The sequence below is a fragment of the Podarcis vaucheri genome (assembly GCF_965113315.1).
Source record: "Podarcis vaucheri genome assembly, chromosome: 11".
In the NCBI taxonomy this organism is placed as follows: domain Eukaryota; kingdom Metazoa; phylum Chordata; class Lepidosauria; order Squamata; family Lacertidae; genus Podarcis; species Podarcis vaucheri.
The window spans coordinates 23,315,271-23,373,133 of NC_138749.1; the positions used below are offsets into that span (position 1 = coordinate 23,315,271).

The 57,863-nt window shown below is 43.6% G+C and overlaps 2 protein-coding genes across 2 annotated transcripts in view; both read right to left on the reverse strand.

The window, feature by feature from the left end:
* Nucleotides 1-2,754: 2,754 nt before the first annotated feature.
* Nucleotides 2,755-34,448, reverse strand: LOC309542825 (chondroitin sulfate proteoglycan 4-like). Its single transcript, XM_082241735.1, has 10 exons — nucleotides 34,340-34,448; nucleotides 29,716-29,879; nucleotides 23,698-27,258; nucleotides 21,755-22,225; nucleotides 21,252-21,428; nucleotides 15,546-15,744; nucleotides 13,764-13,895; nucleotides 11,337-11,506; nucleotides 7,653-7,836; nucleotides 2,755-6,405 (listed from the first exon to the last, which is right to left on the reverse strand). The coding sequence occupies exons 1-10, from the start codon at nucleotides 34,407-34,409 to the stop codon at nucleotides 4,358-4,360; spliced, it is 7,176 nt and encodes a 2,391-aa protein (XP_082097861.1). The 5' UTR covers nucleotides 34,410-34,448; the 3' UTR covers nucleotides 2,755-4,357.
* A 21,082-nt stretch (nucleotides 34,449-55,530) lies between these two features.
* ESM1 (endothelial cell specific molecule 1) overlaps nucleotides 55,531-57,863 on the reverse strand; it is a 7,897-nt gene continuing 5,564 nt past the window's right edge. The window contains exons 2-3 of the mRNA XM_082242299.1: nucleotides 57,756-57,863; nucleotides 55,531-56,469 (exon numbers count right to left, since the gene is read on the reverse strand). The exon at nucleotides 57,756-57,863 is cut by the window's right edge and continues 48 nt beyond it. Coding sequence (XP_082098425.1) covers nucleotides 56,369-56,469; nucleotides 57,756-57,863 — 209 coding nt within the window. The 3' untranslated portion in view covers nucleotides 55,531-56,368. The remainder of the gene's footprint in view (nucleotides 56,470-57,755) is intronic.

Sequence of the window (57,863 nt, forward strand, 5' to 3'; positions counted from 1 at the left end):
GGTTTCCTGCTCTGAGGACAAATAGAGAAGCTTGCCTTCACATAGCGAGGCCCAACCCCATATATCCCGTTTCCCATTACCAAAACTTTCACAACCCTTGCCTTCCCTGAAATCAGAATGCCAGCGCTGATAGAAACTAACAGGGAGTATGTGTTGGGGACAGATCTGGGCAAAGCCCGAATCCCAAGGATCCCAAGTCTTCCAGTCCTGTGACTCCTCCCCCAAAAACAATTCGGGAAGGAAACTACGCCAGCAGCGAAGCTCGTATGGTGGAATTCAGTAAATCCAATCAAAACGTAAGAGGACAGAGGAGCTCAAGAGTCAAGAGTCTACTTTAACTTCCACACTGCCAGTGCAAAACCAGCAAAGTACTAGATGTGGGAGGGGATTAATCAGTCTTAATTTCTCCCTCCTGCACTTTTATGGCTGCAGTATTACAAGTTTAAAAAAATAAAATCCAGCCAGAATGCAACATTTCCCCATTTCATTCATTTCATTTGTTTTCCTTTTTCCGCTTGCAATCAGTGGAGCCTAAATGTGTTCGACTTTTGTGGCATTGTACCAACAGCACATAGCAGACTGGTAAGATTTCTCAATGCAACAGCAGTTCCGGTGTATGGCAAGCTGTGTCTTGCAACAATGCAGGCTGCTTTTCTTTTAAAACAAGAAAACGATAGCAGCTCAGTGCCATGCGTGGGTCTAGACACGTACATCTTGGGATGAGAATAGTTACTTTTTGAAATGAGAAATGTCGGGTGGTGTTGTGGGTTAAACCACAAAGCCTAGGACTTGCCGATCAGAAGGTCAGCGGTTCAAATCCCTGTGATGGGGTGAGCTCCCGTTGCTCAGTCCCTGCTCCTGCCAATCTAGCAGTTTGAAAGCACGTCAAAGTGCAAGTAGATAAATAGGTACCCCTCCAGTGGGAAGGTAAATGGCGTTTCCGTGCGCTGCTCTGGTTTGCCAGAAGCGGCTTAGTCATGTTGGCCACATGACCCAGAAGCTGTATGCCGGCTCCCTCGGCCAGTAAAGCGAGATGAGCGCCGCAACCCCAGAGTCATCTGCGACTGGACCTAATGGCCAGGGGTCCCTTAACCAACTGACTGTCCCAAAGCTACTTTGTCTTTTTACATATTCTGATGTATTATTAAGTTCTCTCTCTCTCTCTCTCTCTCTCTCTCTCTCTCACACACACACACACACAAAGTCACCTCTCATTTCTGCACCTTTTGAAACCAGCATGCATTTTGTCAATATCTAAAGCAGAGGGAAAGCTTGGACCCTTTGGTAGCTAAATCACACTGTTGCAAGCTTTAAGTTATGATTTCTAGAAGAAATACTCTCCTTAACATTTCAAATAAAGCTTACCTGAATTTTTTTTAAAAAAAACGTATTTTCCTTACAAATGATAACTGAAAGCTTGCAGCAATGTAATTTCAACCAAACAAGAATGAAATAATGCACTGACTGTGCAGCAAAGTCGTCTGTGGTATTTTAAGCATGAATGGCATCAGGCCCTCACAACTAGGGGTGGGGGAGAAATTTGATCCAGTTTGCCTTTATAGGCAAACCTAATTCGCGCTTTCTAAAACAATATGTGAACTAAAACTCAGCCATCCTTTGAAATTCACATTTTTCTAATTTCTTTCAGTGCAGTTCACCTGTTAAGTAATGATTGGGGGGGTGCATGCACCAGGGTGCATAGAAGAGCATGTTTTTGTGAAAATAACAAACGAAAATGCATTATACTGAGGGAAATTGCTTAATAAAACTAAGCATATTGGGAGAAATTCACACTAAAGGGCTGGTGAATTTTCATGAAGACTAAAAATAAATTTCACAAGAAAATTCACAAACTGTTCAGGAAATGAAAAACTGAAATTTTCAGAGTGGCCCACAGTACATAACCCAACAGCTGAACACAGACCACCAGGTATATCTTGTTGGCAACTTAGGACAAGAGAAACTGGACGTCAAGTCCCTGGCAGACCGTAGTATGTGACGGGTGGCTTACACTTGACTCTACAGACTTGTGGTAAGTGTTGCTGCGTTTTACAGTGTATTTCTGTTTCAACTTCATATAGTAGTCCGAAGAACACATAATGTGATACAGCAAAACAGCTTCATTTCTGCTGTTCTGATGCAGAGCTCTTATTGAACCTGTTTCAAGCTAAATCAGTTCTTATTTTGTGCAACTCGAGACAGAATTTTGGCCCAGGCTTGGCAATATACAAGAGGATATATTGCTCTAGACTAAGGCATAAACATAAAAGATAATGCTGCAGACTGGCCGACGGCCATGCAGATTTGCTATACGGATGAGAGGTGAAGCATGTATTTTTTAACTACGTTCAGCATTTGTAACGAAAAACATACAAAGCAGTGAAGGCTCACGACAGCACATTCCCTATGCCATCCATTTCATCTGCTCAAGAGAATTGTGGCTTCCTTGCTCACAGACCTAAACAAATACCTTTCAAAATCACAATGACACTGTTTTGTCTTCCAATTGTGCCTTCCAATTGTGCAAAGGTCAGAAGGATGTGGTAGAGATTAGCACCAGGCCCATTATTTTGGTGGGGGAGGAGAATATCCACATCTTTTTGAAGAAAGTCGGCTCGGTATACGAGAGAGGGTGCAAAACTACTGATATCAAGTTTGATTTTTTTAAAAATTGTTGCATAGAAGCATTTGCACACATTCCCCAGCTGATTGCAAAAGTAACAAAATGGACACTTTCCTGAAAATAGAGACTCGAGTCAAAAATTGGATATTTTACCCATGAAACCCTAAGTCTACAAATGTGCATAGAAGGATACAAAGTATTATGTGATTGATAAGATATTTATGGTTTGGCTGTCACACCAAACCATAGCTTGGCAATACTTGAAAAAGCCCTGTGTTTGCACACGCCCTTCTTCCCCGTGTGCTCCACTTGATTCGTAACTTCCTAGTTTGGGGCAAACCATAACTTGCCTTTACAGCCAAACCAGCAAACTATGGCAGGTACAAACCCTGCAAGTCACGTTAGATATCAAGGCTCCATCTTCGTTCCAACATCTGTTGACAAGGCAAAAGCCTGGCCAATCTGGAAGCTTCACAGTGCTTATCAGAATGTTGCACCGATTCCCTGCTGTGACTTAGGGTAGCTCTGAGACCCCAAAATACACCCTCCTTGCAGTTTACCATTTAAGCCCTAACCTCAGCTTCTAAACTACCTTTGCCTTTAGGACTCTTCTGTCCCTGCTTATTTCTATACTATGTAAGACAGGGATGTGGGCCCTCTGCTTAAGTCTTGGCGGGTAGCAAGAGGGAAAGTGATTGAGAGAAGGGGAGGCAGAAACCAAAAGAAAAGGTGGCAGAGAGAGAGAAAAGGAGAGGTTCACTCATTTCAGGTCTGACGCTGCCCACTTCTGGCTCAAGCCCAAACTACCCCTAGCATGTGGTGGTTAACACTTGAGAGAATGCAGTACTCAACAGAATAAAGGCTCCTCACCCTGATGCAAGAGCTCTTGCATGCACTAACTCTGGAAATACCAGCTGCTCCAAGCAGAATAGCACTGAGGCATGTTGGGAAGTAGGCATATCATCTTAGATATTCCCCCAACACTGCCAAGCCACCCAAAGTGGGATGAAGTGGCCCCTGTGCCTCTTTCTTTCTGGGTTGTTGTTTTTTGCTTGTACACTGACCGACAAGATTGGGCCTTAAGTATCTAGTTCAGGGGTGAGTTACCTTTTTTAAAAAAGCTACCTTCCCTTCAGGGCCACATGCCAGTGGTGGCTGGAAGCCAGGAATGGGCGTGGGTGGAACAAGGCATGCTAATTCTACTTCTGTACTGTAGGGCTGGATCTAGACACATCAAAGAAGCAATTCGGTTAAACGCGTTGTAAACTTCATACAGGGAAATCCCGTTGGCAAAAGACGGGACTCCACAGTGCCATCTGGCGTCACAGTGTTGTTAACACATATAAAGCGCTTTATATCTATGAACGTAGCTGAGTCCTATGTTTGTTTCTACACATCCTCACACATCCCTCTCTGCCCTCCATCCGGACAACTTTTCAGAGTTCAAGGACCCATTCTAGCCAGGCAAACAGACTCAGGGAGGAGGGTGGTTGGGGAGAGTCCCAGAAGCCAGGTAAAGTTGCCTGGATAGCCACATTCAGCCCCAGGGTTTGAGGTTCTCCAACCCCGATCTAGCTGAAAGCCCACTAAGATATTCACTTGACCTGCCAGGCCTTCTAATGAGGCAACAACCAGGGAATGCATATTTTAACCTAAAATAAATACACACCATCAAAAGCAACCCAGTGTCAAATGGCAGAAGCCCACATGTCCCTCAGTTGATGCAATGGCACACTAGACCCAATATTGGTTGCGCTTCAAAGTTGGGTTGGTTTTCCGACAGTGCTGGGTCATTTCCGGGTCAAGTCTAGACCAGCTGCTTTGCAGAAGACTTTCTTTGGCTGGAGCTGGGGCAACTGGCACAGGATGAAGATGCTCCCGTCTGACCGCCATGAACGGGAAGGTGGTTGTTTTGCCTGCGCCTTCTAGCAGGGGTGTCATTGTGACCGCAGGGACAGTCAAACGCCTTTCCTGGCAAAAGCCTGGGCTGCCGAGAGCTGCTGGCAGCTGACCTGCAACGGGAGGCTTGGTCTTTTTGGGATTGTGACACATTAGGAAGATGCAAACGGCCACCGCACTCGCAATGAACAGAACTGCCACAGCGGCGAGCGGTACAATGATGAGCAGTCGGTTGCTGCTATGAGGGGACTGAACCCAGGTGCTTCTGGAGCTTGTTTTGATGGTGGTCTCAGCCCAGGCAGATTTGCCTTTTGCAACCTCCTCATTAAACCATGCCTCTTTATCGTTTTGATGCCCCTGGTGATTTTGGTTATGCCACGGAGTGTGGCTTGGTCCTTCAGTGTGCCCGTCACCCTCTGGAAAAATCACAGGTTCGGTTTTTGTAACGGTGTAAGTCTTTAAAATGTTTGCACTAGTAGTTAAGAGAGGCACTTCCGGTGTAAACATCTGAATCAGCGAGGGATCATGCGGCACTATGGCATAGTGAAACTGGCCCATGGCAGGCTGCACTTTGTCGGCTCTGAGTACAAATGTGAAGGAATCATTTAATAAATCAACCCCTGTCATATTGGCATCTGCCTCAAGGAATATAGCACCCTTGTCGATGTCGCTCTGTGTGAAGAATGCAGCTTCACTTTTAGAATTGCTTAATGACCTCCTTAGCACTTTCCCATAAGCTGGAGACACCATCACTTCAAACTTGGGGTTGCTGTTTGTCAAGTTTGCCAGCTGTGAAGCATCCAGGTCGCTGGCTTTTAGCTGGTAAGCCGCCCTGTTTGGAATGTTCAAGCCAAGTGCCGTTCGCACAAGAGGCTGGATTGTGATGTTCATAGCTTGTCCCGTTAGATTACTGTCCAACGTGAACACCGTGAATCCCAGCCTATCTCCAGTTGCGGTGAGGTCCGTCATACAATACACTAGTCTACTTGCATATAAATCGGTTTGGTAAAACTTGGTGACGCGCTCATTGCCAATCAATAAATGCCCATATCTGGGGGGTTCTGTTACTTCAAAACTGATCTCAGCGTGTCTCCCATTTGTGGTCGCCGAAAGGTGTACGTTCGTAATAGCGGCACTGCTTTGCCCTTGTGAAAGCACCACCTCTGTTAGGTTGACCAAGGTGACGGCCATGGGTGTCACCTCAAGGTTAAAAAGCTTGTACAGTGGACGGTGTTTTCCATCTGTCACGCTAAAGTAGAAGACCCCAGAGGAAGAAGTTCCATCTTGCACAAACCAGACAATGCCACCATCGACATCAGCTTGCGTAAAATCCTTGATGGATTCGTTGAGATGCGTCTGCAATGCTAGGTAGCCGTTTGGGGGATTGCTTATGATAGTGTATTTGATCTCTTCCGGGGTGTTATCCAAGTCTTCCACTTTCAGGTTTTCTGGTCCTAGAATTGCTGTATCTCCTTGTAAAACATTCAAATGTAGCTGCTTTGTCTTTAGCTCTGGAGTGTGGTCATTCACGGGCACAACAGTGATATTAAATGTCTCTTCTAAAACACCATAATCAGGTTTCACGGCAGACTTGCCTTTCTGGTTTAGCCACACAGCAAAAATAAATTGGTCCATGAGTGATTCAGAGTCATCATGTATATAGGTGATTCCAAATTTGTTAAGGATGTATTGGGAGAAATTAGGTTTCTCCCTAGTAATGTTTCTTTCTCCCACCACAATTCTGCCATGCGGGGGCAATGAAATAACTTGATACCATACTTCATATGCAGAACGTTGCATCTCGGGTAATTTAAAGAGCAAATTTGAACCATCTAGGTTAGTTTTGTCAATTAAAACCTTGCCTCCTTCATGGACAACAGCACCTATTGTTTTTTCAAAGAAAGAAAAAGTAGTTTTAATTCACAGTAGCAAGAAATCATGATTTAGAGGGCTATGATAGATTATAATATTTTAATGAGTAGGGAAACACAAATGTCTCTCTGAAGTTCTTTCTATCTGAGGCAGGATCTGTAATTTCCAAAACAGAAACTAGACAAAAGGCTTAAAAAAGGAGATGTGGGGGCAGCAGGGGGAGAACGAGTTTAGGAAATGTTGGGAAAGAAGTAGCCGTTTACTTAGTTTGCCATTGGAATGGAAGGAAACAAATCATACTTTTAACAATTTGCGCAGAGGAGTTGCTCTAACTAGCCAAAATAAATAGGAGACCCAGTAAGATAAGTGTTCGAATTTGATCAGCAAAACTTGAGCTCTAGTCCCTGCACATACATGAAATAACCTTGAGCCACTCATTCCTCTTAAGACCATAAAAATCAGGCCAAAAGCCCATCTTGTCTAGCCTCCAGTTCTCACAGTGCCCAACCACACACCTGTGGGAAGCCTGCAGTGAGGACCTCGGTACATGAACACTCTTCCCACTAAAGATTCCCAGCAACCAGATATATAGACATTGGCAGTAGAGCAAGTCATTGTTTCTCATCTTCCATGAGTTTGTCTAATCCTCATTTAAAGCCATCTAGGCTGGTGGCTAAATCTTATGCAAGCAAATTCCATAGTTTAACTTAAAAAAAAAGGACCCTGAGTGGTTAAGTCTAGTCAAAGGCGACTGTGGAGTTGTGGCACTCATCTCGCTTTCAGGCTGAGGGAGCCGGCGTTTGTCCACAGACAGCTTTCCGGGTCATGTGGCCAGCAGGAATAAAGCACTACTGGTGCGTGGAGGAGGACCATGACAGAAGCCAGAGCACATGGAAACGCCGTTTACCTTCCCGCCGGAGTGGTACTTATTTATCTACTTGCACTTCCTGCTTTCGAACTGCTAGGTTGGCAGGAGCTGGGACAGAGCAACGGAAGCTCACCCTGTTGCGGGGATTCAAACCACCAATCTTCTGATCGGCAAGCCCAAGAAGCTCAGTGGATTAGACCACAGTGCCACCCACGTCCTATAGCTTAACTGTGCACTGTGTGAAGAAGTACTTTGCTCACTGTCAAACTTTCAGCTTCCTTAAATGGCCCGAAATTCTAGTTTTATGAGAGAGAAAGGGGTAACTTCATGTGAGCTGTCGTGAGTTCCTCAATCATACAAATGTGATTGAAAACAATATACTGGTTTTACCTGTATTTGCAAGTAGCTGAGTGGTCCGATCATGTCCTTTAATTTCGTAAGAAATATTAATGAGGAACACCTGAAGATCCAGAGCTGCTGGTGGGGAGGAGACTGTAAAGGTAAAAGAATCCTGTGCATTCCAATAAACTGCCTCCTTATTTGCATGCTCAAAGATGAGCATCCCTTCATCTATCTGTCCAGAGGAGAGAGGAAAAGCAAATTACTGGAACATGCAGGTAAGACAGCAGAACCGGTCCGAAACAAGTTTCCAGCTAATTCTTTGGCCTACAGAAAAGAATTACTTCACATGCGGAATTGGGCCAAACCTCAGAGTTAAAACCTATAATCCTGTGAAAGTGCTGTGGGATTTCCATGACCGCAAAACCTTAATTCTATGTGTAATACAAAAGGTTTACCCTCAAGCCGGCTAACAAATCCATTGGTTCACGGCAATGAGTGCTCAGAGGGAGACCCTGGTGCTTTCGCAAGCGAAAGGAAGAATGCCTTCGAATCCAGAAACCCTCACCTGAGAACACTGTTAGGGAAGGTGAAAACCCATAAGGGAGTGCATTTTTAATTTTTACATTGTGGTTTTATTGGGTGTCTTCATGCGGTACAATATAAACTGCAACAGCAAGAAGAACAGGCAGGCACATTAGCACGCAAGCGAGCTTCCTTCCTCTCAGTGGCACCACTAGGGTCAGACTAGTGACAGTCCCTGAACAGCCTTCCCCCCCAAAAAAAAAACATTTCACAGAGCAGGCAATAAAGAAGTCTGAGTGATGCTACAGACAGTCATGCCTGACATCTTTAATTCTGCAAAGCTGGTGCACTAACCATCTCTACCTAAAGCACTGAAAACAATATTAGAAAAAGTGATCTGTTTGTCGAAACACGCCAGGAGGGGGCACACGCAGCCCCCAGAATGAGACAAACCTCTCCAGGCGTCTTCCCTATGAAGCGCTGCTCAGGATGTCCATAAATCTTCAGTCCCAGCATGCTTCCAGCAACACATATCAGAAGACTATGTGCACACTCACTCAGCGGAGTTTAGCAAAATAATAACAATAATAATTTATTATTTTTCCCTCGCCCATCTGGCTGGGTTTTCCCAGCCACTCTGGGCGGCTTCCACAGAAACCAAAAATACAGTAAAATCACATATTAAAAACTTCCCTGAACAGGGCTGCCTTAAGATGTCTTCTGAATGTCAGGTAGTTGTTTATCGCTTTGATATCTGATGGGAGGGCGTTCCACAGGGCAGGCGCCACTACCGAGAAGGCCCTCTGCCTGTTTCCCTGTAGCTTTGCTTCTCGCAATGAGGGAACCTCCAGAAGGCCCTCGGCGCTGGACCTCAGCGTCCGGGCAGAACAATGGGGGTGGAGACGCTCCTTCAGATATACTGGACCGAGGCCGTTTAGGGCTTTAAATGTCAGCACCAACACTTTGAATTGTGCTCGGAAACGTACTGGGAGCCAATATAAGTCTTTCAAGACCGGTGTTATGTGGTCTCGGCGGCCGCCCCCAGTCACCAGTCTAGCTGCTGCATTCTGGATTAGTTGTAGTTTCCGGGTCACCTTCAAAGGTAGCCCCACGTAGAGCGCATTGCAGTAGTCCAAGCGGGAGATAACTAGAGCATGCACCACCAGAAACGAAGTGGGGCGTAGGTGTGTGCATTCTAAGTATTTATTAAGCAATTTATACAGCACAAAGCAATCATGGCGTCTCTCCTATTTCTTTTCCAAGAGAGAGAGAGAAAGAAAGTACGACAGTACAATAGAGCGGAAGAGATAAGACTAGCTTCCGTTCTCACACTTTCCAAGCCTAGAAAGTAAACACAGACATGTGATGTAACAATCACACATCCAGCAACAGAGGAGTGAAACGCTAACACTGTTCACTCCCCACACGGCAGTTAAGGAGCGGTGGAAGAATATGCCCCTTTTTCTTTGTTCTGTTTTGGAGGAAAGAAGGAAAAGCCGACCCATTCTCCCCCCTTCCTCTTACCATCCGGGTAGCAGGAAGGTAATTTTTCCTTTATCCCCTGCCCACTGCAAAACAAAAGGAACAAACATCTAGCCAATGTGTTACCTTCCCGCTATTTGGAAAGCAGGGAGGAAGGAGCAACTAGGGCAGCATGAGGGGGCTGGGGGGAAAGGAAGTGATGCTGGCGCCCCAAACCACCTCACAACCTGGCAGCACCATCACTTCTGCTGCCTGCAACATGACTATGGAAATGTGCAGCTTTCAGAAAAGTAAAGGAAGGATCAACAAGCAGAACAAAACTGTCTTAATTAAAACTGAAGTCAATAATCAGAATTTAGAGTCAGTAATATTGTGCTTTAGAATATTTTAAACACATCACATTTGTTGACATGGTTTGGCTGTATATCTCTCAGCTTAATAAACTGAGACAGGCTCAAGCCTTGTCCCTGTGTACTATCCTTGCATTGCCTCTTCCCTGCTTTATTCTAAATGGGATTTGACCTAACTAACCATAGTTTCTCATTATGTCCGAACCAGGAAACTATGGTCAATCAGATGAGAAAGGTACGTCCCAGCCAGGCCATTACTGCGATTGTAGAGTTGGAAGGGACCTCAAGGTTCATCTACTAGTCCAACCTCCTCCGATGTAAGAATCTGTTGCCCAATGTGGGGTTTGGATCCACACCCCTTTACAGCAATCTTGTAACCATATTCTTAGGGCGACAACATTTAGCTGATTAATTCATTTAAATATTTTGATTAACTCTGATCTAAGGAACCTTCAGACAATCAGCAGAATTTTACTTGTTTTAAAACTAACACAAGCACTTATGAAAACTACAGGTGGCAAGTGCTGACTTAAAATACGCATTCCCTCCTGTGTAAGACGATAGTGTGGGGAAACCCTCTTTCTTCTAAGATAGTGCCTGTTGCATCATATTACCAAGAAACAAAGTCTGTTTTATTTCTTTAGAGCAACTTTTCTCATATGCACATTTTAGCTCAGGAGAGAGTAACTTGCCCGAAGTCACTTGGGATGTAATCATACTTTTAAATTAGCAGGTAGTAAAGCCCTCTTAAAAAAAGAAAAAGGTTATTACTTCTGAATAAATTTGTTTGAAACTGTTCTGCTAATCAGTTTACAGCAGAGGCAATATTTGAACTAGAAACTTCCTGTAGTTCAGCCTCTTAGCAACTATACACTACACTCCCTCAAATTTATAAGGTTTCCCCAGAACAAATGCAAACTTGGTTTCTATAACGTTGAGGATATATATATTGCCATAATCTTCCACTCCCTTTTCTTACATAGGTTTAGTAAATGTTGACCCTTCACATTAAACTTAGCACACCATATAACAGTGGTTCCCAAATGCCCCCAACCCCAAAACCATTCATAAATTGTTGTGGGTCTTGGTGGAACACTTAGTAATTCTTCTGCCTGCTGTAGCAAGTGTGTGATATTTAATTGTATTTGTAGAGGCAAGCCACACAGACCATCTAAATTCCATGGCTCACGCTTTGGGAATCCCTGCTGTATAATATTGTCCCTAACAAGCTTCTGATTGATCAAATGAAATGGGTAGGAATTTTTCTGTGAAAATATTGTCTAATTCCCCTCGAATAAGTGTGTAAACATAACGGACAGCAGAGATGTATTTGTAACAAAGCCATATTGCCGACACCCATAGTAAAACGGACTCTTACCATGGATTGCGTAAAACTTGTAATATCCTGTGTGCTATTACCCGAGACACTGATGAGTCTTCCAAGTTTCGGGGATTTTGCAACAGTAAATAGTATAGTTCTGTTTTTCGACTCAGCTACTTCATTGGTGACAGCTTTTAGATGGTGAGATGTAATAGGTTTCCTAGAACCTGAATAATTATAAGCAGTATATTAATATTGCACTGAGCACTATATTTGATGCTTCCTTTTTAGCATATAAATTTCTTAACGTGCAATTGCAATTGGCTGGCTCAAGACATTTTGCCGCCTAAGGACAAGGCAGTGGTCCCTCCCAATTTCACGTACAAAAGCCAACTGGACTCCCAGTCTGAAGTAGTATGGTCTGCTCTAGAGCCTCCAGCTGCTGCAAAATGCTATATGCTACCAGTCAGGTTCAAGGTTCTTGCATTAACCTACAAGGCCCTTTACAACTTGGGTCCAGGACATCTCAAGGACTGCCTGATCCCTGATATTCTTGCCCAATCACTGAGGTTTTCAGGAGGTCACTGTTACTGGTTCCCTGTGGCTAAGACCCATGGCTCATATTCACGAGGAAGCGTGTGCCCAGTAATGTGGGCCCAATTTTATGGAACTGTTCTCATTTGGGTTAGCGTTCAAAAATGTGGAGCTACCACCAAAAAGGCCCTATCTTTGACTGTTCTGGGGGTGGAAGCAACATGGATTGAAGACTGAATACCAATCTAATGCCCACAAGCAGACACAGCTCCATATATGACTTGCAGGATCGAGATCCAGATGAATATATAAAATAGACTTTAAAAGTGAATTAAGATAGAAATACAGCACATTTTTTTGTTTCAATATTTGAGAGATTTTCATTTGTTTAATAACAATTGAGCAAAAACAGGGGGAAAGGAAGACAAAAGAAAGCCTAAGACAGCTTTTGTCAACTTTTGGAATACAACAACCAAGAGCGGGCAGGCAGGAGGTGATGGGACTTGTAGTCCAAAACATTTAGAAGGCGCCACATTGGCAGAGCCTGGTCTGAGAAATGCAGGACAACTGAGAGGTGAATCAAAGTAGCGAAAGCTGTGTTTAATTTATATAAGCACTTTTCTAACTCAAAAAGTGCTCAAGAGAAAATCTTGGCAGTTATTGCAGCCCTAGCAGAGCTGAATGTATGGAGAGATGCATTACTTTTCTCACATGGGAAAAGTGGAATAGTGGAACGGCTCCTTCAAAACTGCACCAGGAATAGTTTGCTTATAATTATCTTTGGCTTACCATAAAAACCCCTATAAAAGCTAATGCCTAGAGCTATCTCAGAAGACCAAAAGCAACTGCGGGGACAGGGGTTTAGATTTTAAAAGCCTTACCCATGCAGCTTAATACGATCACATTTATTCAGACTGAAACCCAAGTCCCATGCTTTGCTTCTTTTGTTAAATCAGCTCATTATGAGCAGCTCTGCATTTTATTTTCATGGTTTGTAGTTTTTACTGTTCAGCACCCAGAGAACATTAAGTTATTGTGAATTGTGCTAATGTTGTAAATAAAATAAATATATAAATAAAAATATGCTGAACCAAAGTAAAACCCAAATGTTGCAAGCATACTGAATTACGCAAATTAAGTAAATTTGTGTGTGTGTGTATGAGAGAGAGAGAATTTCATATATTCCTCTGCTTCCAAGATTTAGGATTCATAATGGGAAAGAATGCAAATTTGGTAGCAGACAACTACTTTTGCATACAGAATGTCTCATGTTAGCAGCATCTACCTATAGGGTCTGACAATATATAGTCTTTGAGAGAGTTCATACGTGACTTGAGCAAATGTGCATATGACTATTACCAGATATTAATTATTGTTGACCTAAAGTCAGCCTTCCCCAGCTTGGTGCCTCCAGATGGCTGGGGCTGATGAGAGTCAGGAGTCCAATTTCTGGAGGACACTAGGTTGGGAAACCTGCGATACTCCAAAGGTTCTTCGGTTCCAGCTCCCAGCAGCTCTAGCCAACATGGTCAATGGTGAGGGATTATGAGAGTTGTAGTCCATCAACATCTGGAGGACCACATGCCCTCAACCCCCAGCTTAGGGGCGGGCTACAGCTCAGTGAAGCACATGCTTTGCATATAGAGGGCCCCAGGTCCAATCCCTGACATTTCCAGGTGCAGATGGTAAACACTCCTTTCTGAAATTCTTGTGAGCTACTGCCAATCAGAGCAAGCAATACTGAACAGGTTGGACCAATGGGCTGGTTTGATGCAAAGCAGCTTCCTGTTTTATAACATGGTGTGGGAGCTCCATGTTTGCAACACCCAAAACCCTTTTTCCTTTCTCATAAAGTAAGAGCTAAACACTGAATATTGGGTTAGACATTCCATAGCCCCAGAGTTTATTCTTCTTTCCTGGATATTTAAAAATGAAAATATAAAGTCTCACCTGGAAAGACAGCCAGTCCATTGTTATTTTCTAAGCGAATAACCAGAGTTCGAGCTGTGATGCTAAAAATTTGTCGAGGTGCAAAGTTCAGACCGTCTGTCACTTGAAAATTGAAGCCTCCAGACATGGCCCCTGAGGGAAGATGGATAGACTCTTATAACAACAAAAATTATCCAGAAACTTCTGAAAGTAAAACTAAGTAACTAAGAAAAAATATATAAATCTGGAATGACTATGATGGGTTTCTATGTACAGACAATCTTTGTACCTACAAGTGGACCTTGGACAATGGAATCCTTTTTATTCTTTTTAAAAAATCTGAACTTCAGTATTTTCAGTCAGCAGATTCGTTCACATATCATGGTAAGCCATAATTGAAGGTTTACCACAATTGCTCCTTTCTGGTATGTTTGTTCCTCCCTGCTAGCATACCGATGAAACAAACCACGATCCCCAGCTAATCGTTATCTGAACCATGAATTGTGGTTTGTTTTACCATCAACAAACCATGATAAGTAGCTAAGGTTTATTCTTGACTTGCTGGTTGTCATTTGTTGCAAGCAAACCAAACCAAAATGCCTTGTTTGGTCATAATGATAAGCCAGGGAACGCAGTTTATTTTCTCCACATATTATTGGAGGGAGACATACAGTCCAGGAAATGTATTTTTTGTGTTTTATTAACTATGGTTTACCATGACATGTGGACTGGGTCCCTATGTTCTGGTGTCCATATCTAAGTGAAAGATCTGAGTGGGTGATGGACTCTACTTACTACTCAGTGGAGTAAACAAGACAAATTATTGTGGCATTATCTACAGAAGGTGGGATTAGTTCGTAATGCATCAGAAGTTTTCAGAATTCAAAAGAGATCCAACGGAAAAGGGACAGACAATGGCTCGGTTTGCACGTACTGCTAAGCCAAACCATAGCTTAGCACATATGAAGAAGAATGTGGGCTTCTGAAGAGATCATGGCACGTTTGCTCATTCTGATGGACTGCAGAAAGAGAAGCCATGCTTGCCTTCGTCTGTCATCCAAACCCAGGCTTGTAGTTGGTCTCTTCCAGTCCAGCTGCAAGCTGGAAACCAAAAACAAGCCTTTCCTATCGATCTTGTTTTGTCTGGAGGAGACAAATCATGAGCTTGAGTTGAGACAACAAGCTAAGCCAACCTGTGGCTTAGCTCACAGCTTCACACCAGTACCAGAACTGGAAGCAGAGCAAAGTAGCAGGGATGTCCTCTCCAAAACCTTTCACACTCACACGGTCACACTATGCCATGGTTTGGCTTAGCACTTATATGCAAACTGGGGTGGGTGGTGGAGGTCTGGTTTGCACGACTCGGGTGGTAGCAAGTCACGAATACACTTTTCATTCAGCACCCTTATTCTTCTGGAATTGTTAGGCTTGCAAAAGAAAAAAGAAAATTTGAGCAATCTTTGTAAGGTGATTGAGAAGTGTCATATAGTATACCATTGCTCCTCCCATATCCCACTTTCATATCAATGGAATATGGACAGAATAATTTCCATGGGGGTTTTACTTGTCTTAAAATTTAGCTTCCTGATTTCTGAGTTGTTAGTATGTATTTCCATCTGACATCAATGCAGGCTTGGGCTGATGGGAGCTGTAGTTTGAAACATCTGGGGGGCACCAGATTTGCCAAGGCTGTCCTATATTATGTTGGGTTATACCGGCATCCTTAAATGAACTAAAATGTAAGAAATATATCCAAAAAAATAAATCAAAACACTCAACAACTGATACATGAACATGACATACCATTATGGACAAACACTAACTGTCCTTCCTCAATATGAGCTTGGGTAAAATTAAGTGTACTTTTGTTTGGAGAAGACTTGAGTGCCAAGTGACCATTGCTTGGAGGAGAAATAGAGTACAAGAGTTCTGCGGGAGAAGAATCTTTATCTTCTGCACAAAGGTCATTCACAGTTATTTCAGTGACTGATCCCACCCAGACCTTTAAAAAAAACCACACACACACACAAGAGAAAAACAGGAAATAATTACACAAATTGATTCCGGTTACCCCAAGTGGTTAAATGTATAGCTTTGCAACTAAAGCAGGTTGGCAAGACCTAGGAAGGTCCATCATTAAAATCCTTTCAAACTACAAAGACTTAAATAAGATATTGAACCAGTAGGAGAAGGAATTGTGTATAGCCTGAGAGCAGCTGAATGCTTACAAAGATCGTCTGCGTGACTCACTCTGTCTCGATACCTATCTCAATAGCAGCAGTGTTTCATTGAAGTCTAGAACTGCAGGCCAATCTATGACTGAAACAAACAGGGAAATAGATGGGCTAAGGCTGATGCTCTGCACCTCACAGTCTGGGTCAAAAGAAAGGCGCCAGGAGAAAATGGCTTGGAAGAATGCCAGAAGCAATAATACCTTGGATATCCGCTTGCAATGTGCACATGGCCGCAAGATAGTAAAAGGAGAAAGGGGGAAAGAAACATACACACATGCTGATGCGGCAATAAATCTGTTAGTCTTTAAGGTGCCACAACGTTTTGCTGTTCTTGATGGAACGGATTAAAAGAAGTTACCCCTCTGGGCCAGGGCTTGCCTGCTATTCTGTAAGCTCTCTTGACCCATCCCCAAACCCCTCTTTAGCCAATCCGCTAAGCCTTGTCATAAATGCATACTCATCAGACATTACTAATTTCTGGTTTCTTCGGAGGCTGCTCTGTTCTCCAGTTTGCGGCATTTCCCCCCTGCCACACAATGAAGCTGGCTCCATCTAGCAGCAGCTGTGTGACAATTATGGAAAAGTGTCTGCAACATCAAAGAGCAAATAACAAAGCTGGCTTAAAAGAAAGGCCACCTCATTACTGTTTGACAAGTCAACTCGTGATGGCTCTTTGGAGATGTTACTTTTGACTGACTGGGAAAAAAAATGGGGGCAGCAGGTTTTAATTAACTTTTTAAACTGCCTATATGTATGTCATTCCTGAAGAGGTGTTCCTTTCTGTGTGAGAAAGATGGGAGAATGCTTCTTCTAAGTTGATGTCTTCTGTGTGCATCATCTAACAGCAAAGTATGGTTTTCTTCTTTATAACTATTATTTTTCTAATGCAAACATTAACGCGGATTTAATAAATCAAATCACCTTTGAAGACCAGTTCCGCCCTTTTCTCATGCACAGGAAACAATACCTCCCTCATTCAACATCTTTATATGTATACATAGTAAAAATTAGTTTAAAAAATACAATCTGCTGCCCTATTATAATCAGGGCCATGTTCATTAAAAATGTGGGGGGAACTCCCTTTCTTATAAGACTACTCTGAGCCCACTTAGCATTTCTGCAATGCCTCAAAGAGTTAAATATCTCCCAGACTAGACCTTGGCTTCCCTATTCAGTAGGTCTGCTTTCTAGCTCAGTAACAGGCTTGCTATGGTCCTCAGTACTGCTTGCAACACAGATTTCCAGCTCTTTACCACCTCCCCGACCCCCAGTCTCTTCCACTTCACTGGTATTACAGTCATGGAAACTTGATTCATGTTAGGGCGTCTTGCTCACACCTAATTCTGGACCTCCAAGATAATCTTCTCCTGGGACAGTATCAAAGTCTGCACAATCCCCTCAAATTGTTTTTAATCAATTACTCTGATCAGTTAACTAAATATTGTTGCTGTGGTTATAAATATATAAGGATAAACACAGAAGAGAAACCTGTGGATTGACTGTCCCATCAGTATGTTGTTATCACAAACTGTTTTGGAAATTCCCGTTGCTGGTGGCGGGGGCCTGGGATGGAAACAGGGACTGCGATTTGAGAAATGCAAATGACTGCCCCTGCTCTCACAGTTACTTGTATCCTGGCCACAACATTTCAGAACAAATGCATGCTTTGCAGAAGAAAATGAATGAAGCTAACGACTGAGAAAAGACACCCCACGCCCAATAGCACCATTCACAAGAAATGCTCCTGGGCTGAATCAATGGGTGAGTGGGGGTTATATCATGCAAGCTGGCTTGTCCCACTCGACATTCACATTAGATGTACAGATATTGGGTGAGAGGTAATCTGGCATCCATGATGTCAGAGGCAGAACTAATCAATGTGGGTCTGCTCACATGTTGACACAGGGTACCACTGTTTCATGAAAAGGCTAATGTCTCTCTCTTTCGTCCTTCATCATTTGTACTCATAATTTCACATTTTATTGTAGCCCCTTCCTTGTCACAAAGGAACGCGTCAGATGTTAAGCTGCTGTTGGGCAATAAGGTTTCATATAATATTTAAAAGAACCACAGCAATCTTTGACAAAATTCATTCTCATGTTGAATTCAATAGAAACACTGCCACCACATCAAACGATACCTGATGGTGCCTCTGCTAAGGGAAAACAGACACTTTAATTGTGAAATGGGATCACCAGAATGTGTGTTTAGAGTAAGACAATAAAGTAGCCCCCGCCTCAAAAAGGAAAAGGAAAAAGAATGCAGGTTATTGTGCAGAAATGTCTAGTTGCAACTCTTCTCGACGGAAAGCAAATAGGAACCCCTTGCCATAAGAAATGAGCCAGTATTGCAAAATTAAAATTAACTCTCCAGCTTCCTGCCTTTCTGTGCCCAGGGAAAATTTAAAAATTTCAAAATGATTAAATGATTTTAATATTGAATTTTTCTATTGTTGTAACGTAACTCTGGGACCACAGTGGGTGTTTACCATCTCCCCAAATCCTGGAAAGGTGTTACTACAATATTACAGTGGTTACCAACCAAACATAACTGGTTAAAAAATGCCAGCTGTCACTAAATCCAACGTGGGCAGGAAACCCTTAGAAATGGATGTAGCCATCATACAGGAAGACATTTGCTTTAACAAGATCCTATTTTTGGCATATATATATATATATATATATATATATATATATGCCCCTTTATAACCAGGCTTCTTTGTCCCTTTCACTTCTTAACCCACCCCCAAACTCCTCCCTCCATCTCTACTGATTTGATTTCATCAGTGTTATTGTTGTATTCTGTTACATAGGTCATAGCCAACTATGTCTTATTCAGAGGAGACCCATGGAAATTAAGAGGTGCATTAATTTCAACAGGTCTGTTCTGAGTAAATCAATGGGACATGTTTTTTATAATTGAGTCCTGATTTCAACAAGTTTGAAGTGGGGCTGGCGAATCTGTGGCCCTCCAGAGTTTGCGGGGCTGTAATTGTCCAAGCCTTCTGGGAGTAGGGGAGCCCAACGACTTGTGGACTGCCGCAGATTCCCAATCTTTACATTACTACCTTCCTCATGGCCCAGCCCATAAACTTCAGGGCATTCCAAAAAAGGATCATTATCTGTTTTCCTAGTTTTGTCTCAACACATTGTACAAATATAATACCAGATTCTTTTCTCTCCTTTTTAATTGAGTGGATCGGGGGGGGGGGGAGAGTATAAATTATGCCACCGTACAAGGGATTGTTAGAGTTCATGGATATCCAAAGCTCAAAGTGTATCCACAATCATTTAATTCCGTCTATTTATTCTTTAAATTCTAAACACTACTTCTAAAAAAGTCACCTGCTTTGAACTGAATCCGCTTCCATGGGGATGTTTCTAGATTGGGGTGAGAGTGTTTATGCCTCACTGCTGTACAATTAAATTAAATACTAAAATGGTACGAACCATTGTCAGGGCACCTTCTCACATTACAATTCTTTGATTCTGTTTTTTGATGACTGGGGAAGCTTCCACAAAAATGAAAACATGGCCCCCTTGTGGTTATACAGATATACTACTGTACTACTGATGAACTTCTGTATCTATGCTTGAAATGATGGCCACCTTAGATCCTAACTAAGTGAATGGGAAGCAGAAGATCTTCCCTTCCCTCTGCTTCCTGGGGATTCTTGAAAATCTGTTCTGGAAGGCTGGGGAACTTTCTGGAGTAGTGTGCGACATAAGAGCATAGGAAGCTCTCTTATACTGGGGCAGACAGACCATTGGTCCAACTACCTCAGTACTGTCTCCTTGAATGGCAGCAGCTTTCTAAGATTTTCAGGAAAGGAATATTTCCTGCAGATGCCAGGGATTTAACCTGGGATATTCTGCACACAAAGCAGATGATCTGGATGGGGAAGGGGGGATCAGTGAAAAATGTTGCACTACCCCTGGTTTCTCTAGCAGAGAAACAGGGTCCCAGTTTCCTCCAGAAATGGAAGGAGACCTTGCACTCATGAAAGGCTGGTGAGGATCCAAGCTGATGCCATCTATAATAATAATAATAATAATAATAATAATAATAATAATAATAATTTATTATTTATACCCCGCCCATCTGGCTGGGTTTCCCCAGCCACTCTGGGCGGCTTCCAAAAGAATATTAAAATACTATGATACATCAAACATTAAAAGCTTCCCTAAACAGGGCTGCCTTCAGATGTCTTCTAAAAGTCTGGTAGCTGTTGTTCTCTTTGACATCTGGTGGGAGGGCGTTCCACACGGAGGGCGCCACTACCGAGAAGGCCCTCTGCCTGGTTCCCTGTAACTTGGCTTCTTGCAGTGAGGGAACCGCCAGAAGGCCCTCGGTGCTGGACCTCAGTGTCCGGGTAGAATGATGGGGTGGAGACGCTCCTTCAGGTATACTGGACCGAGGCCGTTTAGGGCTTTAAAGGTCAGCACCAACACTTTGAATTGTGCTCGGAAACGTACTGGGAAACGTACATCTAGATAAAATTGCATTCCTGCTAACTTGAAACAGGCAGGATATAGGAGACCAATTCTGCTTAGAATATATTCAAAGGCTTAATAATCTGAAACAGAAGCCACATACCGTGTATCACTCCCCAAGAGGCCAGTCATGAACATGTGATTAATCTTTTGATTAAAAAGGGCTTGTGAATCATTCACTCAGATGGATTATTCCTCCAAAAAAGGAAAAGGTGAAGAAAGTTTCAAATGGTAAATTGTCAAAATGACTGATCGTTGCTGAATTAACCACTCCTTCAGAATATCAAACAGCACATTGCACAAGTTGGAAATCACTCAGGGGAGGGTTACAAACGTTGTGAAGGGATGAAAGGGCAAATCTGCTGAATACCAGAGGGTTGGGGTATTAAATATGGAGAAGCATTTTAAAGCATAGCATAAATTAAGACTCAATCCCTCTTTCCAGGTTAGTCTGGGAATAATAGTTCGGTGGGGTCTCCTAACAACTCTCACCACCCTTAGCAAACTGCAGTTCCCATGATTCTTTAGGGGCAGCCATGGTTGTTTAAAGTGGTACGAAATGGCTTTAGATGTGTAGCGCAGATGGGGCCTAAACTAGGTTCCTTCATTTCAATGGCTCCACTCTGAATAAAACTTAACTGGATACTAGCCAATCTTTTTCATGCATGTTTTTCATACAGAATTTAGGACGACCTTTTCAGTTCTAGCTGTGCGTGCTGTCTTTTACAGAAACAAGGCACAATTAACCCAGATGAAGAACTTGGAAATAATGTAGGTCTTACCCGAAGTATTTTGTTTCGTCTTATAACAGGGGGTTCATCATTTACTGGTGAAATAGTCACAAATACCATTTGAGGCAAGCTTTGCTTCCACAGTTCTGTGCTGTTTGCTATGATGGTGAAATTGTCAAGTAGCTGTTCGCTGTCATCATGAATATAGAAGATGAATCCTTGCTCTAGCTGAAAAGGGAGAGTAACCAAATTAAGAATCTAGCCTGTTCCAAAAATGAAACTGCAAGGATTCAACCACTACATGTCCTAAGTAACTGTCATGTTACTTATTACATTGTTCTTGTCCTGTGTTATATGCAATAAACAATACAATATACAAGAATGAAAGACAATACATTACTTTAAAATGTGGGAGGTTTCTCATTGTCAGAAGCAACATACTGTCCAGATCAATGGAATATTGACCACTCCCAGTTATACAGTTCCCAAATAATAATCTGCACTGCTTTTTTAAACAATAATTTAAAACAGAATTGTGTTTTCAGTAATCTCACCTGTTTTCTGGTAAATTGAGCCAGTGCCATTCCAGGAAAGTTAGAGTTTGCAATCCGCCCATGTTTCGGTGGCTCAATCAAACCAAATTCACATTTGAGCCCTGCAAAATGGCTATTAGGGATTTTTATAACATCTTCATCCAGGACTTTTGAACCCCCTTCGGTGACTGTGAAGTTGTGTACTTCTAATGGGATCACTTTTGGAATGATGTCCACAGCAATTTCTATTCCACTGACTCCCCGAATTCCATTGGTCACGTCCAAGGAAAACCAGTCTTGGAGTTGGCCTGAGACAGTCTGCACATACTGGATGTTACCATCATTGATATCTTCCTGGCTGAAGGACAAAACTGGATTCTCTTCTGCTCCAAGGTAGCCTTCCTCTGATGCAAACTTCCGAAGGTACCCATACATTGGAGATGACCTTACTTTGAACTCTATCTCTGATGGCAAACTGTTTTCATGCACAACCTTGAAGAGTACATGTACAGTTCATTAAAAGCATAGAATAACCACCGTCTTTCTTTTAAAACAGTTTTCACATTTAATCCTTAGAAAGTACAACACAACACTCTTCCATCTATGAGATTATTCACTGAGTCTGTCCAAGGCTCTTTGTAAAAGCTGCTTGCTGGTGGAGAGTTGGTAGGGTAGAGACACAGCACCATTTGGGCAGCTGTTGCTAAACTATGCATGCGTATAATCTGAATTCTGGCACAGAATACAAATGTATGAAGCTGACTTATACGGAGTCGGACTTTTCGTCCCTGTAGCCCAGTGCTGTCCACTCTGAGGGTTTCCTTTCCAGGCTCCTTTCTCCAGCACTGCTATGCGATATCCTAATACAGTGGTGCCTCGCAAGACGAAATTAATCCGTTCCGCGAGTCTCTTTGTCTAGCGTTTTTTTCGTCTTGCCCTATTAGCGGCTTAGCGGATTAGCGCTATTAGCGGTTTAACGGCTATTAAATGCTTAGCGGCTAAAAGGCTATTAGCGGCTTAGCGGCCTAGGAAAAGGGGGGAAGGGGGGGAATCGCAAGACGCGCAAGACTTTTTCGTTTTGCAAAGCAAGCCCATAGGGAAATTCGTCTTGCGAAGCGCATCGAAAAACGGAAAACCCTTTCGTCTAGCGGGTTTTTCGTCTTGCGAGGCATTCGTCTTGCGGGGCACCACTGTACCGTGTATTCAGCCACTGAACTACGCTTGTCCTGCCTTTTAAAAAAACAACAACAACCCCAAAGTATTTTAAAAATGGACCATACAATTTTTCACTCGAGAGCTCAAACACCAATGCCTGCAAAATAGTGAGCATTCAGACAAGAAGCATCACGCCTACTAATAACAGGGACAGGAACCTTTTTTTCAGCTCATGGGTCACATTTCCGCTTGGCTAACCCTCTGGGTGTCAGGGACTGGGCAGAGGAGGAATGGGGGAGACCGCCTCCCCAGCCTGACCCTTCCAGAGAAGGAGACCGTTCAGAATTACAACAGGGGTTTGAGGGAGGGTCACAGATCAGAGGCAGATGAGGGGGAAAGCTGGGAAATAATAGGAGAGGAGGAAGAGGAAGCACCATGAGGGCAACAGCTGATGGACACAGTGTCTTTAGAAAGCATTCCAGACCAGCCCCCTCTCCAAGATCCCGGGGAGCCTTGAAAGTAGGAAAGCAAAGGGCTCAGAAGCAAAGGGCCGTCAGGGCCACCCGTAGAAGAGATGACGAATGGGGAAGTGGGAGAAAAAGGGGGTGGAGAGTCACTTGGGACAACAATATTACTCTAAGGGGCTGCATTCCAAGCCTCTCTCTGTAAACACTGAATAAAAAGCAGCTGGTAAGGACTTTTATTGTCTTATCTGTTCCTGGCAACCAGCCGTAGGGGATTGGTTCCTCTGCCACCTGACACTGGGCTTCAAAATATATTGTTAAAACGATTAGACAACTTCAGCTTACCAGCAATTTCCCTTTAGTGATCTTGACTGGTTTCCCTTCCTCAACCAAAAGTCTGCCGTTATTTACGATCACTGGTGGACGCTGATGACTTTCCAAGAATATGCGGATGTTCATTTCGGCATCCAACTGGGCACCTTTAGCATAAACTGTAAAGTTAAACGTGTCAACCAAATTGTTACTATCATCATGTCTATACGTCACGTGCCTTACTTTGAGGTCATGCTGAGTGAAAGTGCTCACTGCTAAATCATTTACCAAGACCTGTCCATACTTTGGAGGTAAAGAGACCTCAAACGTAATTTCGTGTTCACTTCTAATATCTTGGTTCGTGGCAGCGCTCAAGTTAGCTGTGGTGATCACTCCCTCTCGTCCTTTCTGGATCAATAACCCAGTGTTGTTTGCTAGACGGACGTAAGGGTCGGAAGCACTTACTTCAAGAAGTGAGGAAGTATAGTGCTTCCCATCAGTTACAAACAGCACAAAGCGACCGTAGTCTGCCCCACGATGCATAAACAGGACTCGCCTTTGTGCCAGGTCCTCTTGCTTAAACTGATACAGCCTACGAGACGTTTCATTGACGAAAACCAAGTCTCCATTAGGAATGCCACGCCTGGTGTACAATAACTGATTATCATCAAAATCAGTATCGGGGTCATGGTAGCAAAGGTCAGCCAAGGTCAGCAGTTTCCTTCCATTCTTAACAACATGAAATACCTTATCTATGACACGAAGTGGTTTCTCATCATTTTTCAGCTGGACAGAAATGTTAAATTTGATCTCTGCCAATAAAGGGGGTTCCATTTCCGGGTCTGAGCTCACCTGTTCCTCCGACTCCTTGGCAGTTGCTGTGATATGGATTTCATCATATTGCGTCTCAGAATCATCGTGTACATACATGAGATATCTACCAACTATATCCAGATCTGTGAAACTGCTAATGTTATTGTTACTTTCCTGGGAATCTGAAAGATTAATAAGCATCAACTTTCCATGACGCGGACTCTTTGTAACTTTATACTGGAAGGTCTTATTGGCGAAGGTTTGGGCAAATAATTCTGATTTCGTGATCAGTTTCCCTTCACCCTCAGTAACACTGAGGCCATTGTTCGTCAAAAGAATGTTTCGTGGGTCAGCTTTAATGCTGATTCTGAAATCATAGATATTTGATTCCACATATTTTGTAGAAATTAAGAATTGAAACGAGTCTTCCGTTTCTTCGCAGGGCCACTCAGTTAACTGATATTCTACGTTATAATCAGAAATGTCCTGCTGGCTAAATGTTGAATTTATTTGCAAAGGTGTGTTATAAAGCAGAAGGCTTCCTTTCTCAGGCAAGGACTGCAACATGTAATAAAGTTCATCTCCTGGCACTTCTACTTTTCCTATCACAGCAAGAAGATGATCTGAGCTAAGGTACTCCCTCTTTGATTTGTCAATTACCAGTGGCACATGTCTCAATAAATTGTACCTCAACCATTTCACCATGACCGGGAACAGAAACTCTTCGCTTCTTTTGCTGCCAATGCTAACTTTGAATTTAAAGTATTCAAGGGGATTATCTTGCAGAATCTCTTTGAAGGTAGAAGCATATCTCACGCGGCCACGTTCAATGGAGCGTTGAGAAAAAGAGTTTGCCTCTTTCCATTCTCCACCGGCTTGCTGTCTCTGAATTTCTCCATAACGGGGCGGCTCTGTGATCTCATATCGTATATCCAGCTCTTGTTGGAAGGCATTTGTTTCGATGGCCAGATTGCTGGGTCTGATCAAAGCTGCTTCGCCTTGTAGTGTATCCACCCCTGTGTTGTTGACCAACTTATACTCTAAGGGAACTGCCATGACACGCAACACAACCGTGTTGCTGACTTTTTCCCCATCGCTCGCTCGCAGAACAATCCTGGAGTTCTTGGCTCCAGTGTGGACAAAGAAAACATTACCATTTTGTAAGTCTCTGTAAGGAAAAGCGGTAATGGCCTTGCCAGGCACCTTGGAATTTTCTAGAAATCCAGCATCTGCATTCAGGACTGTAATACTGAGATCAGCAGCACTTGTATCATCATCCAAAATATTTATTGAATCTACACCCAGGCATTTCTTTGAGTGCTCAAAAAGAAGAAACAAGTTTCCATTGGGGAGTGTGAGCTCTGGAGCATCATTTATTGGCTTCACCGTAATGGTGAACATGTAGTTCTTGTTTCCTTGCAAATATGGAGGCATCTCTTTTTTACTGCTCGTAGAAACTGAGAAAGTAAAATAATCATAGCTTTCCTCAGAGCCATCGTGGACGTACAGAACTCTGCCTTGCCATAAATCTAGCATGGTGAATGTAGACTCTTCCTGCTCTGACTCAACATCCAACCTCAAATAGCCATGAGATGGCTGGTCTTTAACTTTAAAAAGGATTTGCGACTGCCGAATCCCTAATTTCTTGAATTCGACGTTGACTTTAATGTGCTTAGATTCAAGCGCTGCTTGCCCACCCTCTGGAACAATCAAGTTGTTTACAACTACAAAGTGGTCCTGACTCTCTTTCCCATGGAATTTGGATGCTACAGCACTGACAGCAGACATGGAAGCTGCTGTTCCAACAGGTTGTTTTTCAGGCGCTACAACTGGATTTGTACTAAAGGCGCTCTTGGTTTGGCATCCTGGTGAAATATCCTTAGTCACAAGAACATCCTTCAAGGATTTCCTTTCCGAGTTAATTTTCAAATCTCTCAAGCAGCCTCTGAATGATCCCCCTTGAGCATATCTCCCAGAAAGTGAGGTTAACCCCAGCTTCAGCACTCTGGCACGGACAATAGCATTTACTCCACCTATATAAAAGGCCTCCTTGAGGACAGGAAGCTTAGTGAGCGAGGGTAATGATTTTTTCACTGTTTCCTTGCCTAGCACGAGTTCAATATATTTTGCAGTGATTTTCAGTTTGACAGAGTGCCACTGGCTATCATTGACAGGGCTAAGGGAAGAAAGGTGAAATCTGTTCTTTCCCTTTCCAAGATGAGCTTTAATTAGACCATTTTCAATTTCCATTCCAACAAAGTCTCCTGCTGGACCGGAACTGTACAGCAGCAAGCCTCTCTGAGCTGTGGTCTGCACTGTACACTCAAAGACTCTCTCAGTCTGGGTGTTCCAAAGTGGAAAAGAAACATAAGACTTCGAGCTAAAGAAACTAATAGGTTCCTCTTCGCCTGCAAAAAATTCATCGCTGCAGCCCAGTGACACTTCGTGGACATTTTTGAACCTAGGAGAAGGTCTCAGGGATGACAGGATGTCATGCTGGTTAAATATCACATCTTCAATGCATCCTCGGAAATTTGTTTGTGCGCCATCGAGGTAAGGAACATCAAGGTCACCACTTCCGCCAACATAGAGGCCGTGTTGAAAGTTTAGCTCAAACAGGACACCGGGCAATTTTGTGGCAGCCTGATCATTTTTGTTAGTCACCAGTATAAAGTTATCTCTTTCACAATGGGCTTCTATAACGTGCCACGTTAAATCATTCAGCTGGGAACTTCCTTGCGAACGGAGGACTTGTTCTCCTGCTCCAAGATTGATTCTCACCTACAGAAAAAATGATATAGTTTTAATTATTCCAATGAGTTAGGAAATGCATTAAGGAAAAGATAACAAACAGCATAAGCACAACAATTTCTAATCAGGAGTAGGTCCTACTGGTTTCAATGGGTCTTACTCCTAGGTAAGTGCACTTAAGATTGCAGCTTAAACTAACTGCACGCATGAGACACAGATATAGATACGAGGCAACTCTTGGGATCAGTGCACACACCTTGCCTTTAAAAGAAACAGATCTTCAAAGTTGCCTACCCCCTACACTAAGTCATAGTTTAGCATTGCATCTGAATCAGACTAGGATAAGAAAGGAAATAACTTGCCTTAAGCACTTTAAAACAAAGTAGAAAGGTGGTAAATAAATATTTCAGATCAATCAATCAGCATTTCAAGTGCATGATGCAATCCTAGCCCTGATCACTTAACTGCAATTTAAACCGTGCTTTCTGTATTATTTATGCATTTACAAATATAATGTCATCCATGTTCATGGCACTTTATCCTTGTCCCATGAACTGTATGAATTAGCACAGGTAAAGTTCAAGATTACCTTATCTTCCCATTTTCTTTTTGGGTTGCCATTTGAAAAAGAGTAGCCATAGAACTTTAGAATGTAAAGTCCTTTGGGCAGCAGGACCTAATATGTACTGCAGCTCTGAAAACTCTGCAAAGTCAGTTGACGCAGTACAAATGAATCATAAAATGCGCCATCTACATTTCCCCCTCCAAAACCACCTGCAGTCATTCAACTGGCACCACCTCACCCAAGCAGCCATGTGATGTGGTTAGTTCACTAGCTGCAACCCAGGATGGCCATGGCCTTATTTGAATGACTGTAGGTCCTAACCACTTTCAAAGCATCCCTGTCTGTACCATGAAACAGCGCTCTTATTCTGGAAGAACAGATGGCTTATAGTTGATGAGAAGGAAAGGTGTCAATAGTTGCTCCAGTACAGTGGTACCTCGCAAGACGAATGCCTCGCAAGACAAAAAACTCGCTAGACGAAAGGTTTTTCCGTTTTCGATTTGTCTCGCAAGACGAATTTCCCTATGGGCTTGCTTTGCAAGACGAAAACGTCTCGCGACTTTGTTTTCTTTGTCTAAAAACAAAGACATGTTTTGTTTATAAAGTTAATTTATTTTCCCTTCAATTTTTGAACTGCTCTTTACAGTATGTGTGACTTTAAAGAGCAGTTAATAAACTGTTGTTGTACCAAATTTGGCTTTGTTTGGACTTTTTTTGACCATAGGAACGCATTAATTGATTTTCAATGCATTCCTATGGGATTTCGTGCTTCACAAGACGAAAAATTCGCTAGACGACAAAAAATGCGGAACGAATTAATTTCGTCTTGCGGGGCACCACTGTATATGTATCTAACGCTCGTGTGAAATGAGCAGGGCATGAGCAGTCTTTTGTGCTTGGTCCTAATAGGTAAAGGTAAAGGGACCCCTGACCATTAGGTCCAGTCGTGGCCGACTCTGGGGTTGCGGTGCTCATCTCGCTTTATTGGCCGAGGGAGCCGGCGTACAGCTTCCAAGTCATGTGGCCAGCATGACTACGCCGCTTCTGGCGAACCAGAGCAGCGCACGGAAATGCCGTTTACCTTCCCGCTGGAGCGGTAACTATTTATCTACTTGCACTTTGACGTGCTTTCGAACTGCTAGGTTGGCAGGAGCAGGGACCGAGAAACGGGAGCTCACCCCGTCACGGGAATTCGAACCGCCGACCTTCTGATCTGCAAGTCCTAGGTGCCCACATAGCCACCCACGTCCCATTTGGTCCCAATATTGAGATATAAATACACCATAGAATCTGCTCCTATAGCTTTAATTTCAATCAAATGGAGCCTGCATTACCTAACGCTGGAAGGCCCAGAACTCATGCTTTCCTGTGCTCAAAGCCTTAGGTTCAATGCCTGGCATCGCCAGTTAAAAAGGATCTCAATGGCCTTGAGGAATGGCCAAACTGGTAAGGCGGTGCCATGGAGCTACCCCCCTGCTGCCAGCACCATTGCTGCTTACCTGAATGGCGTGCGGGCAAAGCAGAGCAATGGCAAGGTCAGACTGCATGGCCCACTGGCAGAATCAATCCAGCACTCTTGTATAGCCTGGACCCTGCCTCCTTCCCACATAGTCCAGGTAAGAAGCAGCAATGCCAGTGTTGGGAGGGTAGTTCCACAGCACTGCACCTCCAACAACAGCTCCTCCTGGTGGTCTTGCTGGAGAATGTCCCTGCCTCAGACCTTGGAGAGCCACTGGCAAAACCAAAGCCAATGAGCCACAATCAAAAGGAAATGGAAAGTTCAGGTCGTTTTTGGTTTTACCAGTGCTGGCATGTGTAATTTTTGTCACAGAGGACCTTCTGTTCCCTCAAAATTGGCAGTGCTTAGTTAGAAAGGCAAATTGTCTGGCTCATAAGACACCTTTGTTCGCATATAATCTTACCTGCACGTTTCCGGAATGTAGTTCCACCAAAAAATAAATGTCTTTTCCTGCAGCGAGAAAAAGTAACCCATCTGGTCTGCTTGTTTGAAAACGTAATTTCAGTGAAGTTGTTGAGGACGATTCGGCAATGTTTAAATGCACATAGCTTTCGCCGTAAAATGATACTAAAAAGCAAAGATCAGAAGAGAACATTATTGCACACTTGCCTATAAATAATGGATTCCACACATTATATGCAGATGGTACACCTAGCAGTAAAAAATGTGCAGAATTCATTCTTCCTCCCAGTCCACAAACTTTATGGCTTGCATGTTTACTATGAGTTTGTGTTCCACATTCTACCACCATTAACAGCATAGGTTGTGATGTGGTGAGCTCCCTAATCCTGACAGGCTTGAGGAGTAGCAGTTTCTAGAGTGGCAGCTTTTGTCAAACAAGGAAGAATAGAAAGAGGCTTCAGGAGCGGGTAGGGTCCCTCTACCAGCACAGAGGAGATTAGCATGCTGGGAAGAATTCTAGATTAGTATTCTCCTTGCCATAATAGCTTCCCATGAACAAGGAGATGTGGTTAATCAGGACCTTTCCTCCATGCACACCACCACTTGCATTCAGAAATGGTATAATCCTTTTCAGAATGTGGAGCTCAGTCCTTGGATTCACTGCAAGACAGCCAGGTTTGCAGAACCACAGTATCCCATTATGTCTGAACTGTAACCATGGTTCAGTCTCTACTGCTATGTTGTGCTTATACAAACAAAAAAGAAATCTGCCTGGTCACAGCTCACATCTGGTTACATGAGTTAAAAGGAAATAAATTGTTTCTTCTTTTAGTCAAATATATATAGGCATAATGCATCATGTTTTTAATGAATTTTATTTATCAACCAGCCACCACAGAGGCTTGGGTCAAATAACCACAGAAAAACAAAATAAACCCCACCAATCTCATTTCCCTATCTGTTGCTGATTTAACTCTCCCAAAGGCTGTCTGAAAGCCAAGCAGGTACGTTTTGAAATACAACACATTTGAAATATGGGAAGCAATTTATTTTTTAATCATATATGCTGCGGCCTTTATATGTGCAAAGCGCTTTACAACCATTTCTTTCCTGTGCTATTTCATTCTCTCTCACAGAAGACAGAGGAGATTACAAGTATGTGGCGAAAGGTGGTCTCCTAAATAATCATGCCTCGGTTAGTTTACTTGTTTTATATGTCTCACAAAAGCTGTTTGTTAGGAGAATGGTTAACAAAGTAGCTGCATGCACCTCATAGCTCTGAACGGATCTTTTTTTACTGCATAACAGCAACCAGGATAATAAAACCCTCTAGTGAGTACGCTGCAAATGAATGGCATTTGCAAATCTCCAAAACACTACCATAATAACAGTAATCAGCGCTTCGAGAGAGAGGTTGCCTGCCACCTGCAGCTGTTTTCCCTCCAGTGGAAAAATGTCAGGGGCATTGAAGGAAATAAAAATGGTGGTTCCCCAGCATCTATTACAGGCTCATATTACATTACAGCCCACAGAGTACTGGCCCAGGTTACAAGGGAACTAGGCCCAGGGCCCCTCAAGCTCGAAGCCTGCCCAGATGTGTACCTGTGTGCATACAATGTGCACCTGGCTCATGTTAGTCTGTAAGGTGCCAGAGGAAGCCTCTCTGCTGTTTCAGTTGCAACACAAAGAAGAGCTGAAAGTGGTCTCCATATATGAAAACAACAGCTCTGGGAGTTGTGTGTCACAAATCCAGTTCCCCTGGCTGGGCTTGAGGAGACAAAGGGCACTCTCAACCCTACAGTGGCACATCCAGCCAAGCTGCCTCAGCTCTACCTGCCTGGTCCTCCTGCACACCCAAAGTGAACTTCAAGCATCATTCTAGCATGTTTTAAAGTAACAGCGAAGCAGAAATAAAAAAATCTAAAATACTCAAAAGAAAATGTTTACAAAGTAATCCTGGGGATGTCTATCCAAAAACAGGGTCCGGGAAAATTCAGTGGGTCTTAAACCTCAGCAAATGTTCACAGGGTTGCAAATGCCTTGTAACATACAATTAATATAGGGTGGAACAAAAACTATGCCATCTTACATCCCTACCTGTGACATTTTTGGTTCGTTTTAGTGCCAAGACGTTCTAACATCAATTTGGCTGAAAAATTAGCCAGTTGCCTACTCTGGATAGGGTTGTACACACCCTGAAGGAACAGGTTCGCAGTTTGGGGGTGCTTCTGGCTCCAGCTGTGTCACCAGAGAGGCTCAGGTAGCCTCAACAGCTAGAAGTGCCTTTTACCAACTGAGCCTGGCTTGACAGCTATGGCCATTCTTGGAAAGCCTTGTTGGTTTGCTTCCAGACGGGATTACTGCAATGTGCTTTATGTGGTGCTTCCCTCACGCTTCATCCAGAAGCTGCAGTTAGTGCAGAATGCTGCAGCACAATAGCTAGCAGGAATGAGGCCTTGTAGTGTATAGAACACCTGTGCTCAGAGAGCTGCCCATTTGCTACCAGACTGCGCTCAAGGTGTTACTATTAGTATATAATGCCCTTAACAACTTGGGAGCAGTTCACCTACGAGATCGCCTGACCTACATGTACCCATTTGACTGCTTTGATCAGCGGAATTGGCACTAATACAGGTGCCACATAACACCCATTTGTAAGCACTTGATCGTTTAGTGTGAATTAATAAAACAGTAACTTGCCTATTTACTACAGCCAATTTTCCTATCAGCAACTCTCATAACATAAATCCAGTGTTCTTTTTTCAATGATGTTTTAAAAGCCAATTTGAGGTATAGGGCTGGGGAGGAAGCTTCTGACTGATTGGGAAAAGCAGAAAATATATTTGATGTGCTACAGGCATGTACCTCTGAATCACGTCCAAAGGGTGCAATCTAAATCCCATTACTGTCAATGAAAAAACTACTATTGATTTCAACTGTTTTGATTTGCTTCCAAAACCTTTTAATGATGTGTGATTTAAAAAAAAAATGCAGCATAAATACTAAAGATCAAAGAGGCAATACATCTTCTGTCCTTTATGGTCAAATAGCTAAAGCCTCATCTATCATACTGTAAGGCTCAGCATGAATTAATTTAGAATCTAATTATTCAGAAATCTGATCCTGCAAGTTCTTTTCCTGGAATGGAGAACTGCAAGATGAACAGCTCAGTCTGCAAACCAGTTTGAACAGAACACTTGCCTTAAGCCTGATGTCATCCTGTTGAAGACTACTCTGAAGTAATTCCAAAAGCCTCAGATTGCTTCAAAGTATGGCTTTTAAGGGACTTACCTGGCAAGGTAAATAATCTTGAAGTCGCACAAAGTTATCCATTAGGTAGAGTCCTGTGAAACTCAAATACTTGCTAATCTTGCTAACACAACTTGTCCAATAAAAGGGCACTGACGGGGGGGGGGCAGTGGCGTAGCGTGGGTTGTCAGCACCCGGGGCAAGGCAAGTAATTTGCGCCCCCTAACCCGTGGATTTGCGCCCCCTAACCCTAACCCCCAGATGTTGCGCCCGGTGCGGCCGGCCCCCCCTGCACCCCCCATGCTACGCCACTGCGGGGGGGGGGTATAGTGTGATGCAGGAGAAACTCATGTCAACATCTCGCCTGGTACATGGGTTTCCAAACTTGAAAATTGCTGTTTGTCTTGGCCAACCACTTAATGATGTAGCCAATGTCATGCACTGTGCTAGATGCTGGTACACTGCAAAAAGGTGGTAGTCGCTTCATTGTATTCCACTGCTGACGATGTTGATATCATCCTTGGTTGTCGAAAGGCAACCAAAGTACCAGAATGGGGGAAGGGGAAAAAGAGCACTTGCCATCTCTGTCCACTGTTTGGCTCAGCAGATTACTTCTCAGGTTCTAGCAGGATTCTACTCCATAAATTAGTTATGTCAGGTCTTAGCCTTTGAGCACGAGAAGCAATGTAATGCATCTGAACACGTGCAGAGTGCAACTTCCCACTACTAGGCTTCCTCCTAAATACCTGAGATTAAGGTCCCGGTTTACAAACCAAGTTTTGCTTCCGCACTGGTGTGTCTATTTATCCAATCTCCCATTTTAGTAAGAAGCTTTGCACCCAAACTATTGGCATTAACAATACTATACAGCCGAGCTGCAGATTGCTTCGGTTGTAAAACTTGTTGAAGCTCCCAGGAGAGACATGCGTTTTCTTTTGTTTTATTTTAGCTTCGATTACAAGCCTGGGCACCTGGCACCAGGCTCGCGCGCCACAACAGGCACGCATCGTGCCCCCAAACTATCATTTCGTGCGCGCCTTCCCCTCCCGCCAAGTGTCCGCTGCCAGGCTACAGCGGGCACGAGCCGCAGCCCTCGAGGGCCAGCCTGCGCCATGCGCTGCATTCTTGCAAAATGCAACCGGGACTGGCCAATCGCTCGCAGAGGCCGACGGGTGAGAGCGCAGAGCGGGGAGCCAAAGGGTGGAGCCGAGCGAGCTCTCGGCAAAGGTAGCTCTGCAACCCCGTAGGAGCCGCGCGGCCCAGATCCGCCCGCGCAGCCCCCACCTTCCCTCCTCGTCCCCGGACTTTTTTTTCGACGGCAGGGAAAGGGGGTGTCGCGGGCAGCCCCAACCAGGCAGCGTGGTTTCTTACCCTACCTGCCAGCGCCTCTCGGCTAAGGGAGAGCAGCAGCAACAGGGCGCTCCCTGAAGCCCAGCCCGGGGCCATGCCGCCCCGTCTCCGGGGAAAGGGGAGCAGGCGACGGGAGGCCCCGTCTCCGGGGAAAGGGGAGCAGGCGACGGGAGCGGCGCCCGCTTGCAGCGCCAGGGAGTGGGAGCTCCGCCCGCCGACAGCTGCCGCCTCTGCTGCTGGCGGGCTTGTTGCTCAGGTCAGGTTACACAGCAGAGGGGCGAGGAAAGGGGGAGAGCGGGCCGGGCGGGCGGGCGGTGCAGAGATGGTGCTCCTCGCCAGGTCTTTCCCAGAACAACTGGGCTACGCTTCTGGACTACGTTTGGGCCTGGGTTCAGCCCCGGAACCTTTTCTTCTTGTAAGGTCATGCCTGGTTCTAAAGAAAGCTAAGTCAAAGGACGCGGCATCCTGTTGTTATTGTTATCATCATCGTCCTCTTATAATAAAACACTACAGCATGGCTGGACAGAGTGTTACTGGGAGAGCAACAGGTTGCAAAGCTACAGTCTTAGCTGTGGGTTGATCAGTGGTTTTCAACTTGGCATCCTGGGGTCAGGGGTGCCACGGGCAACACTGAGGGGTCGGGGTGCCACAGGCAATACTGAATGGTCAGGGGTGCCATGGGCAACACTGATAGGGGTGCCACGGGCAACACTGATGGTCAGGGGTGCCACGGGCAACACTGGCCTCTTGGCCTCTTTCCTTCCCTCCCTCCTCTGATGCCCTCTTGCATCTCTGCCTCCCAAAGGCTTGCACAGCTGTTTGTTGCAGCAGCCCTGGCTACAAGCTCCCTGGGCGAACGGTGCCTCTGGGGCTGGCCAGGGGGTGCTGGTTGCCAGGAGCTGAGGTGGCCTCAGAGTAAGCAAGCAGGCAAGGGAGCCTAGCCACCAGTCTTCCAGCCCTTGCTGTTGTCTGTCCATTCCCAACAGCACATCCAGTCCCACTCCCCTGTGGGGCAATGGAAGGAGGCACCTCTCTTTGGGGCAGGGGGGAAGCTCAGAGACCGGGGTGTGGGGAAATGATTGCTTGTACATAAGAGCATGAGCAGAGTTCTTATTATTGCAGAGTGATTTTGCAGCACGAGACATTGCTTGGAGCATGAACAGCGCGTGAATAGCTCGTGCTGTCCCAAATGATTGGTCAACTAGCATGGCCTGATGCTCGCATGGTCTAGTGCGATGGTCCTTATCTGCTGGCTGAGAACAAATTGCTTTGCTTGTATTTTGTATCTTTCTGACTTCACACAATAAAGGCTGTGCTGCAGTAGCTCTAAGGCGGCCAGAGCAGCCAGAGGAGCCACAGCAGCCATATTTCTTCAACCTATCTTGGTGTGAGACTGATTTTCTTACTGATGTCGAGCTGGCACTCGACACCGGGGTGGCAGCAGTGGGTGCCCAGAGGGCTCTCAAGGAAAGGGGAAAGGAGAGGAGGCACTCCACAAGGAAGGGTGTTCAAAACAGGGTGAGAGGCTGCCAGCTCTGCAGGCAAGGGGTGACATAACTGGGCTCCTGAGCCCCACAGCGATGCCGCAGAAAGAATGTACAGTGGTACCTCAGTTTACGAACTGAATCCGTTCCAGAAGTCTGTTCTTAAACTGAAACCGTCCTTAAACCGAGGTGCGCTTTCCCTAATGTGGCCTCCCGGTGCCTTTCCACCGTTTGGATAATAGGAGCCAACTCCCACCCCACTGCCCAATAAATTATTTGAGGGGACTGGGTCCCCACGGAGTTTATAGGCATTGCCATTCAAATGGTGTGTGTGCACCACATCATGTGATCAGTTATGTGAGGTGGTGCTTACCTGGGTCCCTCCAATATTTTGTTCAAGTTGGCACCCTTGGTCTATAGGATTGCAGCCTAAATGTTTTAGCCCAAATTAATGCTGTTGTGCGACAAGCAACCCTCAAGTGTCAGGCTTAGTACTGGATTCCTTTTTTAAAGCTCATTTGCTCGTAGCTATTTGTGGGATTATACTCTGCTTTCAATTACCGGTAATCTGTGACGTTTCACTGGTTCTAACTATAATCTCATAAATCGCGTTTGTTCTTTGTAGGACAACAACTGTGTGAATTGGTCACTCTTTACTGAGCTATACTTGATTCAGTTCAGTCTCTCTGACATTAATATATCTTCCAGGAGCCAATATAAAATGAGCAAACACTCATTTCTGTGGTTTAGATTTGATGACTGAAGCAAACAGTGGTTTAGTGTCTACTCTACAAACAGCAATTTCCAGAGGGGCAGCCCTGCTAGCCTGTTTTTGCAAATACAACAGTGTCTTGTGGCACTTTAAAGACTTAACAAAATTATGACATTAATTACATTACATTAACTTACATTAACTATTGTCCTGTTTGTCAGATGCATGAAGTATTAACCCTGACTTACAGGTATATGTATATACACGTTTTATGGGAGGTGAGGGGAATGTGAGGCTGGAAGAAAATGAGAAGAGATTCATTCATGCTTACCTATAGATAGATCTATCCACACACATATGCAAACCCTATATAGTTGTAGCTTAGGATGACACTTCATCCATCTGATGATGGAGAGACTCTAGTCCATGAAAGCTTATGCCATAATAGACTTCTTGGTCTTTAAGGTGCCACAGGGCTCTTCATAGTTTTTGGATACAAATAATGATTTGCAAATTCTGAAAAGTATTTGCATGTTATACATTATATTCACGGTTCTCAAAAGTGGAAAGTAGGCCTCCCTAAGACAACACTAGGGACGCGGGTGGTGCTGTGGTCTAAACCACTGAGCCTAGGGCTTGCTGATCATAAGGTCGGCGGTTCAAATCCGCGCAATGGGGTGAGCTCCCATTGCTCAGTGCCTGCTCCTGCCAACCTAGCAGTTTGAAAGCATGTCAAAATGCAAGTTGATAAATAGGTACCATAAACGATGTTTCCGTGTGCTGCTCTGGTTTGCCAGAAGCGGCTTAGTCATGCTGGCCACATGACCCGGAAGCTGTACGCCGGCTCCCTCAGCCAATAAAGATGAGCACGCAACCCCAAAGTCGTCCACGACCGGACCTAACTGTCAGGGGTCCCTTTACCTTTAAGACAACACCGGCAATTGCTGAAGTATCCATGCTATACTTTCTAAGTCTTTTCTTTTTCAATGAGGAGCAGTCGCCATGGAGAGGGATTTATTTCTGCTCGGCAGCCTGTTCAGTTATGCTACACACAAACGTTCTGCAGTAGCAAATTTATATCTGAAGTTAATAATAATAATAATAATAATAATAATAATAATAATTTATTTGTGCCCCGCCCATCTGGCTGGGTTTCCCCAGCCACTCTGGGCAGCTTCCATAGAAACCAAAAATACACTAAAAACCCACCGTTGTGATATAGGGCACTATTACCACTGGAGGGCGATCCAAGGCTGAAAACCATGATATAGTAGTATAAAACAATACTTTTCTTCTTTTTAAAGCAGATAGAATAGTGTGTCTGTAACAAAACAAAGCAAAAAGTGTTATGAAAAGTGTGTTCATAACAACGTATTTGTTGCATGACATTACATTTCAGTTTTGTCCTGTTGGATAATAGTGAACTTCTGTAATAGCATCCTTGAGCCCAGGCAGATATTCATCTCAATTAAATTCAATGCACTTTGCTGGTGGGGGGGGGGGGAGAAGTAAACCTTAAAATAAACATCAAACATTACAATATCACAATCACACCAAGCAAATTTATAACTAAGAATGTTTCACGATAAATATAACAAATAACATAATTCCAAACAATGTAATAAAAAGGAAGGATGTATCCTGTGGCACAATGGGTTAGTGTATCTGGCTGTTAACCAGAAGGTTGTTGGGTCGATCCCACCCTGGGATGGCTGTGGGCAGGTTTCCTGCATTGCAGGGGTTGGACTACCCTTGGGGTCCCTTCCAGCTCTGTAATTCTGTGACCTAGTCCAGCATCCTGTTCTTGCAGTGGCCCAACAGATGCTTCTGGGAAGCCCACAAGCAAGACCTGAGCACAGCACAATTGCCCAGTTGCAATTCCCAACAATGGCTTTCAGAGGAATACTGTCTCCAGCAATGGAGGTGAAACATGCCTTCATGGCTAGTCATATTTTAAAGCACCTAAGTTGGCATCAAAGTCATAAATACCAGTTCCTTTCTTTTGAGCCCAGGTGGTGCTGTGGTCTAAACCACTGGGCCTCTTGGGCTTGCTGAAGGTCGGCAGTTCAAATCCCCATGATGGGGTGAGCTCCCGTTGCTCTGTCCCAGCTCCTGCCAACCTAGCAGTTCTAAAGCATGCCAGTGCAAGTAGATAAATAGGTACTGCTGCGGCGGGAAGGTAAATGGCATTTCCGTGCGTTCTGGTTTCCATTGTGGTGTTCCGTTGCACCAGAAGCAGTTTAGTCATGCTGGAAAGCTGTCTGCAGACAAACGCCAGCTCCCTCCATCTGAAAGCGAGATGAACGCCATACCCCATAGTCGCCTTTGACTGGACTTAACCATCCAGGGGTCCTTTACTTTTCACCTTTTTATATACCAATCCAATGCCATTTACAGTTAGCTCAATTAAAAACATCTGAAAATTCCTACACTTAGCAATGAGGGACGCGGGTGGCGCTGTGGGTTAAACCACTGTGCATCTTGGGCTTGCCGATCAGAAGGTCAGCAATTTGAATCCCCGCGACAGGGTGAGCTCCTCTTGTTCGGTCTCAGCTCCTGCCCACCTAACAGTTCGAAAGCACACAGTGCAAGTAGATAAATAGGTACACGGTGTTTCCGTGTGCTGCTCTGGTTTGGCCAAAAGCAGCTTAGTCATGCTGGCCACATGACCCGGAAAAACTGCCTGCAGAAGTGGACAAACGCTGGCTCCCTCAACCTGCAAAGCGAGAAGAGTGAAGCAACCCCAGAGTCATTTGCAACTGGACTTAACTACCTTTACCTTGCACTTAGGAATATCTGTGTTCCATCTTCCGTCTGTTTTCTCTCAAGTAGATATATTTTGTTGGTATAGAGATTTCTGCTGCTTTTGGAACTCTCCTTTAAATTCCTTTAAACTCCTTTAGTATTTATTATTATTATTATTATTATTATTATTATTATTATTATTATTATTCATTTAAGGTTCTGTGGTTGATAAATTCTACACTATTATATAATATATATATAATTACGTAATTCTACAATATGCCATATATCATAAAGACACCACATTCTCTGCTTGTGCCTCAGTCCCAAATGGAAACACAAACCCTGGGTAACTACTGGAATCTCACACCGCTCAGAGATTTGTGTGGGATGCAACAATATATGGAGCAGCAGTCAACTACAATTTACTCATATAAGCTCCATTAAATTTAATGGCCTTACTTATCCATCACCATTAATGCCAGTGTATCTGCTCCAAGTGAAACTTTGTTGAATACCATCCCTTGATTTTTAGCACATTTGTCTTCCCATTCATTGTAATGGAGGGAGCATACTGTATATGCACTCAGTGAAACATGGATAATCTTCCTTCACCAGAATGAATGGGAAAGCCCTCATGGGCATTGGAGGTCAGTGGATACTAGCATGTTGGAAATTCTGTGTCTGAAACAAACTGCTCATATCATTCAAGCAAGTACTTTAAATAAGCATTTTCTGTTGCAGCGAAATAGTACTGTGGTTTTAATGCTCAGCATGACAAATATATGCATTCTCTGGTGTTATAATTGTTATGCAGTCATATAGAAATGCCGGTGTTATTTAATTTTTTTAAAAACCCTACAGCTGCTATGTGCTCTGTGTGGCTCTGTGTGTTTCTTATGGACTGCGCCAATATTTTTGCTTTGTGTTGTCTCGGAGGGGAAATATTAAAGCTAATAGCTGCAGTTTCCTGAATCTAATTTGCGTGGGTTTTCATTTCATTATAACAGGCATTTAGCCTTTATTTCATTATAATAGGCATTTATGCTTCATCCTATTAAAAGAGCTTTCAGTTGGAAGGAATAAATTGCATTTGGCAGAAAATTGGTCCCGAAAGAAAATTTAGTTCCTAGTGAGGCAGAGTGGAGGGCATGTGAATTGAATTGGTTTCATTGCTTTCCTCAGAGACGGAAGTGTGTGTTTCCAGTAAAGAAAGCTGATGATCCTGTCAGACCACTGTTCTAATCAATAAAATTACACTCACAACCCACCTTCCTTCCATGGAGCTGAAGGTAACATGCATTGTTCTACTCTTTTTTAATGCTCACAACAATCCTGTGAGGTGTGTTGGCTGAGATGGTGACTAGCCTAAGCTTACCCAGTGAACTTCATGAATGTCACCCTGGAATTATTGGAGTATGATTAATCACAGTTGTCGTGTATTATGGATTTTGAAGTCTTCATGACATACTGTATAAACAAACCTGAGTGCGCATGCTGCCAAATCTCGAGGACACTGCAGAAATATTTTAACATCGAAACTTGTTTTTGCAGATTCAATGGACAGCTGTGACTTTTAGCAAGCCTGCTAGCTATTTCAGAACATCATACCACAACCCTAACTACGTGTTTCTTCAGCGTGTCAGTTGATGTCAGAAGCTGCTTTCTAGTTGACTAGTGGTCTTTCTAGCCCACCGCAAGACCACCGCTAATAAGCCTGACAGGAAGTATAGACATTTCCTCTTTCTTTTGAACAGCTCTACATTTGCTGTATCAAGGGATTGATGAATCAAGTTTCTATTTCAAGTTTTTCAACTTTATACAGTGCATTTTCATACAATGTATTTTACTGTTATTTTCATCGATGTACGGTATGCATTTCTATGCACGCTGCCCACTAGTATATGCATTTTGGTACATATTTTTTGTTGGAGAACTACGTTAAGAGAAATGTGAATTTCAAAAGTTAGCTGCATTTCAGTTCATGTATCATTTTGGGAAGTGACAACTGGGTAAAATATGAACTGAACCAAATTTCTCCCCATCCCTAGCTATAGCAAATCCAGGTGTCCCTTCATGTCCAATTCTCAGAATGCATCCCTTGCAAACAGGGTGATAAGAATTTCAAGAGGGGACACAGGAATTTTTGAAGAGCAATTGCACAGATTCCTTTGCAGGATAGTAGTAATGTTAAAATGAAGGGCTGCCTTCAGATGTGTTCGGAATGTTCTTTATTTTCTTGATATCTGATGGGAGGGTATTCCACAGGGCGGGCACCACCACTGACAAGGCCCTCTGCCTGGTTCACTGTAACTTCACTTCTTGCAGTGAGGGTACCACCAGAAAGCCCTTGGAGCTGGATCTCAATGTCCAGGCTGAATGGTGGGGGTGGAGATGCTCCTTCATGTATATCGTAAATCTTCAGTCAAAACCTCTTCAGTGAAAATTAGTTTTTCAGATGCTAATACTTAGCATTATTTCATAGAATGTTAACTCATTTCTGCAGTAGTGACACTGGGTGGGAAATTCATTGTGGATTTTTTTCCTTCAAAACCTGTGGATAAAAACCTCTCATCCTAAAACTGATGCTGACCTGAACAGACTTAAGCTTTACAATCTGACAGACCAGGCTAGGATTATTTTCTGCACAAGTTATTTTTTTCCCAGACTTCTTCACAAAGACTGCATTGTTCTAAGTGGCCTTTACATAACTGCTTGCGTGATTATCTCCAAAATATTTTGGGAAAGAAGCTGGATAAAGTAATGATGCAAGACCCCACAGATTTTTTTTTTAATGCTTTTCTTTCTTCTTTTTGGTATGCAGAGTTTGTGAGAACAAAGTGACACAGCACAATGTTTGAAAGTGCATTTAATTATTAAATTTAAGTAATTCAACAATTTAACCATGTATTAAGGTTTCATCACTCACTGCTGAAGAAATGAGAGAAACTCGTGTATGCGCTACAAAGTGGACCACACGCATTACATCTTAGCAGATCTCAGCAGCGTATTTTTGTTTAGCTGCTAAAATGCAGCTTTCTTTCTTTTCTAAAAGAAATTGCTATTGATTTTTCAACAAAATATAAACAAAAAATAGATTTTTCCACACTTCCCCACCAACCCAGGAGCAGAAGATTGGTTTATCAGATTTTGCCATAAGTTTGTTTGCGAGTTTGGTGGGACGTGGGTGGCGCTGTGGGTTAAACCACAGAGCCTAGGACTTGCCGATCATAAAGTCGGCGGTTCGAATCCCCGCGACGGGGTGAGCTCCCGTTGCTCTGTCCCAGCTCCTGCCAACCTAGCAGTTCGAAAGCACATCAAAGTGCAAGTAGATAAATAGGTACCGCTCCGGCGGGAAGGTAAATGGCATTTCCGTGCACTGCTCTGGTTCACCAGATGCGGCTTAGTCATGCTGGCCACATGACCCGGAAGCTGTACGCCAGCTCCCTCAGCCAATAAAGCGAGATGAGCGCCGCAACCCCAGAGTCGGCCACGACTGGACCTAATGGTCAGGGGTCTCTTTACCTTTACTTGGCGGGAATGTTCATTTGAAAAGCTTACAAAAGGGTACCATATTTCAACAAAATCATCCACATCACTTGCACTGTTCAGAGCAAGCATGTTTTTTGTTAGTTTTTCAGATAAGGCAGTTGTCTATACATTCAGTAGCCATCGTGTGATGTGCAGATGCTCAAGTCCTTTCCAGTTCTGTGCTATTTTTCCATTTATTGTTTTTACATGCCCTGCATCTGTAAATTAAACAGCAAAAACAAGCTAAAATATGCACACAATCCTATGTAGTGTGCTGCAGAAAGGGGAGAGTTTAACATCCTCACCCATTTGCCCTTTTCACTGTAAAAACTAGACACACATGCACCACAGTTGTAGACATGTGGGAAAGATTTGGGTTTAAGCCAGCCAATCTGCCACTTCTTGTTTGTCCCTAAAATCACCCCCTGGGGCTAGGTTCTCACAGGTCCAGTGTTCCCCGTTGCCAATCAAAGTATCTTTCCTTCCAATGGCAAACTCTGGAAGAAGACTCTAGCCAAATGGGGCCACAGAAAGAAGAGGGTGGTGTCTGTTGCTCATTTAACTCTGAGGTTTTGTACAAAAAGACGCTTGAAAACAATAAAGTTTCTCCCCCCCCCCCAAAAAAAATGCATTGAGGACCGAATATGTTCAGTAGCCCACAAAATGTAGTTTGACAATTGAAGAAGAAATGTCAGGAGAGTAAAAAGAGCTGTCTGGGACCCTGAACAGGAATACTGACAAGGAACTGTGGCGAAGACGTATCCTCAAAGCTTTGCATTTATGCAGAACCTCCCGCTCAGTCCAGACCCCTTGACCCAGAAGCTGCATAACCATTTACTCTTTGCCTCCCACCGTTTCTCCAGCAATCAAACCACAACATTCCTCCACTGCACTGGGCAAAAGTTCAAGATGGTTATTGAAAAACTAGTCCTCCAAATGCCAAACCTATATGGTAAATGCCTTTTGTGGGAGTGCTGCAATCTTGTCCGTACTATTTGTGCTTGTGTGCAATCTCGGCACTCAAAAGGAAGTGGACCCTCAACCTCCCCACCCCACCCCACCCCCTAACCACCAGCTTACTTCCCTTTTAACATTAAGACTTTCTACCACTGATATTTTTACTTGGATCCATGTATAGCTATCTAGTTGATACCCTGATGGGTTACAATCTGTTTTCAGCAGCTGACCCAGACATAACATCATCGTTTCCTGATTAGATTGATATGGGTTTCTATTATTTGCCTTTTCTTTGCACCCTGAGAAACAATTCTTTTTTGTTGTTGTGCAGTAAACAACATTGCAAAGCCCATATTAAATCATAATTATTTACCATGCTGTTAATGCACCTTTGTCCCTGAGGAGCGTGGTGACGTGAATTTACAGGAAGATCGGGGTATTTCTCACCAACAGCTTCCTGTTATTGATATGCTTTTGTTCAGTTCTGATCCTTTTTTAAGCCTTTTGGATTCTCAAGGGAAAAATAAACTAGCACATTCCATTAATCACAGGAATGGAGCCCATAGTTGGGTGTCTTAACAAAATAGTTTTAATTCTGGCCACTGAATTCCGCACTATATTATGTCAGGGTTTAAAAATAAATGTGCATGTTTTTATTATTGTTTTGATTGCAGTGCTCAAAATCCCATAGCCTGGAGCTCAGGCATAGAGTATCTGCTTTGCATGCAAGTAGGACTGGCAGAGACCCCCGTCTAAAATCCTGGAGGTCTGCTGCCAGTCAGTGCTGACAGAACTAGTAAGATGGACAAGTGGTATGACTTCATATATGGCAACTTTTATGTTCCTAGCTGAGAGTGCTACAGAATAAGGTTGTGCATATGAATACGCCGGAATGGTGTCTTATTGCAGATGTATTCTGCAACAGGCGCTTGGCACAATAATATTTGCCCTAGCAGTAGCTTCATTCTGCTTTATTTTATTCTGTGACGCTTCCCGAATGTATCAAATGAAAAAAGTAAGCAACTCTTTTAACAGCAGAAATGTTTATCAAGCTTGCAGCCTCAGGTCATTTTCATGTCTTAACGAACAGTACTTCTGCCGTCTTCCTCACAAGGAAGGCTATTCATAGGACCTTTGGCTCCATTCTATCTGAAGGTCACATTGTTTACACCAATTGTGGATGAAGTTGCGCTTTTCCTGAGGAGAACACACTTCGAAGGGGGGTGGGGAACAGAATAGACTGCACCCAGCATAACACTGTTGACAAATCATGTATTTTAGTCACAACAGGGGTCAAAAGATATCCTTTTATTGTGCATTTATGATTATTTGTGCTCATTATGCAGTATAGTATACAGTGGTACCTCAGGTTAAGTACTTAATTTGTTCCGGAGGTCCGTTCTTAACCTGAAACTGTTCTTAACCTGAAGCACCACTTTAGCTAATGGGGCCTCCTGCTGTCGCCACACCACCGGAACACAATTTCTGTTCTCATCCTGAAGCAAAGTTCTTAACCCGAGGTACTATTTCTGGGTTAGCGGAGTCTGTAACCTGAAGCGTATGTAACCTGAAGCGTATGAACCTGAAGCGTATGTAACCCGAGGTACCACTGTAGTTAGTATAGTAGGAGTTCCAGACTAGCAGTGGGGAGAACTGGGTTTGAGTCCTATACAGCAAAGAAATTCACTAAGTGATCATTGGGCCACTCACTCTCTGAACCTAACAGGGTTGATGTAATGATGAAACAGCGTGTTTGAGCACTATCAGCACTTTAGTGGTAAACTGAGGGGGGAAAGTTAATAAACAGACCCTCCAAGTGTCCCTATTTTGCAGGGACAGTCCTGGATTTACAGAAGCCGTCCTGGTTTCTGATTTGATCCCGGAATTGTCCCGCTTTTCCTTAGGATGTTCCTATTTTCGTCGGAGAAATGTTGGAGGGTATGGAGTTATGCGACCTCCCAAGCCAAGGAGATAAGTAACTATACCATTTAGAAGACATCTGAAGGCAGCTCTGTAGAGAGAAGTTTTAAAATGTTTAATGTTTTATTATGTTTTCATGTATGTCAGAAGCCGCCCAGAGTGGCTGGGGCAACCCAGTCAGATGGTTGGGGTATAAATAATAAAATGATGGTGGTGGTGGTGGAATAGGACGTCCCTACTTTCATGGGGGGAGAATGTTGGAGGGTGTGAATAAATAAATAGTGACCAGAGAGTAACCTACTTCCAGAACACATTAAGGAGCTAGAGTCCCTCTGCATGGGTTTTGAATACACTCAAACTCAGGACGAAAAGGAGAAACACGCTAAGAGGAAGGCATGCTTGGCAAACCCTCACCATGATCAACTCACACCCAGAAACCTATGTCCCCACCATGGAAGGATGTGTGGATCTTGAATTGTCCTCCATAGACACTTACGGACTCACTGTTAAAACCATGTTTATGGAAGGCAATCTCATCGGCTATGAGTGATCACCAAAAAAGAAGACAGGAACAGGAAGTGTCTTGCAAGGAACATAAGAAGAGCCCTGCTGGCTCAAGCCAATCCAGTCCAGCAACTTGCTCTCACATCTGCCAAGCAGGACCTGAGCTTAATAGCCCTCTCCCCTCCTGCAATTCTCTACAGGGCCTCTCCTCCTCCAAGAGGGGAGGGGTTGTGAGCGGGAGCAGCCTCCCTGTTCCTGATTGCTTCTGCTGCCGCGGCCAAGCCTCCCAGCCGACCAATAGGGCTGGCTGGTGGGTGGGGCTAAATGCGTCTAAACAACCGCGGCAGTGCTCTTCTCCTCAGTCTGTTCCTGCTTTCTTCGGATCTCCCACCCTCCCTCCCTCTTAGGTCAGCTTCTTTTTGCGTATTGACCTTGCTATGGACTTCAGTTGGTTGCCTTGGTTGCCCAAGGGGCCTGGTAGGACTTTTTACCCATTTGGCACCAGCCTCTTAGTTTTTTCGCCAACCTCGTAACAATTCGTCACATTTTTCTGGTATTGGCGGTTAGGCATTGGAATATGTGTGCTGTGTTGGAGGACTGGGTATGCACCATCATCTACCCCTCCTCTTTTGGGTATTCCATTAAAGGAATCCGGTGGTTGTGGATCCTGTCCGATGCCCTGCTAGTGGCTAGGGCCATGGCACGACCCCCGGTGACGTCATGGGGGAGCTTCCAGTTGTATTTGCATCAACAAGCTCCTCCCATTGGTTGTTAACCCTGATATGACTCCCGGCTGTGTGGGGTGGAGTCTTGTATTGCTGTTTCATCCAATGCCTAAGCCAATACTACTCACATGCTGTAACCAATAAAGTTGTGGCCTAATTTTGCCCATGAACCTAAAATAATGTGTCTGTGTGTCTTATTATAATCCTATGAGGGTGGAGGGTACTCGACTCACAACTGGCATTTGGTGGCAAACCACCTCCAGCAGTGGCTAATTGCCATTGATAGTCTTAACAGTGATGAAGAAGAAAATGTTCTCTCTGCAAAACGGCCAAAGGATTGCAACAGGTGTGAGCTAAGCGGAATACATAGGCCAGCCTAAGAAGTGAAGTAGAATGAGGCAGATTCCTGTATAGAATAGGAGTTTCTTTTCAGTATAATTTTGACAGTAGCGCTGTGAAACACTATCTCCACTTGGAAATGCCAAATGTTTTGTTGGAGGGTGGAGTTAGGAATAGATAGGGTGGGAAATTTTGTTGGGTTTTTGTTGCATGGTGGAAATCAGGAATAGATAGGCCAACCACTTAAACGGTAGGAAAAAAGAAAGAAAAAAAGAGGACAGAGATTTGCATAAAATTTGCACATGGTAGTTGATATGTATAGTTGCAAATTTAGTTGCAAGTCACTGCAGTTTGAATAGAAACACAGCACAACTCAGCAAAGTGGGGGCAACTGTGACCTGGTGGTTTTTGTGCCTGCCCAGTCTGCAGGTACCCAACTGTGGATGGGTAACTTGCAGAAGGCTCTCTGTTCTGGTGGTTCATTTTCTTTAAACTGGACAGCCCTCTAGAAAAATGATTACTTCTAAATAGAGGGTTGTTCTCTATAAAGGAGCACACCCTCCAACATCCCAATGAGGGAAATTGGGACACAACCTTGATGGATGCCCCCTCTCACTCAGGCCCTGCTCCCCCCCCCCCAGTTTCCTCCCATTGACAAGCCCTTATGCACCTTCGCCCGCCTGCCCTCTCCCCCGTTGCTGCCACCTTGAGGGCCACAGTGGCTCAGCTTTCCAGCCAATGTACTTCCGGAAGTCAGCACCACACTTCCATATGCTGGCACCGCTTCCGGAAGGAGGAAGAGGAGTGGGCAGTGCGTGGGAGCCAGAAAAGGACATTTGGGAACGGAATGAGAAGCCAGAGTGGCTTTTGTAAATCTGGGGTGTCCCACTTACAATGGGACAGTTGCACAGTATGACGTAGGACACATGACAACCCTAAGCAGCATCCAGCACCCAAAATTCATCTGTTTCCCCCCCGCCAAAAGGATAATATCAGAACAATGTAGAATTTCAAGCCTGGCTTATCAATGTTCTCTAGGCCTCCTTATCTCTATGAAGCCCAGAATATTAGAAAGCTGAAAAGCATAAACAGTTTTCCTAAATAGAATAAAGCAAGAATCTCACTTTGCCAAGACAAACATGTCCTCCTTAAGCTGGCAAGGAGTCCCTGTGTTTCCTTTAGAGAAAAGGAAAGAATGTATGAAATGCACTCTATAAGGAAGAGCTATAAATGAGTGAGGGGATGCAGGAGGGGAAGCCAAGTGAAATCCAAAATAAAAAATCAGGAATAGAAAACTAAAAATAACAAGGAGGAAAATGTGTTATAGCTGTAGGGACCCTCTTGCATTCCTCTTTTTCCATTGTACTTCAGTCTTCAGGAACATGCTAATATTGTTTCTGGATTTCAATAGCTTTTCAGTTTGTTTGTTTGTTTGTTTGTTTGTTTGCTTGCTTTGCTCTTCCAAAATAATCCTTTTGCATGCAAGAGGGCAGAATCCTTTGATACGAGTTTCAGTCCATGTGTCCATTTTAAAAGCTGCATTTCCTATGAGCTTGAAGAGCACAGAACTTACATCGTTTTGGAAATAAGAGAGGAAATTAAAGTTTATTTTTCCCAATCCTCTTACTGTGGTAGTGTTACCTTCAATAGAAAGGGTCACTTATGCATTGTAAAAAAAGGGGGACGAAAGACATTTGCATAAAAGTTGCAGATGCTAATGTCTATTTATAGATGAAGAATTAGATATAATGACTACAATTTAAGTGAAAATGCAATCCATGTCAGCATAGTGGGAGGGGAAGACTTTGAACAGGTGAGCTGTGTGGCTGCTCAGTTTGCTGTCCTGGTGCTATTGACCATCTTTGGCACCAGCTGGACTGCAGGAGTTTCCGGAAGGAGGCGAACAAGGCACCATTCAACTGTCTTAGGGGCTCCACTCCCAATTTGTGTAGGGCTTTCTCCTTGGACTATTCTTCTCCTGAAACTATCCTGCAAAGCAGTGGAAGTTTAGGATCAGAGTTTTCCTTCTCCTAGATGGGCTACCAGTTGATGAGCCCCATCTGCCCCTCACATCCCTCTACAACACATGCAGAAACTGCCTTCTTGATCATTGGACTCACTGTATTGGTCTCATCAGCTCTGAGATCATAAGAAAAGCCCCATGGGCTAATAGCATCCTCTTCTCATAGTGGCCAACCAAATTCCTGTGGGAAGACTGAAAGCAGGACAGAACTCTCCCCACTTGTGATTTCAAGAAACTGGCATTCAGAAGTACAGTGGTACTGTTATTGTCAGGGGCTCAGGAGCAGAGGCACAGGGGAGAGAGGAGATGGAGAGCGAAGAGGAAGGATCTGAGGGCAGCGTAGGGGAGTATGGCAGTGACCCGAGAGATTCCACGAGCTTCTCAAGCGAATCAGATGATTCCCAGAAGGAGGCGCCGATGGTCAGGGCAAGGGGGGTCCCAGGGAGGGCACACCAAGAACGGGGGGCCAGCGGGGACTCCCAAAGCAGCAGCTGGAAATCAGGACCAGCTTCCCCACCAGAGCATAGTGGGGGGGGGAAGAGTCTCAGGTGTCAGGGGCAGCATCCCCTCCAGCAGGAAGAGAGGATGAGTCGGAACTGGCCACGCCTCTGTCGGAGGGGAGGTCAGGTTCAGCTAGCCTCCCTGAAGGGGGAAGCAGTGACAGGAGCAGTGAAACGGTCAGGCGGAAGGTGGGCGGCTGGGCGCACGTGCCAAGTTCAATTGTACAGGCGCGCGGGACAGCAGAAAACCCGGATGGGGAACCAGGTCCTAAAGCCCGCCGGAGGCAGGGGGAAGACTCAGGGGACTCAGCGTCAGAAGAGTCTAGAAAGGGGGAGACTCCAGCTGACAGGAGGACCCAGAGGCAGAAAGAGCAGAGGAAGAGGTGGAGTAAGGCTAGAGTCTTAAACTGGTGTATCGGGGGAGGAGACTCAGACGGAGCTTCAGCGGTCTAGAGTTTCAGACGTAGAGCTGCACGCTGCTGATGTGAAAGACAAACTGAACTTCAATAAAGACTTTTGTATATAACAACGAAGTGGCGTTGGTCCTTTGTGAGCTGGGACCTAGGGCAGTTCTGACAGTTATGTACTGAAGTTTTCACCCTGGGCCAGCAGGGGGATACTGTAGATCGTTTTCACTCAGGTCCACATATGCAAATAAGGGATTGAAAGTGACATTCAGGGATTGGATAGTTACAGAAAGTGGTTACTGTTGCGTTGTAGTGGAGCTCTATATAAGCAGGCTATGAAGCACCCTTCAGTTCTGTTCTGTTCTGGACTGTGAATAAACAAAAGCTGTTGAAGAATCGCTGTGTCGTCTGATATGTTCACCCACAACTTAACAGGTACCTCGGGTTACAAACACCTCAGGTTACAAACACTTCGGGTTACAAACACTTCGGGTTATAGACTCTGCTAACCCGGAAGTAATACCTCAGGATGAGAACAGAAATTGTGCAGCGGCAGCAGGAGGCCCCATTAGCTAAAGTGGTACCTCAGGTTAAGAACGGTTTCAGGTTAAAAACGGACCGCCGGAATGAATTAAGTACGTAACCAGAGGTACCACTGTACACTGCCTTCAACAGTGGACGTACTGCAATCTGTAATACAATCCATGAAATAAGAGGTTACTTGTTATCCCTGGATTCAAAACATTTGCTTTTAGGCTAAGTAAAAATAGCATATTTCTGCGCTAGAAATAGACTTGGAAGTAATAGTTAACCTAGTGACAGCAGCGGAAAATCTCCGTAGCCAAAAAGTGGAAGAAAAGTAACCCTCTACCTGCAGCAGAATGTTTGATAAAATCTGTTCTGAAATAGTAATGGTTAAGAGGACATATTTCAGAAGGAGCATCTAATGAGCAAAGCAAATAAGCTTTTGGAACACTGGTTGCTTTTCATCATGTTTTGGAATGATAGATACAAGTATAAGGATAATGTGTGTTTTGTGTTACCATAAACATTTCATTTGTACATTGGTGTAAAAACAAGAAATCAATTGTGTACAAAGAACAAACACAAAATAGGCAGAATTTAGGTATTGTGACTTAATGGAGGAAGAAAGAGGTGCTGTGAACTGAAAAGACAAGCATCATCAGCACAACAGTGACTGACTGTTAAATGCACAACATCTTCTATCTGTGGCTACTCAAAAGTTAAGACACACTGTATTTCCTAAGAGTAACTTTCACTTAAATGCTCAGAAGATTGCAGCCTATGTCAGTGTTCTTGTTCTGTGTATGTGATTGTTCTGTGTTGTATTGATTTGTGGTTAATTTTTAGAATATTTTCATCGTGTTTTAAAATTGTTGTTAGCCATCCTGAGCAATAGCAGGAGAAAGAGTGGAGTATAAGAAGGATTAATGAATAAATAATATTACTCCAATGGGAAGATTTAATAACACTCCTGTGTACCAAAGACTATGCATCTTTGAGTCGGGAGACGTGGCGGACATTCAACGCTTTTTGCTACGATGCCCTTTATATACAAAAATTCCTCGATTACATCCTTTGCTCTCTCTCTCCAGTTGACCTCCCCTTGAGCAAATCTGTATTTTGCTGGCTGGCAATAACGTACTGTATTTATAACTGCACACAGGTTGCAAAATTTGCCTTGGCTGCAAGTAAGTTGAGAACTAGGCACCAAGACAAGTATCATAAGGGTGTGTGTGTGAGATGCGGAGTGCTTTAACTTATGCAGGTGTGATATTTCACATTTCTGTACGTTTGCTTTGCTGTTGCTGCTGTTCAGTTTTAAATTAATTATTTGTATTTTACGCATTGTGACCAATTGTGATGGCTTATAGCTTTTAGCAATAAAGATTTCATTCATTCAGTACTCTGCATTATCAGTGTACTCCTATGCATGTTGATACAGAACTAATTTCTGGCGTTTAGGATGGCAGTCATAAAGAATGAAAAGATAAATGGGATGTATGAAAGTCTGCACGTGTGGTTTTCCTGTGTGAATCATTAAGGGGCTACCGACAAAGCGTTGCACATTAAAAATATGTTTGCGTGGTTGCAGATCTCTGCTTGTCAGTATTTTGAATAATGTCAAAACTTATAAAAATTAATATAGAGTTAGCACAATCATTTCATTCAATTGCAATTTTGTTCCAAGAGATCATTTATTCAGAGGAACCCCAAAATCAGATAGTTTCGTTTTGACCTCTTATGACAAGCAAAACACATCCATAAATACCCAACTGTAAGCCTTCTAAGAGCCTGTCAATGAACCAGTTTCAACTTGGAAAATTCCTGTTTTCTCTAGACACAATAAAAACAGGAAATATTTACCAAATTCCCAGGTGTCAGGAAATACTTTCAAAACATTGTGGTGATCAAAAACAGACCATTTAAAGACATCCGATGCTGTGTGCAGGTGTTAATAATGGTATTTTCATTCAAAATATATGCTTTGGCACCCCGGAGATGGATTAATCCATGCTCCTTAGCACCCTATAAAAGTTCTGTTCATGCTGATCCTCTGATGACAGTGATAAGGAAGTCAGTTTTTCATACTCTGCCCATGAATTTTGAGATATTTGTGTTTCAGCCTGAACTACACTAGCTACAATTTTCTAACCTTAAATTGTCATTAGAATAGCTTTATTTATTTTTAAACTTATTAACAGCAGTGTGTATGTCACTGAGTTATAAAAAGGAAGACGATCAATCTCTGAAGAGCCGGGGGGACACTCCAGAGCAGTGGGACTGCAGGCATGAGATGGGGAAGTCCCATTGTCCACGTCCGCTTAGAGATGGGAAAAATTTGATTCAGTCCCCCTTTAAAATGAAGCTGCTTAATTTGCATTGTCCAAAACAGTGTGCAAACATGACACAATTGTCCAGTTAAGCAATGTGTGCAAAACTTTACATACTAGGAGAAAGTGTGCATATAAATGCATATATCAGCGAAATAGTATGCAAGAATAAATGCTATTAAGGAAAATATAAATATTGGGGGAAATATGCTTTGCAAAAATGTGCATGTTAGGCAAAATTGCATAGAAAAATATTTATATCAGGAGAAATTCACATTAAGATTCTGATGATTTGTTTTTGAGAGCTTTTAAAAAAACCTTAAAATAGGGGCAACTGATCTTAAAACAGGAAAAACGATAAACTGAAATTGACAGACTTCCACCTATACTGTAGAACCATGCTTGCAAATACTGTACTGTAAACTAGAAAAGGAAGGCAGCAAACTGATCAATTTATGGAGTCTTTTTATCCTTTATTCAGTATGACAAGATTCAGAATGCATTCCAGCCTCATTCAGCTCTCTGTTGTGGGTATGTGATCCTTAGTCACTGATTGTGTCAGAACCTTTTATAGAATGCATTTTGGATTATGCCTCCAGCCACCGTTGCATAACACTGACCAGCCTTCAAGAACACTCCTTTATCCAATGACCTCTACAGATTGTCTGTAGAGGATTGTCTCACTAAAGAGGAAGCTGTTTGAGGTGAAAGGGGCCCCCAATAATTAGAAATTGAGACCTCAAGTGAAATAAATCAATTTTCCAGTGTATAGAACCATAGAATTGTAGAGTTGTAAGGGTTAGGATATTTCCGTTCCACCTTAAAAGGGAGCAGGTTTTGTGAGTCACAGAGTCTGCGTATTTCCTGTTCACAGGAAGTTTATATTTTGTCTATGCTTTCGTTTTCTCTCTGTGTGCCTGAGACATTGAAGCAGGCAGTCATGTTTTCTCTTTGTTCTGACCAACGCTGAATAAAGTTGTAAATATGCTCTCCTGAGTGCGTCTTTTGCTATGTGAACTCTGCTGATAGAGTGTGCACGAGCTCTGGAAAGATGGAAAGCTATTTCCGAAACTTTGTGTCGCTAATTGACTAATACTGCGTTATCTACGGGTGGTCGATGGACGTCCGACATCGGCTTGGAGGCCATGATGGCTTTTGTCTCCCTGGCAGTATCCCAACAGTAAGGGACGTGGGCGGCGCTGTGGGTTAAACCACAGAGCCTAGGACTTGTCAATCAGAAGGTCAGCAGTTCAAATCTCCGCGACGGGGTGAGCTCCCATTGCTCGGTCCCTGCTCCTGCCAACCTAGCAGTTCGAAAGCACGTCAAAGTGCAAGTAGATAAATGGGTACCGCTCCGGCGGGAAGGTAAACGGCGTTTCTGTGCGCTGCTCTGCTTCGCCAGAAGCGGCTTAGTCATGCTGGCCACATGACCTGGAAGCTGTACGCAGGCTCCCTCGGCCAGTAAAGCGAGATGAGCGCCGCAACCCCAGAGTCGGCCACTACTGGACCTAATGGTCAGGGGTCCCTTTACGTTTAAGGGACCACAGCCACTGCAACACAGGAATTTTTTGCCCAATGTGGAGCTTGTACCCGTAACCCTGAGACCGAGTCTCATGCTTTACCGACTGAGCTTGTTTTGCTCTGTCTTAAAAATGGAAAAAGGAATGTAACTCAAAATTAGATTACATGCAGAAGGTCCCAGTTTCAATCTCTGACACTTCTAGTTGTTGTTGTTTAAAGGATCACAGCATATTGTGACATCAGGTATTGCAGGGATGGCTAATGTGTGACCTTCCAGATGTTGTCAGACTACAACTCACACCATCCCTAAGTATCATGAACAGAATGTGGAAGCAATATGTTTCTATCTGATTTATTGGGCAATAATACACATATACACTTATAAACATTGAGGTTATTACATGCACATTCAAAGATCCATCATAGTCACAAATATTTGACAAAGAGCAACAATAAAAGAACTAAATTCATGAAAGTATCCACAGCACTATTTAAATAAACTCTCTCGTTATGCCTGCCAAACCACATTTATTTGACTAAAAAATTTCCCGGAGGAGCCTCAAATCTGACTTGCTTCGAAATGATCCATTGACTTACACAGGAATTGTTTGCACTTTTCTGTACTGCTGATTGTGTTGGCACTTCCATTGTGAACTCCCGTCTTCAGGCTGACAACTCAGCCTTACAAATTGAAGCCAGTCTAAATGTTGGTCTACTGCAGCAAGGAAAAATTGGTTCAGCACCAATAAATACATCAAGAGGCCTAAGGGGCTGCCCCTAACTTATTTTTTACACTTTGATGACCAGTAAGAGTTTCCTCTTATAAAAACTCCACGTCTCCTACAGAAAGTTCATTTTAATTCCAGCTTCCTTCATTCTGTTTCCACAGATGCATTATTTACAATATTTGCTCTAATGTTTTTACATAATCAGTAGCTCATATAATCTACTTAGCAGTTGAATCACTGTTTAAAATTGCTGTAAATCTGCTGTGGAAAGTTAGCTGGTGGTCTTTCCTGTGTAAAGGGAACCTAACAAAACTATGAGGGTGCAACCCTGCAGACAAGCGGCCTTAATCCCATTGAATTTGATGGGATTTATATCGCTGAAATATATGGTTTTAAGCCACCATTTAGCACTGAACAAAGGGCGCTTAAGGGCATGGATACATTTTCAACTGGGTAAAGGCAGCAATGCACACTTACCAGAGAGTAAGGCCCATTGAACATAGTAGCGTGTAACTCCAAGTAAACATACACAGGATTCAACTGCCTGCAAGTTTAGCTGTGTCTTGGATTGTGACAGTACAGCCTGATCCTAGGCATGCTTACACAAAAATAAGTCTCACTGAATTCCATGGCTCTTACTTCCATGTCAGTATGCGTAACACTGTAGTCTTCATATTCAAAATTAATACTGATTTTAGTCCCTTTTATTACATTCATCAGTCTACCAGGATATCAGCTATAAAATTTACATTTCCTAACTTTGGTGGACTTCTGTCACCATACAATTCCTATGTTTTAAATGAATGAATATTTTGTGTAGAGCTTGCAGTTTTGAGATGACTCCTAGATTCATGTGCCCTTTCAAAAAAGTTTACATTCAACAGTTCATAATGTACTTTAGTATTCTAATGACAACTAAGCTATGTTCTTTAAAACATGTACACTGTACACAGTCTTATACTCTTTTCCTGAAGTTACAGACTGGATTCGGTTATTTGTTTATTACACATTACTATTTCCTTTGCTGGAGCAGATTGCTGAACATTCATTATAAATGTGAAGAAAGCACATCAGTTTTGAAAGTCCTGTCCATATAGGCTAATATCAGCGAGGGTTTAGCCATTTCGTTATTGGAGAGTTAATGGCTTTTTCTTTGACAAAATCCTCTTTTACAGAATTGCCATCACCGGATCCCATATCATTCTCTGAAAGTTTAAAATAGAGAAAGATTATTAAATAATTTCCCCCCATTCCTTTGTGTCTTCGTCTAGAACAGGGAACCGTTGGCCCTCCAGATGCTGCTGAACTACAACTCTATCTGCCCCAGCAAGCATGGTCAATGGCGATGGATGATGGGAGTTGTAGTTCAGCAATATGGGAGGACCACAGGTTATGCACACCAGATCTAGAAGATATTTGAATATCATGGCTACAATCATGGAGACCTTGTCCCTCCATCCTCTTCTGGTCTTCAGCTTAACAATGCATCTGGACATCATTCTGTGTAATATCTCCCACTACCATACATAGATCTAACCCAAACTTGGGTCTCCAGCTGTTTTTGGACTACAACTCCCATCATCCCTAGCTAGCAAGACCAGTGGTCAGGGATTATGGGAGTTGTAGTCCAAAAACAGCTGGAGACCAAAGTTTGGGACACACTGATCTAACCAATCTGCCTCGGGGGTCCCTTCCAACTCTACAGTTCAATGACTCTATGATTCTATGCCCTTCAACAGGGGTCAGCAAACTTTTTCAGCAGGGGGCCGGTCCACTGTCCCTCAGACTTGTGGGGGGCCGGACTATTAAAAAAAATATGAACGAATTCCTATGCCCCACAAATAACCCAGAGATGCATTTTAAATAAAAGGACACATTCTACTCTTGTAAAAACACACTGATTCCCGGACTGTGAGAAGGTGATTGGGCCGCATCCGGCCCCTGGGCCTTAAGCTGCCTACCCATGCCCTTCAACAAGGCTGTGCATGCAAAATAAGTTACTTGCTCATGCAGCCCTGGAAAGGTGCATGTGGTTGTGTAGTTTGATGACTGGGTGTTATAGATCTCCAAAGCACAACTATGTTAATCTCTTGGGACAAAGGCAGCTAGGAGTCTTGCCGGCCAACAGATGCAGAAAGCCCCCAGGTTCCTCCCCTGGTTTCTCCAGCAGGGGTCTTCTGTCTGAAACCCTGGAGAACTATTGCCGGTCAACGTAGATGGCCATTGATCTGACAGCTTCCTATGCTCAGATGCTCCTATCAGAAAGCTCCCCTGCATAGTGCCATGGTGCTTTGCACAGCTCCTGTTCGTTCAACACACTTGCACAGGAGGATGTTCTATTGCTTAGATGGGAACCTCCAGACATGGTTGGGCTACAACTCTCATCATTACTGGCTGTTTTCTACGCTGCCTGGAACAGACAAGAGGTGGAGTCCAACTATGTCTGAAGGGACCAGTTTCCCCATTCCTGCTTTGAAGAATGAACACGTACCTGCATGTGGAATTAGCTTTAGTCTGCTGGGGGGCTTTGATGCAGCCAGTTGGAAAAATGAAAATTTCAGACATTTCCCAGTTACTCTGTCGCATATGCCAGACTGGC

Coding starts and splice junctions, on each gene's coding strand:
- LOC309542825 (XM_082241735.1), bottom strand. CDS start 34,409: ATGGCCCCGGGCTGGGCTTCAGGGAGCGCCCTGTTGCTGCTGCTCTCC. Junction 15,745..21,251: donor GACGAAACAAAATACTTCGG/GTAAGACCTACA, acceptor TTTTTTTTAAAG/GTCTGGGTGGGATCAGTCAC. Junction 7,837..11,336: donor CAAGTTTTACGCAATCCATG/GTAAGAGTCCGT, acceptor TCCTCTGGACAG/ATAGATGAAGGGATGCTCAT.